The sequence below is a fragment of the Pinus tabuliformis genome, chromosome 8, assembly GCF_031772625.1.
Source record: "Pinus tabuliformis cultivar Carrire ecotype Pingquan chromosome 8, CPIR1, whole genome shotgun sequence".
NCBI lineage: Eukaryota > Viridiplantae > Streptophyta > Pinopsida > Pinales > Pinaceae > Pinus > Pinus tabuliformis.
Window position 1 is genome coordinate 1,561,615,658 of NC_142294.1, and position 72,089 is coordinate 1,561,687,746.

The 72,089-nt window shown below is 36.1% G+C and overlaps 2 protein-coding genes across 2 annotated transcripts; both read left to right on the forward strand.

Moving 5' to 3' along the window:
• Nucleotides 1-35,807: 35,807 nt before the first annotated feature.
• Nucleotides 35,808-37,937, forward strand: LOC149241931 (temperature-induced lipocalin-1-like). The gene is made up of 2 exons (XM_089374083.1): nt 35,808-36,351; nt 37,376-37,937. The coding sequence occupies exons 1-2, from the start codon at nt 35,980-35,982 to the stop codon at nt 37,550-37,552; spliced, it is 549 nt and encodes a 182-aa protein (XP_089230209.1). The 5' UTR covers nt 35,808-35,979; the 3' UTR covers nt 37,553-37,937.
• A 4,111-nt stretch (nt 37,938-42,048) lies between these two features.
• LOC149241932 (temperature-induced lipocalin-1-like) lies at nt 42,049-44,154 on the forward strand. The gene is made up of 2 exons (XM_089374084.1): nt 42,049-42,635; nt 43,660-44,154. Exons 1-2 carry the CDS (start codon nt 42,264-42,266, stop codon nt 43,834-43,836), a joined length of 549 nt encoding a protein of 182 aa, XP_089230210.1. The 5' UTR covers nt 42,049-42,263; the 3' UTR covers nt 43,837-44,154.
• The last annotated feature ends 27,935 nt before the right edge of the window (nt 44,155-72,089 follow it).

A 72,089-nucleotide genomic window follows, 5' to 3' on the forward strand; every position in this document is an offset into this window, starting at 1 on the left:
TATAACACTAAAAGCCTCTGTTATAACATCTGCTAGAAGGTATTTTCCTTGTAGTGCACACACACACACACACACACATATAAACTAATTTTGAAATGAAATATAACATAAAAATGTAAGATATCAACATTAATAAACATAAAAATGGCTATTTTTGACTTGGAAACTAGAAGGATAGATGTCATGTCTCCCATTAATACTTTTTCTAAGGGAAATTTCCAATTTTGCAATTTTGGAAATTAATATATATTTAGATAAATAAAATTAGGAGAAATAAGTTGTGGAGATATTAAATAAATTTTGGAGAAAAGGCAATGGTTGGGACTTAGGAAAAGAAGAAAAATTAAAGTGAAGATAAGTTGTGGAGATTACCAAAATGGAAATCGAACCATGGGAAGAATCAAACCATGGTATCAAAGCATGGTGTGAGGGAAATCGAATCACGGTATGAGGAAGGGAAAGAAACAATAAAAGGAAGACTAGAGCCTCATTTTGATCATTATATTTTGGCATTTCATTTTAATTTGGGGTGTTTTCTTGAGTTATTGAGCCAAGTCAACCAATGTTGTTTAGCACAGGGATTTCCAAGTGGAAAATTCCAACTCTCTTTTAGTGAACCTAGAGTGTCACCCTAGGAGAGAAATTTGGAGTTGATTGGATATTTATTTTCCTAAATTTTGTGAGCCATTTCATCTTTGCAAATAAGTGGGACGAATTTTTCAAGAGGACGAAGTAGCAGAAATAGAGTTGCTTGGAGGAGGAAATTGTCAAGGAAATTTGCCTAAGAATTTGCAGGAATTTCACCTGGAGGAGGAAGGATTTCCATTTGGAGTTTCAGAGTGTAAGACTATTGCATTTGTGTGGGCCGAATTCTTCTTAGGACCTGTGCTGGGTTTTTTCTGGATCATTTTTTTTTAGCAGTTGTAAAGCATATTTGTGCTGGAAATAGCTGGAACCTCACTCTACTATATCACATGCTATTTTCTCAGTTATTTTGTGGAGGATTTTGGGTGGATCAACTGTAGTTTTTCTGGTGGGATGCAGAGCTAGACAATGGGTAAATTCACATAATTTTGGGTAATTCTGGGAAGTTGGAATTAACCCAAAATCTTTTTGGGTTTTGTTGGTTAGAGGTTGGGGAGAATTGTCTTAATTTTTTTCAAATTTTATGGGCAATATTTGGGCCTAAAATGTACGTTCTTATAGCAGGGTGAATTTTTGGTTTAGATGGGATTTTCACATTATTTTAGGCATTTCGGGTCAGTTGGAATTAGCTCAAAATATTTATGGATTTTATTGGTTGGGGTGTGAGGAGTCTCTCTGTAATTTTTCAGACTTTTTGGAGGAGATTTGAGGTTTCAAATATCAGTTTGCCTCCAACAGCAACCACAATAAATTTATGGGTGGAGCATACAATCGGTGAGCCATTTCAGCATGGAGTTTTCTTCATTCTCACCTCGGTTTAGCATGTTTCCTTTAGCAAGCCCAGGTGCACACATTCCACTATATTATATACTCAACTTCTCATTGGATATTTAATAAAATGGCTTAACTATATTATTTATGCTCGACAATGTTCTAAATTTGTTGTTCTTGTGGAGTTTTCAGATTGCATGCTTATTTATTTTGTTGTAGGTAGTTCATGTTTTGATATTTCACTATATTTCTCTAGTTAGAATATTACAATGGTATTGAAGCATGATATTGGTTGGTTGTGGGGAAGCTAGAAATATCTTGGAGGTTTTAGTTATGCATGCACAATGATTAGTGAATTTATGGAGACTACAATTATGCAAAAGGGGAAGAGTACACAAGGGATCATGGAGGAGTTGGGGAAGCGAAATGAACAGATCCTAGAGGAGATGCAATAAATGAAAGGAATATTGATACATAACCAACAGAGAAGCCACGCACATGCACACACATTCCAGCAGAACAATACCCATGGCCAGCCTAGCCAACCCAGAGAAGCCACACACATGCACACACATTCCAGCAGAACAATACCCATGGCCAGCCTAGCTGACCCACCATGCCTCATTTTCTGGATGAACCAAAGAAGGAGAGGAAACCAGACACCTTTGCATATTTGATGAGGTCCTTTGGGGAGAGGATTGATGAGTATGATGCATCGGGCTCTAGGATAAGATGGGATCTCTCGTTTGAGGAGCATAGATCAGGGAATGGATCATCATATAGTGGAGGGAAGTTAGAGGGTGAGACCAAGAGGTGCTTCTATTGGTGAAGACTTGGCTTTATATATTAGGAGCATGAGGATATTCCTTTGAGAGATCTGGTTAAAACCTTGGTGGAGACAGTTGAGCATACACCCGTAGGACCATCCATTGAGGAGGTAATTGTTGATGAGGCACCTAAAGTTGTAACAGAGTTTCGAGATGATGAATGCCTACAACAGGTTGATGAGGTTCTAGGAGACATCGAGGTATCCATTGTTGATGAGGTACCAGGAGACATATCCACCATTGATGAGGTGTCGAGAGACATAGAGGTATCCAGAGTTGTGACTAGGTTTACAGATGATATCCTCCCACATCAGTTTCGACATCTCCAAGCCAACCTTCTAGCATTGAAAAGCAAGGCCATGACATTCTGAGAGACCATTCTGCAACAGAATGAGGAGCTGGAGGGCATGAGAGTGGTTTGTGTTGAGTCAACAACCAAGCTAACTGGTGTTGGGGAACGTTTGGATTCCCTAGTGACACATCTAGAGGAGTACACATTGGAGCGATAGAGAAACGCTCTTCAAGCATATATAGATGGGGATTGCAACACTAATACATTACCTCTTCATATTGGTGAGAGAGAGGCAAAGTTACCTAGTCAGATTATATGTGTTGACCAAACTAGCGAGACGATGTGACATGAAATACGTAGGGTGCATCATTCATGGGATAGATGGCTTGTTATATATACGAGTGTTCATGCATTCAATCCCTCTCTTGGGGTTGGATGGAAAGGGATATTGAGTTGGTATTTGTTGGAGCTAGCTAGGTGCCTAGAGATATCCATAGTTAGGAACATAGTCTAATAAGGGTCGTGGGTTACCAGTGGAGCCCGAGGGCTAGACTGTTGTTAGGATCTAGTTGGGATTCCCAAACACGTTATGGATTTGGCTAGTGAGGGTATTAGAATTATGGAAGATTTAGTGATTGAGCATCCACACACTTTCATATCACCATTAGCATTAGTGATGGGTTGGATTAACAGGGGAGCATGCATATTCTATGAGTTGTTTGGACATGTTGGTTATGCATGGAGTCATAGGGAGAGTAACATACTCTGGCAGCCGCTGATTAGACGAGGTGACATCAGTAGGCCATCCGATGGGGATTTGTATGGAGACAATGCTCTCTTATTGTAATATTGGATCTAGGAGATACTGAGTTCTAGGCAGAGTAGTGTCATTCTCGTTGGCATGTGAGGAGCTAGGACACTCAGGTCTACTAGGGCAGAGGAGGAGGTGTAGCACACATCATGGTGGATTCACTAAAAGAGTAGTGGATGCATTGACACATGTGGGATGTTCGATGATGCAGGGTGGTGCCGAAGTTAGCATAGGTGTTCAATGGTGCACAAATTTGTGCCACAGAGTTTAGTGTTATGCAAAGGAGCATAAAGGTGTATGGAGGAGTGTCATGTTGTGCGGGCTTGCACTATGGAGTAAGGGTAGTGATTCACACCACCTTGAGGTTTCACATGGAGTGACAGCTACTTCGTCACAGGAGGGATATCGGTTGATTCAGGATGATATGGCAGTTGGTAGTGGTGTTCAACAGTGCAATAAGGTGTTCAACTTGATGCAATTGTTTGCGAAGGGGCGCAAAGGTGCATGTTTGTATGCATAGGAGCGCATGGATACTTGTTCGTATGCAGTGGTTTGTGACGCTAGCCCATGGGAATTTGGAGTGTTACCTCCAGGGAGACCACCTAATAGGGACAACAGGCATACCCTTGGGTGTAGCTCACTTAGGATCGATGGAGAGGTTGATGAGCATCATTTGATGATATCCAGGGGGACTTGCGTACCTATCTCACTGCCACATTATTTGCAGGTGCAAGTGCAGCGAAGTTGGATGTTGCCCCTCAATGCCTTCATCATGAGCAGAAAGATGCGGGAGGCTCACTCGAGACAATTAGTTGGGACACAGAGTATCTAGATAAAGACTTATCAACAGTGGCATTTTATTAGGGCACGAGCTAATAGGTATAGGCTTGGGGATTACATGGTTTGTTTCATAGGTAGTGTATGCTCCACCCTTGAGTTCACACTCAGGGAGGTGAATCGATGATCGCGAGTGAGATACAAAGTGCACTTTCGGTAGCAAAACCCAAGGTGTTATGTGAGCATGAGGTACAAGGGATGATATTCCTCATTAGTAGGAGGGTTCTTAGGCTCTAGGCAGTATCTGGGTACATCATCAGGAGCTGGGATAACATATTTCGTCGTGTGGTTTGGTAGGAGCAGAGTAGTTTGTCATATGCGGGACAAATTCTTGATGTTGGGTGCCCATCCATTGGAGACATACAGGGGTTAGACATGAGACACATAGGGGTCCTAGCAGCTAGCAGCATGTCACAGCAGCAGGTGGTGAGGATTGGGAGTTGTGGACTTCCAGTATGGTTATGGGATCCAAGGATTTGTTGTACTGTTCAACAACCCCCATTTTAATATATGACAAATTTCCTATGAAATTTATTATGTTAAAAAAGGGACTCTTTAGTTTTAAAAAGCCTTTGATTTTATTTCTTTAAGAAACCAAAAAATGTTAATAAAGGACTATAACCAAAGTTTAATACTTAGGATTTTTTTTTAAAACACAAGTATTAAACCTTGATTATCAAAAAAGCCAAATTTTAAATAGTCCCCAAGACCAATACTATACTTAGGCTTTAAAAACCTTAAGTATTAAACAATACGGGTTATTTAATTAAAATCAAAATGAATCGGAGTTTTTAAATTCCCAAAGGTTAAAAACTTTATAACTCCGCCATACCCCGCATCGCACATCAACATAATAAAAAGTTCCAAAGGAAAAGACTCCCCCGCTAACACCGATATGTGATAAAGCCCAGACCCGATGGGATTATACATGCCAATCCATAAAATCCTGTGTCCACAGGCTATCAAAAAAAATCCAAAGACCAAGCATTCTTCCCCTTCCTGATGGCGACATGCGATATAGCCAGACCCGCCAGGATTATACACTACAGTCCATAAATCCCCACACATCCATGACTATCGTAAAATTTTCAAAGGCTTAAGTCCATGCCTCATTCCCTTCGCCAATTTTCCATTGTGATTAGACCAACTGATTTACGATTGTGATTACACCTCTTATTGAGATTGCAATATAAGCCCCGGACCTAATAGGATTTTACATGCCAATTCATAAATTCCCCGCGTCCGCGGCTATTGCAAAAGCCACGGAACTTAACCCATTCCTCCTCCACTCCAAACGTTGATTACAATATGATTTGAGAAGGCCCCTTTTGGATTTTGTATGGAGTACCCCCGGTCTAAAAGTGATTGCGATTTGGTCTTTCTTGTGATTTAAAGAAACGACTCAGATCTAATCTACCTAGACCAACAACAAAGAAGATTTCAGACCCCCCTGCGCTCAATTTTGAGTTTCTTAAAGGGGGGTTGGGGGGAGTCCAAAAAGTGTTTTTTCCCATCCAACCCTATATCTACGTGTCACTCCTTTGTTCATTTGAACCCCCCTGTTCACAAACCACTTACCACTTCGATCCCCCTCCGAAAAAACCACTAAACCTCCCCTTTTCATCAGCGTCTGTTTTGTGATTTGCAATAAGACCATTTCCTTTGTCATATCATCTACCACGTCATGTTTCCACATGGATCTGCCACATCATGTTTCCACATGGATCTTCCACGTCATAGTGAGTCACCATCACGCCATCTCGCATATCGCAAATCGCAAGTCTTCCGACCGCTCTTTATAACCTGCCACTCCATCACTGCGATTATGATATCTCTATTTTTCGATTTGCGATAAGATTGTAAAGTCTGCCTCTCTTATCACAAATCTCACTCTGCAGTCCTCTCCATGATGGTTGTGTTCAGTATTTATTACGCTCTACATTTTTCCTAATTTCCTACAAAACATGATTTGTTTCAAATAAAACTCGCTTATCAGTCTCATTTATTTTTTACTTATCGATTCTTGTTTTCCGTGTTCAGGTTCATGACAGAAGAAGACAGTTGTGCTGATAAGCGGCAGTTCAGTTCAAACAGATAGAAAAACATCTAGATAATCTAATGGAACAAACAAAGCCTATGAAGACAACAAATCACATTTAGAAATTTCTACCAAAAAATTGTTTTTCTTTAAGCGTTATTGAAGGGATATGTTTAAATGCCCTTAATGCTCTACACAATACATTCAGTTGTTTTTATGCTATTTAAGCTTACTTGTTGTATGAAATTAAGGTCCAGAATTTTTTTAAGAAAGGCTTACGAAAGCTCGCAATATTGTACTTTCATACTTTTCTCAATAGAACGACTAGAACATCGTTCAGGAATTTTCATAAAGAATTTTTAGAAGTTGCATTTCTGTACTCCTAAAATCATCTTTGTGAGAAGGAATAAACTGTTGCTATTTCTTTTATGAGTTGAGAAACATGCATCTGGTATTTCTATCTTTGTACTTCTATTTTGTTCATAAATAAATAGTGAATTTATCTTTTCATATTTCTTATTACATGGTATTTAAAGAACAATGTTACATGTATTCATTTCTGATCATGTTGCCATTGATATTTTTAAATACATGTTAAGAAATTTGCTTTGATATTCTAAATGCGATATGAGTTATTCACATTATTTTGATTAACTATTTAATCAACATAATCATCTTGAAATAATTTCATTTCCATTGGTGTTTGAGCAATCTATATTGTCATTTACTAAGGAAAATCATTATAGATCACATATAGATAAATGTTAAACAATCCCGGGTTATAGATTAGATTAATACATATGTTTTCCATTTGATTCGTTACTGCAAATACATGTATTTCACTACACAATAAGCATTACACATTCATTCAATCACCTCTCATTGGGAAACTGGTCCCATACAATCTAGTCAGAGCCACTTCCTAAATGAAAAAGGAGTTGTCTGAAGGTCCAGACCGGGTGGTTTTCCCTCATGTTGATGCAACGATTTTTGAAGCCTCAACACTTCTATCACTAGAAGGAGGGCCTATAGACTATCAATGGCAATTAAGTCCAATCTAAAAAAAATATTCCATTCCACGAGTCATTCCCCCTCCAAATCTCCTACAACTTCCAGATCCCCTCCAGAATCTCCTACTTTTAGATCAAGAGTTGTACAATCACCTCCCAAGTCTCCTAGAATACTTCCTGAGGTAATCCTTGCAGATTATACTCCAGAATCACCATAAATTACAGATTTGATAAAGAAATTGGAAGACATCTCCATTTCAGCAGAAAATCCTGAATCATCCGAAGTTTCTGAAGGAAGTATAACTTCTATTTTTCACGGAACTAGTGTTTTGACTCGGTCCTAAGTGCAAAACTTGGCATCTCGCCATTTGAATTTCCACTTCAATCCTGCTGAACGAAAAATGCTACATCAAATTCCCAAACATCTACTAGTGATATTACCTCATTCTCTCATTCACAAACATCTCCATTTATTCCTTTTTCATTTCCTTTTTCTCTACCGATCACTTCATCTATTTCCATTTCCTCTACACAAACGACTAGTGTTGCCTCAAGAAGTACTATCACAACTGCCAGTTCTTCTTTCATCACATCCACCTCCCCAACTGTTACAATGGCAGCTAGACCATGGTCCAATCCGGGAGCTGTTCAAATGCCAACACCACTTCATCCTCTACCAAAACATCCTGAAAGATGGCTTCCCAAATTCAATCCTGATGATGGGTTACCTGCTGAAGAGCACCTTCATAATTATATGTTAGCCATCAATCTTAATGGGGTAGTTGAAGAAGACGTTGTTGTTATATTATTCCCGTACACTCTTACAGGATCAGCAAGGTCTTGGTACTTTTCATTACCAAACAATTCTATTACTAGTTGGGATATTTTTGAAGAAAATTTTTTAACTAAATTTGGTGATGATTGCTCAACTGCATCTCTTATCAATGACCTTTCCAATTTAAAAATGAATTCAGGGGAAAAGATAAAAGATTTCAATTCCAAATTTAACAAATTGTTAAATAAAATCCTAGCTACTTCTAGACCCGGTGTCGATGTACAAATTGAATGGTATATTTCATCTCTTCCTTCTAACGTAATAATTTTGTAGATAGAGCTAATAAAAATACCTTGGTAGAAAACATGAAAGAAGTTGTGTCTGTAGAGAAGGGGATAAATGCACTACAAAAGAAAAAAGACCAGGAATACAAAAAATTAAAAAGAGTTACATTTAAGGATGAATCTAAAAAGAAAGCACTTAAAGATCCATTTGATCTTGAAGGCTTGCAACAAGTCCTTAAAAGTTTGTCTAACGATATGGTAGAGATCAAAAAACAAGTAGTTGAATCTTCTTCCAAAAAACCTTTAGAAAATTTAGAATAAATCAACCAACTAATCCACAACCTCCAAACATGATCTCTAATGCAGAAACTGATGATGAAGATGAGGAGGAAGCAACATTTTCTATTGATGAAAGATGAACAAATAGTTGAGTTAAATGGAATGTGGGATTTTATTCTTCCTATTTCTGATAGTGAAAATGAATATGAATCATTACCTGTTAGCACAAGAAGTAAAGGTCTAGTTGATCCTATACAACCAATTCAAAAACAGAAACCTTCAACTTCCATTGCTAAAGATAAAGTTGTTGTTAAAAAATCCACTTCCACTTCCCCCCAAGTAATTTTGTCTTCATCCAATTCTCCATATTCACCCAGAAACTTAGTAGTTTCATATACTATTGAGTAAAATATAGTTGAGGATATGAAGAAAATAAAAGAAAACATTTCCCTTCATGAACTCACTAAACTCAAACAACAACATAAATTTTTACTGAAAGAATTGAACACAGTACCTGCTTCTCCTCTTCCTGTTGTTGTGGTATCCAAAGCTTCTAACAGAATGGGTAAACCTCCTGGTCATTCATTATTTGATTCCTTTGATGTTATTCTGATAGGTGACAAGTCTAATTCACATACCCCTCCTTTTCTTTTGACTTTTGAAATATTTAATAAAAATGTACATAATTTCTTGGTAGATTCAGGGGCTTCTTCGAATATCATGCCGTATTCAATTTGTCTGAAATTAAACATGTCACCCTAGAAAACTGCAGTTCACATTGTGCAACTCGATAGGACAAAAGTCAAAGTCATAGGAGAAATGAATTCAGTTCTTATTAGATTATCTTTGAATCTTGAAGTTTGTCAAATAATTGATATACTAGTTGCTGATATCCCAGATTTCTACGGTTTAATTCTTAGTAGAGATTGGTCAGAAAAACTACACAGTTATTTTTCCACTGATTGGTCTCACTTATGGATCCCATTTAATGGAAAGGCAAATCAAATTAGAATTAACCGATAAAAACACATGAAACATTCAGTAATAGATTTCAAAGGTGAAAAGAAGGCAGTAGCATTTAATAACAACATTCTTGTAACTACTCCACTGAATCATTTTTTGAGAATTTTAAAGCACAAATGTCACCATTTCTGAGTAATTTTGTAACTTCTCAAATTGAAAATTTTTCATAGACATACTTTTCTAGATGTGTAAATATGCTAGAAAAACCATTAGTTAATTATTTATTCTGGACATTGTATTTTGATGGGTCGAAATCAAGTGATGGTGTAGGAGCAGGTTCCAAATTGATTAATCTTGAAGGTGTGAAGACAATGTTGACTTTCAAATTGGAATTCGAATGCACAATAATATTGCAGAATATGAGGCATTGGTCCAAGGTATGTACAAAGAAATTAGTCTTGACGTTAAATACCTTCAAGTTTTTGGAGATTCAGAAATTGTAATTAAACAAGTAAGAAACATGATGCATTGTATCTCTACACACTTGAAGCATTATTAGTCTTTGGTTCAGTCTCTCACTTCACATTTTTTAGCGTTTAACATTTTTGCTATTCCTAGGATTCAGAATACCAGCACTGACCTTCTTGCTAACATTGCATCAAAATTGATCTCATCCGAAGATTATAGTCCCAATAGATTTTCTGTAAAATTAATCTTTAGACCATCCATTCTTGATAATATCACCAATTGGCAGATAATATCACCAATTGGCGGGTATTTAATGATGATGAAGACATTTTAAGCTTCTTAACTTCAGAAAACAATATGATGACCAAATAATTGATGAAAATGAACACGATAATCAATTAAAAATAGAAAATCGATGATAATCCCATACCCAAATCTGTAGCAAAACTTGAGGATCTCTATGATTTAAAAGATTTACTAATTCAAAACTATAGAGTTCAACTTTGAAATTTGAATTAATAAACCTTGGGACAAATCTTAAACCTCAAAACATCAATTTAGGACTTGGTCTCTCATCTGAAGAAAGATTATCCTTCATTCATTTGTTAAAAAAATATAAGGATATCTTTGCTTGGAGTTACAAAGATCTCAAAACATTTGACACCTCCATCATTCAACACACAATTTCGATGACATCTAATGATAAACCTATCCAACAAAAATTAAGAAAAATTCATTCGAACTTAGAAAATCAAATAAAAACAAAATTAAATAAACTTCTTAAGGCTAAAATCATTTTTCCTATTAGGAATTCAAGACAAGTTTCCAACTTAGTACTTGTTAGGAATAAAAACTGTGATATCTACAATTGTATAGATTTTATGAATCTTAATAAGGCCAGTCAAAAGGATAATTTCCCACTACCCACTATGGAATAGATTTTACGATCAGTTGCTGGTTCCGAACTTATGTCTTTCCTTGATGGTTTCTCAGGATATAATCAAATCATGGTCCACCCAGATGATAGGCTAAAGACTACTTTCAGAACCAAATGGGGAACTTATGCCTACCAAAAAATGTCATTCAGTTTAATAAACGCAGGGGCCACTTTCCAACGAGCCATGGATATAGCTTTCAAAGGTCTGTTAAACAAAACGGTTGTTGTTTATCTGGATGACATTATTGTTTATTCAAAGAATAGAAATAATCATTTGCAGGACTTAAGGAAAAAAATTTAACATTGTAGAAAATATGGGATTTCATTAAATCCGAAAAAGTCTTTTTTCACTCTTAGTGAAGGGAAACTTTTAGGATTCATTGTGTCAAAAAATGGAATTTACATTGACCCTGATAGAATAAAAGAAATTTCTCCACCATATAACAAAAAAAACATGCAATCATTTTTTGGACAGATCAATTGTTGGGTGAAACTATGTTCGTTTAGTTCCGTTGTAGTACTTACCCAACTATTTAATTTATCAATCCGAGGTCCGTAGGCTTACGAGACACATGCACTATATATGCAGGACTGAAGTGGAACTAATCTAATCTAATCTAATCTAAATTACTGAAATCAAATTAAAGCATTGAAACACTAACTAGGAAAGCATGAAATTGCATAAAGGAAAATAAATACAACATGTGAAGAAGTGAATGGCAAACAACAGATATGAGCTCATGACAATAAAACTATGTCAAACTATATTACAATAACTAAATTACAAATCAAGAAAGAATCAAAGTTAATCTCCATTCTCTATTATTCATTATTCATTATTTCAATGAAGAGAGAGCACTCTCTTATATACATGAGGAAGATAACCTTTCCATAATTACATATCAAATATTCTCTCAAGCACTCTCAACTAGTTTCCCATTATTACAAGATATCATCGCACAAATCTCTCAAACATGATCCCATAAATCTCTCTCATATCTTGGATAAGATATGTCTTCATGATTTTCTCCTTAGGATAAGATATGCTTCCATGATTTTCTCCTTAGGATAAGATATGCCTCCATGATTTTCTCCATAGAAAAGATATGCCTCCATGATTTTCTCCATAGAAAAAGGCTTGCATAATTATCTCCTTGATATGGTGGAGGAGATATTAATTCTTCACATATTTCCTACACATCACAAAACTCACATATTCTTGAGATATAAAAATATGTACATTTTCTAATAATTAATCATAAATTCACTTATAATACAAAAATGAATAAAATGGAAAATAAGAAGGTGAAACCCAAATGTATGTATGAAAGTGATATGATAACAGGTTAATGGGATGATGAAATGTAAGGAATAGTGAAGAAAAAGGTGGATGAAAATATGACATTTCTGAGTCCCAACATCCTCCCCAACTGAACTTGTTGCATGTCCTCATGCAACCATGCATGGGTATCTTTTAAGAACATTTGGCATATTGAACTTTGGCTTTACATGATGATGTCTTAAATGTTTCCAGGATATGTGAGAGACATTGATAACAATTTACATTTTCTTATGGTTGGTTCTTGTGTGACAACCATGAATATGGTTGGTTCTTGTGTGACAACCATGAATACAAAGAATGTTGGTTCTTGTGTTAACAACATTCATTTCATTTTTTGTTCTCTTTTCTTCAATAATGTAAACATTCACTGGAAATCATAATGTGCATAAGAAAACCCTTTTTGTAATATTAATAAAGCATGCCAATATTGCGTATGAAACAAAGTGCAACAAAGTATCATTGGAAAATAAATGTTGGTGAATGGTAAATGGAGTGATAGTGGTGAAGAAATGGAATCATGGAAGTGAATATGTAGTGAATGTAGTTCTCCCCCCCTCAACTGAATTGGTTGCATGTCCGCATGCAACTTAACATGGTGCATGAAAGGAAATGTAGCATGGTGAGGGAATTTTCCAAAATATTCAAGTTAGCATATAAGGAATTGCATGATTAAAGATTAGAAAACAACATACCTCTACTTACCCAAGAATGATGAAGTATGCAATAGGAATGTAGCTGCTGCTACTGTTGGATCAGGAAAATGTGACTGATGTAACTGGATCCTGGGAAATGAAGGAATCTGAACTGCTGATGCTGAATCATGGAAAAGATAAAAGCTGAAGGTGGTACTGTGGTACTCTCATAGATCAGAATGCATACTGCTGTAACTGCTGAGGGAGTCATGAAAAAGTGTATAGTCTTCACCTGCTACAAACCCGATGGTACAATTCTAAACATGCGAATGAATGTGTCGATCTCGAGCATGAATAGAAATCATTAGATTACCGGCCATTGATGTATGTCGTTAACCAATGCGAGGCAACTCACCATTGATGTCAATGAGTGCCAAGGTACTGGAGTACATCTTGCGAAGTGCGAATGGATGTGTCGAGGTCGAGCCACTTGCAAGATCTGAAGTTCAAGGGACATTGATGTATTCCCATGATCTCCAGTGAGAGAACTTGCCATTAAGGCATGCAAGCCTCTAGGTACTCAAAATGAACTCTAGTCTATTTCCCAGATAAGGTGTTGATGTCGATGGGGCAAGACTTGTTGAAAGGTGGGCCTTAAGGAATCCCACATCAGTCAACGCGAGTTTGTACAAAAAGATTTGGTAGGACTATAAATGGAAAGAACTCACGGACAAGCAGTGTGGATCAGCATGGCTAGGAAATCAAGGTAATGTGATCATGGAAAGGGAATGAGTTTTATTCAAAAGGCAAACTAAAAGGTAAAACTAAACTGAAAAGGATAAAGGGGTGTATGCGATTCAGAAAAATAGGCGTGCATGAAGTTGTGAAAGATAAGGAAATGGAAGATGGGCTGCAACACAAGGATGGTCTAGGTATGTGGAAGGAAAAAGGGAAGTAATCATGACGCAAAAGGTGTGTAGTGGAAAATGTCATGATATGTGCAGTGAAGAATTTGTTCCTTCAAGCGTCCAATGATGCATGTTTCATTGTGATTTGGAAAAATCACTTTGCATACTCTGAAAAACTTAGCACCATTCCTGCATAAAAATTGTCATCTTCGTGTGCCATCTCCATCGATCATTCATGTATGAAGTGACTCAAAAACAAATTAGTGCATTTTCAAGAATTTACAAAATGTCCATTTTTTTAATTATTTTCCGAAATAACTCTAATTGTGGATGAAAAAGGTGTCGCATCGTAATGTTGAGCTTTCTGCATAAGCTTCTCGTTGTCCTACACATAACACCAATCTCATTTCACTTGTTAGTATGTGCATTCTAACTCTTGCCGACAAATTCACCAAAAATCCAACATACTTTTATTTCCCCCCAACTAGAAATATTGCATGTCCCCATGCAATGTACTCATTGATTGTGCAATACTTTTTCAAAATGTTTTTATTGGTTTGCAGGAAAATTGATTTTGAAAAGGCTTTTGTATTTCTTAGGGAACAAGTATTATGAATGAATGAGGGCAATTTTATTTTATTTTTTGTTTTATTTTTTTATTTATTTTTATTTTTTATGCAAACAAGCTTATATAAATTTGTGACTCTTAAGAGGTACACAAACTACCATATCCTACTTCCTGAACTTTTCAAAATTTATGCAAAAACACAAAACATGAAAAGTGAAGACAGAATTTAATTTTCTGTTGCAGTGTTATTTAACCTTTTTCCCCATATTCAGACTTTTTGAGACTGCTTGCATCAAGAAACCAACCTAGTTATGTGAATTTGGATTAGCTTGGAATGGAAGACAAAATGGCAGGTAATACCACCGAAAAATTACAATTTAGAAAAGTGATGAGCATAAGATTCAAACAATGTCCACAACCACCAAGCATCACACATGCCAAGGATCACCAGTAAGCTGACAAAACTCAAATGCAAGGAAGGATTAAACAAATGATTATTTTAGAAGTGATCTTGCTAAATGTTCCCGTGCAGATGCAAGTGCTTGAGATATAGTCTGCTCAGATAGGGGTGCGCCTCCACCATTAGCACCATGGGTCACCACTTTTCCAGCAATTACACTTGCTTCAGTCTCCAGAATTATTCCCCCATCAACAATCTCGTCAAGAAAAAGAAGGATGAGATCTAAATTTTCAAGAGTTGTTCTTTTCTCCACATTGCTCCTGAGAAGAAGCGCAACCGCATCAAAGAAGTCGTGTTCATTTCTCCACATTGCTCCTGAATACAGCAAATTCCAATTCTAGGTGTTGCATTAAATTGATCAATAAAGTAATTCCGTACGAGATATATCACCGCAGTCATTTGCATATATATCAAACTGAATTTGTTATCGCTTTTTAACAGTCATGAAATTCACAGTCAAGGGGGGCGGGGGTATGGCAGACGAATCGCAGCAGGCATAATAAAAATGCTTTGAACGTTCAAAGATCAGACAACCTATAATTTCCAAAATATTTGTTGTCAGCCACAGCGTCCTTGGTCGGCTCACTCAGAAACAGATGGTGTATTTACATTTGTTTAATTTGAAATCTGTCAAGTCAGAGTCAATGAACGCGACTTTCAGATAGAATTTGTCAAAACTCAGAACAGTAATGTAGCCAAAATAAGCTCATTCTCAACATCACCACCAGTGACATAGAAATATAGATCGGAGATGAACTTATAGATGACAACAAATCTATCGAACATGCCAACTTCCGCTTCTGCTCGGGAATTTGTCTTCTGAGTTTTTGAAAAAAACAGATTTTTTTCAAAAGCTAGCTTTGAAGCAAGGGTTGGCCAATCATCAGAATAGTACTTAACTGTAACCCGTTTTCCCTCTGAATCTAGAAGCAAAATGTTCTTGATCAAAGGACAAGATTCCAACTGTAGTTCGATGCCATCCTGAGAAAGCTGAAAGGGACATGCCATAATTCTTGCGTTATTTATTAAAATGTTCAAAGGAAGATTCGAAGATTTGAATTTCGACTAGCTCTAGAACATCCATTTGAGCAGTGCCAATTTCCTAAATGATAGCGTTTTTGACAGAATTGGCAGCATTCACATTGTTGACTGTCATGGGCAGCGGAAATTGGGATTCGGGGCCGGTGAATTGTGCTTCGGACATCCAGAAGTGAGAAAATGGGATTAGAGGGGCCGCCCGGTACTAAAATCCATGTGACAGGATTCACAAAGTTTCATGGAGTGGCAAAGAATCAGAGACAATTGTGAACCGGTTGAAGGAATATGTCAATAAACCACGAAAATCAGATATGGCCACAAAGAAAATCGGATTTTGGCGCAATCTATCAAATTCGGTTCGAAAGAGACCCAATTTTCTCCTAAACCACTGCAAATTTCAGGAAATTTCTCGCAAGTCACCTAATTACCCCCATTCCGGAGAAAACCCATGTCTCAGTTTTTGTTAATTCATCCTGGTTTGTGCAAAAAATCCATTTTAAAATCACGTGTTGAGACTGGTGCGATTTCGTGAAGCTTGTGGCAATAAAAATCAATTGGCGTGGGTGGTGATGGAGTGAGCCATATGAAGGTAAAGAATTCGAGCCGTAGACCCCACTACTTCCAACAGAAGCAAAAATTGTTATGAGCATATGCTCTTGCATGTTAAATGGTCCGGGATTTAATGTGAAATGCCAGTTTGTTCCCGCAGTTGCACAATAATGGAACACCTATAGTGCGCTTAAGTGTAGAACAACACAAATGTGTGGACAGATTATTCGGGGGTGAGTAGATCGAACTGGAAATTGTTGTGTGGATTTGAGTGGGGTGGGTTAAATCACCACTAGGGTTAAGTGCGCTGTCCTCTTCGGGATGCATTACAATTTTTTTTTTATTTATTTTTTATTATTATTATTATTTTAATTTAATGAATAACTGAAGTTTAGAAAGAAACTAAATTTTTTCTTAATGTTTTTACAAATGGACATAATGATTTGCATATTGAAAGATGTTTTGATCAAGCATAGTGCAAACATTTATTTATTCCTGAAATTGGTCGCCTAAATCATCCCTATTTTCTGATCCTCGAGATCATACAAAGACGCAGGAGGAGAGCATACTTATTCTAAGCAAAACTGAAACCTATTTTCTGATCCTCGAGATCGTACAAAGACGCAGGAGGAGAGCATACTTATTCTAGGTAAAATCAAAACTGAAAATGAAAGCAAAAGCTAAATCTGAAAGCCTACCTACTCTATACTAATTAGAATTTACAATTTAGTTACGTGTAGTTAAACTTCCAATGAAGCCATTCACGTAGTAGTAGCAACAATAGATTCAATAGCAATTTGTCAAATGAAAAATGACAATATTCGAGAGTGGATGAGTCTAGTTGTTGTAACTGCAAATTAACTAAAAAATTAAAAGATAAATCTAATCTAGTACTTACCTGGAACCATTGTTCGATGAAGCTTTGATAAGCACAGTTACTCTCACTCAGATTATGCTGTAATTCCTGTTCTTCTTCTCCGATCTGCTGCTTTTCTTCCTCTATCTCCTGTTCGAATGGTTGTTCGCCATCAGATACACAGGATTCTTCAGATGTTGATATTTCTTGGGGAGTAGTTGAACTTTCAATTTTTGTCAAGATCTCCTTTTCCAGGGAAGAGGAGATTCCGACTTCTGCAAGGATCTGAGTGAGTAGTTCCAAGCTGACACTCATTATAAAACCATGTTGAAAGAGAAAAGCAAATAAAAATCAGTACACTAACAATTGAATTAAAGACAAAAGGACCACAGAAATAATCTTGAATTCAATACTCAATTAAACCCTCTTACAAGGACTGTTCATTAATTGAGTAATCGAATGCTTCAATTATAACCATGAACCATGAATTCATCAAACACTCTTCACAGTTGAGAAAATCAAACACACTTGCAGAAATTGAAATTCACACTTGCATAAATGTAAACACACCCTACATGCCCTGATCCATAAGAGGTCGAGCCCATTACGGTATCTCGAATGCGATGCGTAGGCTGTTCCCCACGTCTTACCGCCTTAACACCTCGGAGTTAGGAACATGTCTAACACACTTGCATAAAAAAAATCAAACTAAACTTCAATCCATCGTGCCTCCCCGGCAACGGCGCCAAAATGTTGGGTGAAACTATGTTCGTTTAGTTCCGTTGTAGTACTTACCCAACTATTTAATTTATCAATCTGAGGTCCGTAGACTTACGAGACACATGCACTATATATGCAGGACTGAAGTGGAACTAATCTAATCTAATCTAATATAAATTACTGAAATCAAATTAAAGCATTGAAACACTAACTAGGAAAGCATGAAATTGCATAAAGGAAAATAAATACAACATGTGAAGAAGTGAATGGCAAACAACAGATATGAGCTCATGACAATAAAACTATGTCAAACTATATTACAATAACTAAATTACAAATCAAGAAAGAATCAAAGTTAATCTCCATTCTCTATTATTCATTATTCATTATTTCAATGAAGAGAGAGCACTCTCTTATATACATGAGGAAGATAACCTTTCCATAATTACATATCAAATATTCTCTCAAGCACTCTCAACTAGTTTCCCATTATTACAAGATATCATCGCACAAATCTCTCAAACATGATCCCATAAATCTCTCTCATATCTTGGATAAGATATGTCTTCATGATTTTCTCCTTAGGATAAGATATGCTTCCATGATTTTCTCCTTAGGATAAAATATGCCTCCATGATTTTCTCCATAGAAAAGATATGCCTCCATGATTTTCTCCATAGAAAAAGGCTTGCATAATTATCTCCTTGATATGGTGGAGGAGATATTAATTCTTCACATATTTCCTACACATCACAAAACTCACATATTCTTGAGATATAAAAATATGTACATTTTCTAATAATTAATCATAAATTCACTTATAATACAAAAATGAATAAAATGGAAAATAAGAAGGTGAAACCCAAATGTATGTATGAAAGTGATATGATAACAGGTTAATGGGATGATGAAATGTAAGGAATAGTGAAGAAAAAGGTGGATGAAAATATGACATTTCTGAGTCCCAACATCAATTTTGTCAAAAGGTTTGTCCATGATTTTTCACAAATTATTTTTCCGTTACAACAAATGATTAAGAAAGATGTAGTTTTTAAATGGGGTCATTATGAAAAGCAAGCATTCGATTTAATCAAACAGGCAATTATCAATGCTCCTTCTTTAAATACTCTAAATTTCTCTGATCATTTCATCTTATATACCTTTTCTTCCTCAACGTCTTAATGACACAAATTAATAATCAGAAAATTGAAGCACCCATCTCTTTTTTTAGTTCAAATTTTTAGGGTGTTGAATTGAATTATTCAGAAGTAGAAAAACAAGCATTTGTTGTATATAAATCTGTAAAGCATTTTAGACCTTTTCTTTTAAAAACACACACAAAAGTAATAGTCCCATTCCCAGCAGTGAGGCAATTACTAATGTAGAAAGAATTAGGAGAAAAGAGAGAAAATTGGGTAACAGCTCTGCAGGAGTACGATATTGAAATTAAACCAGCCAAAATTGTTAGAGGGCAAGGTTTCTGCAAGATGCTTACAGGAGAATCCAACATACTAGCCGAAGGGGACATAGGTAACAATGAACACATTTATGAGGTAAGTGTAATTGATGTTGAGTCCCAATACGCTGATTTAATTTTTTATTTTAAAAATGGATATGCTCCTCCCGAACTCAATCATAAAAGAAAAAGAGCTTTACAATTAAAAGCAAGTCATTATGAGATTGTTGATAACGTGTTTTTTAGAAGAAACTATGATTCCATATAGTTAATATGCCTTAAAAAGTATGAAGCACAAACAATTTTGCAGGAACTTCACTATGGACCAACTGGACACTTTGGAGGAGATACTACTGCACGCCAAATCTTACATGTTGGATACTATTGGCCCACTGTCTTCAAATATAGCCACGCATACGTAAGGAAATGAAAAACATGCCAAACTGCTTCTAGAAGACAACGAAAACCAACCTTGCCTCTACAACCAGTCAACATCAAACAACCTTTCGGACAATGGGGATTGGATATCATAGGAAAGATCGTTCCTCATTCTTCTAAACAACATAGATATATTCTCTACAGATTACTTCACTAAGTGGGTGGAAGCAATTCTACTAAAGGTAGTCAATTCTGAATTGTTATTGAATTTATTGATCAATTTATCATTACAAGATTCGGTTTTCCTTCTACACTTATATTTGATAATGCATGTTATTTTTTGGGTACCAGTATGATTGAATTTGTAATTAGGAGAGGTTTTAAACTCAAATATTCTGCTAATTACTATCCCCAGGGAAACGGTTTGACAGAATCCACTAATAAAAATCTCCTTAGAATAATCAAAAGAAATGTTGATCAAAATCAAAGAAACTAACACAAAGCTTTAATATTTTCTCTATGGACTGATAGGATAACTCAGAAGGCCTCTATAGGCACTTCTCCATTCAACTTAGTATATGGGAAGGAAGTCATCATTCCATCACATTTAGCTCTTCCTTCATTAGCCCTAGTTCAATTTATTGAAGAAACACCTTCTTCTTCCTTGCAATTAATCCTAAAACTAGAAGAAGGAAGGGAAAAGGCGAAACTCACACACACCAAACATCAACACATGGTGAAAACTTATTTTGATGCAAGTTCAGTCACACATAGATCTTTCCAAGTTGGAGATCTAGTTCTCAAGTGGGATGAAGCACACGAAGAAAAAGGGAAACATACCAAATTTCAGAAATTATGGCTTGGTCCATTTCAGATTGTTGAACAGATAAGCCCATCTACATTTATACTTCAAGATTTATCAAGAAAGAGAGATTCTCTTCCTATAAATGGGCTCATCTTAAAGAAATTATTTTCTTAAAAATATTAATAATAATAATAATAATAAAAAATCTGTAAAAAATCACTTCCATTGTACATCCTGCTGCAATTTATTTTTCCTTTTACAGATTTTGTTAATAAAATGTTAAATAGTACTCTATTGACTTTTCAAACATCTCTTGAAGTTATTTTAATTTTTTCAATTTGAAGGTAGGAATTTTTTAAGAAGTGGTTACCAAAATTGAAAACTAGATAAAAATTATATAACTCTAAAATTTTTCCATTAAGTTGTAAAATATTTATAAAAAAACTCAAAAATATATATCCTTTCACTCTTGTTTCAGTAAAAAAGATTATGCTTAAAAAGTAATACTATCTTACGACTAAAAACACTTTCAACTCAGATTTTTCATCCAAAACTCTTAAGGAGTCAATGATCCTCCCCATCCATTAAAAAGAGAATTTTTAGAGTGTAATTCTAAAATATAATAAATCTAAAAAGATAAGAGGTCTCATCATGAGCTTGCTTACCATGTTCATAGGGAACCAATTAAACTGACATTACCACACTGAACACCAAATCAAGGTAATGGCTTATGATTTTTAATTGTAAGACAAGGGGTCTCATCACGAGCCAACTTGTTCAGTTTTAATTATTACCGGTGAATGGCATTGTCATTATCTAGTCATCAAACCAAGACAATGGCTTTTTAGCATCAGTTAAAAAAAAAAAACAAAAACAAAAACTTACCTCTAATTAGTGCACTATTAAATGGATGGGATATTGGATTGTTGTTGGTTAAAAGGTAACCCTGTCGAGGCTATGAACGCTTGCTGGCAGCAGTGGCTCTACCTGTGACAAACGAGTACATTACAAACTAAGTCGTAAAAGGCCTCCTACTTTATTTTTATCAACTTATTAATGACTAATACAAGTAAATAGGAATTTTCAATTCACGAAAGGTTTTAAAAAAAATTGCAATTTAATGAGTTTTATAGCCAAAGTAATTTTATTTATTTAAATATTTCGAAAAGTAGTTTTCACTTCTTAAATCATTTTTACTAAAATTTTGGAAAATTTCATTATTATCAGAGATAACTGGTTCTTCTAGTGAATCGTCAATTGTTGTACTGTTCAACAACCCCCATTTGAATATATTATAAATTTCCTATGAAATTTATTATGTTAAATAGAGACCCTTTAGTTTTAAAAAGCCTTTGATTTTTTTTTTAACCAAAAAATTAAAAATATAAAATCAACAAAAAAATGTTAATAAAAAACTATAACCAAAGTTTAATACTTAGGCTCTTTTTTTAGACCCAAGTATTAAACCTTGATTATCCAAAAAACCAAATTTTAAATAGCCCCCAAGACCAAAACTATACTTAGGCTTTAAAAACCTTAAGCATTAAACAATACGGGTTTTTTAATTAAAATCAAAATGAATAGGAGTTTTTTATTTTAATTCCCGAAGGTTAAAAACTTTATAACTTTGCCATACCCTACATCACACATCAACATAATAAAAAAGTTCCAAAGGCAAAGACTCCCCCGCTAACACCAATATGCGATAAAGCCCAAACCTGACGGGATTATACATGCCAATTCATAAAATCCCGTGTCCGCAGGCTATCAAAAAAAATCCAAAGGCCAAGCATTCTTCCCTTTCCCAATTGCGATATACGATATAGCCGGACCCGTCGGGATTATACACTGCATTCCATAAATCCCCCCACATCTGTGACTATCACAAAAGTTTCAAAGGCTTAAGTCCATGCCTCATTACCTTCGCCGATTTGTGATTGTGATTAGACCAAACAATTTTCGATTGCGATTACACCTCCGATTGCAATTGTGATACAAGCCTTGGACCCGATAGGATTTTACATGCCAATTCATAAATTCCTTGCATCTGCGGCTATTGCAAAATCCACAGAACTTAATCCATTCCTCCTCCACTCTAAACGCCGATTGCGATATGATTTGAGAAGGCCCCCTTTGGATTTTTTTTGGAGTACCCCCGGTCTAAAAGCGACTGCGATTTGGTCTTTCTTGCGATTTAAAGAAACAACTCAGATCTAATCTGTTCGGATGAACAACAAAGAAGATTTCGGACCCCCCTGTGCTCAATTTTGAGTTTCTCAAGGGGGGGTCCGAAAAGTGTTTTTTCCCATCCAGCCCTATATCTATGTATCACTCTTTTGTTCTTTTGGACCCCCCTCTTCACAAACCACTTACCACTTCAAGCCCCCTCCGAAAAAACCTTTAAAACTCCCCTTTTCATATATCAACCAATTTTAATATGGTTGACATAGATAACATGGTCAACCATGGCCAACTATGTTAAACATGGTTAAACCTTGCTTTAGCAATGGTCAACATGGCCAACATATTCAACCAAGGTCAAACATGGGTAAACCATGCTCAACTATGGTCTACATTATCACCCATAGTCAACCATGGGCAACATGGTTGGCCAAACATGGTTAAGTATGTTGAACGTGGTCAAACCTTGCTTTAGCCATGGTCAACATAATGAACCAAGGTCAAACATGGTCAACCATGTTCAACCATGATCAGCCATAGTCATTTATATCTAAACACTTACAACTATGGCCAATCGTGTTCACCCATATGCAAACATAGTTGACCATAGTCAAATAAGCTCAACCATAGATAAACATGGTCAGAAAGTTCAACCTGAGTCAACCATATTCAACCATAATTGAACCAACCCAATAATGGTCAACCATGCTCACCATGCTCAACCATGGCCACCATGCTCAACCATGGCCACCCTGCTCATCCATGGACATCCATGGGAAACCACTTTGTCAAGTATAGTCAACATGCTCAACCTTATTCATTTATGGTTCAGCGTTGCCAATCATGGTCCACCATGTTCACCCATAGTTAGCCATAATTGACCATAGTCAACCATGATTTTCCAAGCTCATCCATTGTTAAACATGTTGAGCATGGTCAAACATGGATAAGAAGTCCAACCAATGTCAAACCAGCTCAAGAATGTTCAACCATGGTTATCATGGTCATCCATGGTCAACCTTTTTCACCCATGATATACCATTGTCACCAATGGTCAATCCTCATCAGTCCTTCATCAACCATTGTTATAGCTCTTATACCACTTGTTATAGATCTAATATGAAAATATATGAAACTAGAAATAAACCCAAGAAACAATAAGAGAGAAATAGATAGAAATGCTTCTTTATTGATCAAACCCTTAAGGTAGGGCAACACCATACATTCACTCCTTAAAGAAGGAGAACACTCCACAAGCCATATGCATGTTCATACAATAATCCTTGACATCTCTCCATGTGGAGTCTCTAGCCTCTATATAGGCCCCATACATACAATACCATGGGTCATTACCATGGTTCCCTCAATACCATCTATCTAATACCATGGGGCCATTACATTATTACTAACTACTTGTGGTCCCTTACATGATATGGGTTAACCACCTTATTTATTACTATGGCCCATCCCATTATTACATTATTACCTTGGGTACCTCCCTTTGTACCCCATATTATCCCCCCTAGGTATATAACATTCCACCCCCCTTAGCATGTTTCATCCCCGAAACATGGGAAGAACACAAAAATCTACTCAAAAGAGTAGTCCACTGGTACCATGCACGTGTATCTAGCCATCCAAGAGAAAGGTGAACCCTCGATCTCACTGGTGCCTCGCTCGCTTGAGATGGAAGTTGACCGTGGAAGCTCTTCTGTGTTGATGTGTAGTAGGTGGATCTTCGCTCCTCTCTATCTGTCCTGCGGGGTTGTCCTTGTGGCTAATTGGTTGCCATCTTGTTGGTTGTTGTCTTGTGGGGTGATGTGGGTGATGATATGTTGAAGTTTTAACCCACGGTGTCTTTTTCTTTAATTCACCCCTTACTGGAGCCTGACTGTTATGTTGTGGTGCATGCTGTGGTGTCTTATCTTCCAATATTACTTCAACCACTGAGCCCTCATCTGATGTATCAGCACCTGTAACATTTTCTGCTTTAGCCTCTGTTTGTGTTTGATTGTCAATCATCACTGGCTCATCATCTGATATGTCAGTCCCTAGAAAATCTTCTGCTTCAGCCTCCTTAGACTCTAATTGTTTATTAATGGAAATATCCTGTAATGTAATTTTCTTTTTTTTATACCAAAGCTTCAGGAATTTCTTCTACACATTAATATTGATAGTACCCACTGATTCCATCCAAGGGTATCCCAAAACAACATCCATGTTATCCATATCTAAAGTATAAAAATCACCATGCAACACATACTTATCCATAGAAAGCTTCAAATCCTTATAAACTAGAACATCCTCATCATCAACCTGTGTGTTTTCAATGTGTTTTGCTGGAACTTGCAATTTTTTTGCCAAATTAACATTGATAAAATTATGCTTGCAACTAGGATTTATAGAAACAATGATCTTCTCCTTCTGAATCAATCCATGAACCTGCAATAAGGAGATACCAGCAGAAAATAACCCTTTAGGTTTCTTGGTTTCCTTGTTTCCTGTAAAAATAAAATCTGTCTGTGTGAGCTTAGATTTACGGTCAAAGTGGTCACAAATAGCTTTTGCGAACATCTGCCAAGTAGTTGTCCTTGGATGGCATTGTTGATGACACTGCCACCATTGCCATCTTTCGTGGTCCAAGTACATTTTTCCCACACTCAGCTGAGTCGCATCATCATAGATGTAATTCAATTTGAAATATTTCTCCATTTGTGCTAGCCATTTGGCTGGATGAGAGCCATCAAATTTATACACGTTCCTCTGATCTAGGCCCGCCATCACAAAAAAATTTGGCGAAAATTTGAAATGGCCACAATTCCGTCAATATTGCTCAGAATCCCTATTATGACCTATTTTTGGAAATGGAGCAACCATTCTGCATCTGCCCATGTGATAGAAATCCTAATCCAGGCACTGGAATTTTAGATCTGCGCTGCAACTCTCCCACCGTCACCAAAAATTTCTGAAAAAAAAAAGAGTTGATTTTAAATCAGCGATATCTCCCTCATTCGGACTCCGATTCGACTGATTTTTTTTTTGAAATCAGGTATTTTTTCACAAAGAATTCAGATCTGCAATTAGATTTTGTAGATATTACACCAGGACATCCAAATCTGCGCCGCAAACTTACTGCCCCAAAAAATTGTCTGCAACACCACTAATTTTTAGATCATCGATATCTCCTTCATCTGGATTCCGATTCGGCCGATTTTTTTTTTTGAAATTGGGTATTTTTTCACAATTAGATTTTGTTGATTTTGCCCCAAAACATACAGATCTAATCTGCAAACTCGCCGCCCCATAAATCCTAAAAAAAAAAAAAAAAATTATCCACTTTTGCCCAAGAAAGTGCTCTGATACCACTTGTTATAGATCTGATCTGAAAATATATGAAAATAGAAATAAACCCAAGAAACAATAAGAGAGAAATAGATAGAAATGCTTCTTTATTGATCAAACCCTTAAGGTAGGGCAACACCATACATTCACTCCTTAAGGAAGGAGAACACTCCACAAACCATATGCCTGTTCATACAATAATCCTTGACATCTCTCCATGTGGAGTCTCTAGCCTCTATATAGGCCTCCTACATACAATACCATGGGTCATTACCATGGTTCCCTCATACCATCAAACTAAGACAATGGGCCCATTACATTATTACTAACTACTTTTGGTCCCTTACATGATATGGGTTAACCACCTTATTTATTACTATGGCCCATCCCATTATTACATTATTACCTTGGGTACCTCCCTTTGTACCCCATATTATCCCCCCTAGGTATATAACAACCATGGTCAAATGTGATTAATCCTCATCAATCTTGGTTAGCCATCTTCAACCATGGTTAACCCTCTTCAACCATCATGAACCATTGTCAAATACAGTCAACCATCTTCAATCATGTTGAAGCCTCAACAACTATAGTCAACCATGTTCAACCTTCATCAATTATAGCTTGGCCATATTTAACCATAGTCAACCAAAATTAACCAAATTCAACCATAGTCACGCATATTCAACCATGGTTGAACTAAAGTCAATAATGGTCAACCACGATCTCAATGTTCACCATCATAATCCATGGACATCCATGTTCAATATGGTCAAATATAGTCAACATGGTCAACCATATTCATCTTTAGTTAAATGTTGACAACCATGGTCAACCATGTCCACCCATGGTCAACTATAGTTGACCATAGTCAGCCATGCTTAAACAATATAATTCATGGTCAACAAGTTCAACCATAGTCAACCATGGTTAAACCAATTCAATAATGGTTAACCATGGTTACCATAATCAACCATATCTAACCATAGTCAACTATGGTTGACCCTTTTCACCCATGGTTAACCATGTCACCAATGTTTAATCATCGTCTTCCCTTAATCAACCATGTCAATATTCATTCTATGGTCAACCACCACAAGCATGATTAAACCTCGTTAGCCATGGTCAACCCAAGTTAATCATAATTAACCATAGTCAACCATGGATGACCTTTGTCAACCATGGTCAACCAATCATCAACCATGACTTAACCATATTTAACCATAGTCGACCATGGTCTATTGATCCTCCCCACACACATGAAACTTCAACTTGCACAACCACATTGATAAAGTGGTTGATATACTCTGATCGACATCATTTTCCACCTTTCATATGTCGATTGACACCATTAGTTTTAGAAAGTGGAAAATCATATTGATCGGTGTATATCAACGACTTTACTAACATGGTTATGTTAGTAAATATTGTGTTGTCTATCGAGGCCACAATTTCATCCGGAAAGTCATTTTTCGATGGAATCTAGTTTTATTTTAATATGACCATAGGAATTTTTGAATAAATTTTTTTATGGTGGAAATGGATTAAGCACCATCAAAAATCCTCATGGCACCCAAAATCCTAAAGCTTGACAACTGTAACCCAGATTTCCCAAAATTTATGTCGAAATTTATATCAAAATCATGCTGAAATTTCAACTATTTTCCAGGAAAAAAACGTGGCCTTATTAGATTACTCTATAAATATTTCATAATCATGGTAGGAGAATAGAATATTCTCTTGGTTCAATAATGATGGCCTAAGGTTCATCAACTTATAGGTACAGTGTCGAAATGGGTGGTGAGTTGCAGAGGGATTGGGTGGAGGAGGGAGGGGCAGTTAATGCTAATGAAGTAAACCTTCATAATGCCAAGAGATACAATATCATGCCTTGAAATAGTGCTAATTCTATTGATGCAAATCAATTGAAAGAGGGATGACAATTGAAACAGGGATGACAAGAAATTCCATCAAGAATACTTGTTGAATTGATTCTGTAAACGATTTTATCCATTTTGAGACAGATCCTTTCCTCATTTTGAAATTTCTTGTTGAAAATTAGTTTGCAAATAAATGAATGTGATATGAGAAAGAGTTTAATCCTTTCTCTTGTGCTCAAGCTCTGCTCGTGAATAATCATGAGTGAATTTATTAGGGTTTTTGTTTTTTTATTGAAAATTTGTTTGCAAATACATTAATGTGATATGAAAAAGAGTTTAATCCTTTCTCTTGTGTTGAAGATTTACTCATGAATAATCATGAGTGCATTTATTAGAAGTTTAGTTTTCTACTTAATTGTTTGGCTTGGATATCTATATTTGCAATTGGATTTAATTTTCAGGGGCCTTTGTCATTCATCATGAGTGAATTTTATGTGTTGTTTTTTCTTGTAGATTTGAAGTGCATTTTGTTAGGCATATCTTACTATATCACATGCATGTGGCTTTAACTTATTCAATATTGGCTTCTAAATGTACTTAGGTGTAGTACATTTTGTTAGGCATATTGTATTATGTTATATCTCATGCATGTGAGTTTATTCTCTTTAGTATTTCCTTATGAATGCAACCAAGTATAATGCACAAGTTAGTGTAGTTCACTAACCCAAACCAAAGATGAGTTTACTTCAAACTTTTTAAATGGTTTGCTTGTAGTGACGAGTTCACTTCAAATCTTTGAAGTTTTTTGTTTACATATTTTTCAATTTCTCAACTCTTAATTCCTCTTAATTCTAGATTCACAATTAAGGCAAAGAGACCATAAGACTTTTATATATCATTTTTTTTATTCATGTTCAAATGTAAAGAATCAAGACTCGTAAAAAGCATGGGTTTAAATGCTTATATTATTATTTTTTTCGTATGTCAAGTACTCTTATTTTTCCTTTTAGAGGGGATATATCTAGAGTTCTTGAGCCTTTTAAGATTTATGTTCTCTTTTAAATAGCACAATCTTTTTACCAATTTTAAAAAGTCATTTTCAAAATAATAGACCAACATCATCAATAAAAACATTTTTAATTTCAATTTTTTCTATGATTCCAATTAAAAAAATAAATATGAAAGCCTCCCTTAAATTATCTTTAGAATAATTTCCAATGGTTTTTTTTGTGTAAATTTGGTAGTACTTTCTCTATTAATATTTTCAGAACATAAGTATGTCTTTAACAAAATTTGCAAGTAGCCTCAACCTGCCCGCGGGAAACCAAGTCTGTTGGCCACCTATTTGCATCAAATGTTGTGCAAAATTTAAATAAATTTTTCAAGACCATCTAGGCTATATTTCCAGTTTTATCTACTATAAACTTCAACTTAAAAAGGTAAAGGCTAACCGACATATTAACAAAATTATGTTTGAAGACATGTTTCACTCATCAGATGAGTCCATCGGGGCTGGGGCTTTCGCACTGGACCCCGAGATTTCGCTCCTCTTCATGTCTTGTATGCTCTGCTCGATCCTGTTCAGTGTGAGATTGTTTCTGTACACTTGTATCTGGACTACAGCAATTTCTTTGTGTAGATCCTTCATGCTAGGCTCCGTTGGTCTAGCCTCCTCCTATTCCTCTCGCTCCTTATATAGTGTCATTGCTCGGGCCACTATGTTCTTCATAACCCAGTATTGTTGAATTGTTTGCCAAAACAGCGTGTGGCGACCTCTGGTGTTCCCTAGATCTTTCACCATAGTTTCCCATTCTTCTGTCTCTATTTCCTTATTGGTTATACTGTCATTGAGCTCCCTCTCCCACTCTACTATTTGAGCTTTCACCTCCGGTGGAGTGCCAGCCATATACGCGTTTATGAGGGTCTGCATGTTTTCTTTCCCAATCTTTCTTCCTCTTTTGTTTGGACCTTTGTTGGAGGTTGCTTCCACCCCCTTGGTCCTTTTCCCTACCTTACCTATTCCTCTGGTTCCTCTCTTGCCCGCCTCTTTTCCCTCTTTTGCCATCCTGTCCTCTTTCCTGCTTAGTATTTCTTTTCCCGAGCGGCTCACTAGTTCCGGCTTGCTTTCTTGTTCCTGGGCTGGAACACGATAAGGGTTCCGGAACACCGGGTGTCGCTACACACTAGTATTTTTATTACCTAGAACATTAACAAATGAAAATTCTTTATAAGTTAGAATTCTTGTAAACAGAGTGGACTTAAGTTTCTTTGGCCCGAGCTTGTCCACCCGCTCCTGGCTTGGAGAATTGTGGTTGCCCTCTATATCCCCTGATTTCCCCCCTTCCTTCTCAAAGACGAATAGGCTTCTGCCTTTCACTTTGTTCTAGTGTTTCTCTGTGGTTTGTATATCCCAATTTCCCAAATCCCGCGGGGTCTCTCTATTGCCCCTTCCTACTTCAGTTTCCTCCCCTCTCTGCTTATCCCCTCCCCAACAGACAGGATAATGCAGAGCAGAATTAGCAGTTATGTAAGTGTCCCGATTCTGAGTCTCGTTATAGGTATTCTGGGTCGCGTTTGAGGGACCGGACCAGGATTCTCTCCTCTCTGTTTCCCTCTCCTGGTTGCTACCCCTGATTGTCCCTTGTGACTCGCAACCTTCAGCCGGGTTTGGACTCAGTTCGAGCCAAAAGAACCACAACCTTGTTGCTTGGTCCATGACGGTTACAAGCTCCCCTCCCATGATAATAACTTCTTCCCTCACATGCCACAGGCTCCACCTTGCCAGAGTGGTAGGTTTCCTACTCTCTCCATTGTAGAATTCCCATTGGGCATCCCAGCAGGCCACATTCCCTCAGTCCCTATCTACCCAGAGATACATTACAGTTTTCCCGAGCCCCCTCACCCTGATGGCATTCCAGGCGAAAACACTCCAATCGACCGGGCTAGTTTCCCAGGCAACACAGGTCTCGACTCATTCTGAGTCTTGACTTCCCTCAGCCCTCACCCCATGTTCCTCTATAGAATTCATTTTTGCTATGCAATCGAGAAAGGGGACCGAGGTAACATACCAATTCTTGTCGACGAAACCCATTTTCCGCTCAACATCCTCCAGCCCGCTTCCACCACCTTTCGCTGCACATTCTTTCTCCTTCTCCCTCTGCATGCCAATGCCTTCTCTCTCAGTTGTCTTAGCTTCTTTTTTCTTTGTTTAGCAGCCCCGCCTATCTTCCATAAGGTCCCCCATGTGCCCTCTTCGTCTTTCTGCCACCCATTCCTTCATTTTATTTCCTCGGGACGAGGTTTCCCTGACCCTTCCATTATTGCCTTCCATCACTCCACTCGTGCCACCGACTGCTCCTGTTGCAGGTTTCCTTCTTTCTCCTTGCCACTTGTCATCATTGGTCTCCCTGCCCTCGCGCTTGACCCCGAAACTCCGTCTCTCTCCTCCATCCTCAGCCACAACTGCATTAACTCTGTACTGTCTACTGCCCTATCCTGTCCTGCATGCTGCCCCACCTGCCTTCGTGTCCTCCCACCTTCCAATACCCCATCTATCCTTTGGGCCAGCTAGGTGGCTTCTAGCGCCTCGGCCCCCCATACCCTCTAGCCCACCTCGGCTTCTGGGGGATTTCCATTAGTTTTTTAAAAGTATGCTAATTTTTAAAAAGTTTTAAGATTCTACATTGATTTAAAAAATAATAATAATAATAATTTAAAAAACAACTAAGATAATATTTTTATTTTATTTATGATAATAATAATAATTTAAAGAAACAATTAAGATAATATTTGATTTAATTTATGAGATTAAAATTAAATGCTTTTAACATATATTTAATATTTTTAAAGATAATTTCAAATATGACCATTAGAGATACTAACTTTATCTCAATACAATATAAAATAAAACTGTTGTTAGTTATAAAATAAAACCTAAAACTTCTCATTAACTAAGAATATGTCTTCTTTAAATTAAAAATAAAAAAAAAATCAATTAATAATCCTTTAAAAAAAAAAAAAAACCAAAAATTTATACTTTAAATTCCCTTACATTATTTCATATAACATAATTCTTTTAATAATAAAAAAATATTCACCCATATTTACTACTAATAAAAAATATAACAATGCTCTCACTGTCCATTAATAAATAAATTTAATAAATTTAACTATACTACTATCCGTTAAAATGAATTATAATAAATTTGTATTCCATACGTAACAACGAAGACGGTTTGGAATACCGTGGGCCGTACCATAGGCTAAGACATCACGTATATAAGTTAGAACTGTATCTTTCGAACAATGCAAGATATTTATGTATTATTTTATCCTTTCATCTATATGTTATGCATTATTTTTGTTCTGCTTTACTTGTGAAACACTCTAAGTATGCATTATTTTTGTTCCGCTTTACTTGTGAAACACTCTAAGTGTGTTCCAGCAACTTCGTGTATCTCATTTGACCAACATGAAAGCTCTCATGACTTTAGCGAAGATTTTATCAATTACAGAGAAATAAAATGAAGCGAAAATTGGATAATCATTTCTTTCTCTGATGTTGCTAGGTATAAATACTTAAATTAGAAAACAATTTTTTTTAATTATATAAATTAGAAGAATTAATAAATGATATAGTTTTAATTTTGGATTTTTTTTACAATGAAATTCTATGAGTAATTTTTTTTTTTAGTTTAAATTGTTTAATTTTCAAAATTCTTCTATTTTTAGGGGTTGAATCTATTTATGTATTCAAAAACTTATTTGTATGGTTTTCATGAAAAAATGGTTGATAAAAGTTTATAACCCTCAAAATATTTATGTACAGAGTATTGTGCTTTAGGTATGCCTCACCTCCCACGTGGAGTTGCTCATAGCTAGGGTTGAGGGCATGTAGTTCTCTCATTATCAACAACAACAATATGAGGTAGTGACTTCCTTCCATCATTAGAGAGGTTGGAGGGTTGAATAATTAAGGGACATAATGAGATAAGTTGAAAGGGGCAAAGGAGAAGGCATGGGAGAGAGGATCCAAAGGGGTGAAAAGGAATCTGAGGAGAAGGGGCAAAGGTGGTGTGGGTCATGAGGGGTTGCATGAGGGAGATAACAAGGTATCATCCTTCAATGATGAGGAGAAGGGAGAGTTGGAAAAAAATGTGGAAGGATGAAGAATCCCCTTCTTACTTTTGAACCCACTAAATTCACCTTTATTCATCCTTGTTGACTTGTGCAATGTTCCAAACTAATCATGGGATATGGATTGTGGACGTTTTAGGCCCTTTTTCTTACTTTAGGATGATCCTATTTACATTTATAGGCTTGATTCTTTGGAGAGTCCAATGGGTTTGTGAGGAGGATGATTGAACCCTTTTCGAGAGTATAGAGACGATAATGTGGGAGTCACCAAGGATAAGTACTCATTGAAAGGTTAAGGTGCCCGAAGGTTTGACACCTTACAATATTATGGGTTGTATTGTTTATTACTTCTCTCATTCCTTAAATGATAAATAAAGTCAAGGGTGTACATAGAAGTAATAGATGACCCCACTCAAAGCATGTCACCTCTCAACATTGAAATTATTAATAAAAAGAAGAAGACATATTACAAAAATGTTATCAAAGCTTGAAATTGTGAGTTATATATATATATATATAGTTAAAGAGCGAACCTAAATGTAGTAGTTGGACTTTCCAAAACCATGGTGTATGTTTGCTTTGTCTCTTGGCTGAGAAAAAACAACTCTACTATAGTGTAAGGTTGTTACACTAACAACATAGAATTGGTGCAAATGTTATTCCGATGACATAACTATAATTACAACATAGAAAATATAAATGAAAAAAAGAAATGGAAACCACAAAAATCACACTAAATAACAAGAATAAAAGTAATGATATCTATGCAACCAATGGAAATAACTTTGTTATTCCACAAAGAATGAGTGAGTGCAGGTGATCCCTCCCTTCCTCCCCGGGGGGGTTATTTTATGTTCTTTGGAAGCCTGCTCTCTCTTTTTAGCAAAGAAGTATGCTTGAGCCCTTCATTGGAAGAAGTGAAGCACAATCCAATGGTTATGGATGCTATAAGGATCTCTTAAGGCTTATGGAGCTTTGAGTATCATACAAGTAACATAATTTTGTGTTATCTTCTCTTCTTCAAATGTTGTCCCATGGCTTCTTCTTATAGAAAGTCTTTAAGGTCCATAAGAACTAGTTTAAAATGTGAATTAACCAAGTTTGAATTTTATTTTAACATGTGTGAAGAGACTCGACACTAGTTAAGAACTCACCCTTAATTGGAAATGCAACTTAGATCTGAATTATTGTACACCCTAAGAGTGCTTCTAATAAGTTTCCTTCAGTTATTGTGCCAAATTCATTCAAGATTTCACTATCGAAAGATTTGCACAACTATCAAAGGAAATGCCATTGGAACCCCACAAAATCAAAATTGGCAAGTTATACAAAAACATGAAAATCCATTTTGCATTGTTTTGGATGCTCAATGAAATATGGTGACAAAGATCCATGCAATACTACTTTACTATGAGTCAATTTATAATATTAAAAAAAATTCTTACCTTTAATATAAAACATAATTTAACAATTATTTGTAAAATAAGCCAATATATAATATTAAAAGAAATTCTTACCTTTAATATAAAACATAATTTACTAATTATTTAGCCTTAGATGCCTTAGATATATAATTGTGATGGTTAGTCCTAATATTAAGATTGTATGAATACTTCATTATTAATCAATTTATTTTTTTAATTTTATCATTTACCAAAATCAGAATGATTTTAATATTTTCATTTTCAACATTTAATAATAAAAATATTTTTTGAATTTTTATAGAACAAGACAAGTCATAATAGTTGTTATGAAACGTGATAAATAATAATAATTGTGATGCTCATTTTTATTATTTTCAATGTATTAATTTTACATGAAAACTTTAAGTTCATTAAAATCTACATTAATTGTTCATTAAAAGTTTATAGTTGACTAAAATATACATTAATTCCTTGTTCAAACTTTATAATTCACCAAAATATTAATAACTTTATTTATTTATTTATTTGTTTTGTCATATCATTTTTAAATGAAACTTAAGTTTATTTATTTATTTATTTGTTTTGTCATATCATTTTTAAATGAAACTTATTATTTTTAACATTTTTATAAAACACGACAAACCATAATAATTGTTATGAAGTATGACAAATCATAATAATGGTGATATTCACTTTTATTATTTTCAATACATTAATTTTTCATGAAAACTTTAAGTTCATTAAAATCTACATTAATTCTTTGTTAACTTTATTAAAATATACATTAAATATTAGAAAAACATTAAAGTCTACACCTTTCTTAAATCATATCAAATAGTTTTCCCTCAAATACAGTGATGAATTATAACTTTCCTTAATGCTCATTAACCCTTTACCTATGGTTTAATTAAGAAGAAAATTATGCTTTCACCCCCATTATGTTAAAACATCGAAATGAATTTTTAGGTTAAGTACACGTACACGACACATCTCATCAGCGCAGCTGGAAAAAACACGTCGTTTCTCAAGCGGCAAACATAGTGTCAGCTTTATCTGTTGTCCACATATCCACTTCCAAATTGTTCCACGTGGCACCTTATCTCTTCCATTTTCCTTCACATGCAATCTAACGCTCACAACCACAGAATCCAGACGCGTCTTTTAGCTTCTGGTAAAGCCTCAGATGGGACGGTTTGTCGCCAAAGTCTTGGACCATCCGCAAAGAGCCGCGCCCCTCAGCAACTCGCCGAACTATTTCACCACACCCGACGCCCCCACTCTGAAATTATTATTACTACAACTTGATCTTCTTCGCGGCGCAGCGGCAACAGATTTAGATTTTTGTGACCAGGTTGCAGGTTCGAGCCATGGGAAAGGAGGATTTGCAGGTTGTGAAGGGACTAGACTTGCAGAGGTACATGGGGGTATGGTATGAAATCGCTTCGATGCCGTCCTTTTTCCAGCCAAAGAATGGCATAAACACCAGAGCTACGTATTCCCTGAATGAGGACAGCACTGTGCATGTGCTGAACGAGACTTTTGTGAACGGGAAGAAAAGCTCCATCGAGGGAAGTGCGTACAAAGTTGATCCCAAAAGCGAGGATGCCAAATTTAAAGTTAAATTTATGGTGCCTCCCTTTCTCCCCATTATTCCAGTCTATGGGAATTACTGGGTTCTGCTGCTGGATGAAGATTACCAGTGGGCTCTCATTGGAGAACCTTCTCTCAAATCCCTATGGGTAACAATATTCTCCCCCATATGTCCCTTTAGTGGCCTCCTCCATTATGGCCTTGAATTTCATGCTATAACATATGGCAATGTGACAGGATTATCTATTTTGATACATGGAATTGTTTGTTTAATTTTTTTACTAATAGTTTTTTATAATAGTAGTGATTATTTATCTTGATTCCTATCTAAATTAATATCTTGATTTTCGAGATTTTGATTCTTATGTAAAGTAATATCTTGATTCTTTGAGATTTTTATGTTAAAGCGATTATCTATCTTGATTCCTTAAAATAGCAAGTACCTTGATTCCTTAGATATTCAGTAGATGTTGTTTGTTAGAATACCCAGTAGATGTTGTTTGTTAGAATAGCCAATAGATGTTGTTCGTGGTAGATGTATTCCTTAGATATTCAGTAGATGTTGTTTGTTAGAATACCCAGCAGATGTTGTTTGTTAGAATAGCCAATAGATGTTGTTCGTGGTAGATGTTGTTCATAAAGATAGATAAGATAGATATTGTTAGTGATTTATCTTGATTCTTATATCTAACATTGATTCTTTGAGATTTTTTCATGTAAAGCGATTATCTACCTTGATTCTTTAAAATAACATGTACCTTAAAATAAGTGGTACATGTTGTTTGTTAGAATAGCCAATAGTAGATGTTGTTCGTGGTAGATGTGGTTCATAGAGATAGGTATTGTTAGTGGTAAATGTTCTTTATAAAAGTAGTAGATAGTAGATATGGTTAGTGGATTTAGATGTTTCTATTGGAAGAAAATTAGTATAGAGAAGTGAACCACATTTTTAAAAAAATGGCCTCTTCATAATGCAAATAGCAAATAGTAATAGTCTGTTATTTCTCAGATTTATGGATCTAGATGTTGTTTGTGGAGGTAGCCAATAGAAGATTAGTATACTAAAGTGAACCACATTTTTTAAAAAATGGCCTCTTCATAATGCAAATAACAAATAGTAATAGTCTGTTATTTCTCAGATTTTCTGAGGATTATTTGTTATTGTATGGGCAGGTCCTCAGCAGGCAAAAACAGCTAGACGAAGCAACTTATAATCGTCTATTGGAACATGCTCGCCAAGAAGGGTACGACGTGAGTCGTCTTCATAAAACTACGCAAAATAATGATCCAGAGACTGAAGCTCCAAAGGATAAGGGGTTCTGGTGGATTAAAGCTCTGCTTGGAAAATAGTGGGGTGATTCAATTCCTTATGGCACATCAGTAGTATGCTAGATTATGTTTCTAGAGTATTTGGATAGGGTGTTTTCTAGTGGACTTGCTTTAGGACTGACTAAAATTTTAGTGGAAGTTTGAGGGAGACCAATGAAAACTTATGGGGTTAATTGTTATGTGGTTTTCATAGATTAGCAACTTTATCTGTTCATGATAGTGTAGAATATGACATTTTGGTATTGATTATCAATGTGTACTGTCCAAATCTGTTCATCATAGTGTACAATGTAACATTTTGGTATTGATTATCAGTGTTGTATTCAGGTTTGCATTATGGTGTACAATATAACATTATTCTACATTTTGGTATTGATTATCAATGTGTACTGTTCATATTTGTTCATCATAGTGTACAATGTAACATTTTGGTATTGATTATCAGTGTATGTGCTGAATTCAGGTTTGCATTATGGTGTACAATATAACATTATTTTACATTTTGGTATTGATTATCAATGTGTACTGTCCATATCTGTTCATCATAGTGTACAATGTAACATTTTGGTATTGATTATCAGTGTATGTGCTTAATTCTATTGCTATAAGGTTTGCATTATGGTGTACAATATAACATTTTGGTAACGTTGAATTCTATTTCTGTAGCCTATGGATCAGATGTTTTGAAGTAGACTTTTTATCTACAAATTTTGCGCTGGGTGACTAAAATTTTAGAATTTTAGATAGAGTTTTAGTTAAATTTAGTAAAAAATTTGTTTCATGAGTGTAAGATGAGTTCATTTTGTTATGTTATATAATATTTTGTGATATGTTGAAAGTTTCTTGTGATGTGGAAAAAAGATATATAGTTATAGGGATTTTAGATACAGTTGAAAGTAAATTTAGTGAAAATGGTGAAAATTTGTTTTTATTAGTGTTAGATTAATTTAGTATGTTTGATTTTGATTTAATTAAATAAATATCACATAAAATGACTTATAGTTTTAAACTGTGGTATTATAAATTGAGTTATAGTTTTTTGAACATATGGTATTAGTGACTAATAATATTAATCAGATTATTGGAACAAACCTTATTTATAACTGTAGTATTATAAATTGAGTTATAGTTTTTTGAACATATGGTATTAGTGACTAATAATATTAATCAGCTTATTGGAACAAACCTTATTTATAAATTAAAAATCTCAATAATAAATTGAAATTAAATTTTCTTTTTTAAAAAACAAGAAAAACAAGATTGTTTCATTTAATATAATAATAATTCAAATGTAAATTAATTATTTTTAATAAAATTAATTATAAATGAATTATGGATCTTTTAGTATTAAGAAGTAATAATACTAATCAAGTTATTGAAACAAAATTTATTTATAAATTAAAAATCTCTTAATTTTGTTCAATTTTATTTTACTCTACTAAAATAAAATAAATATTCAAACTCAAATTAATATTTTTATAAAATTTGTGAGTATTAATATATTTTATTATTTGCATTTTATTGCGAATATTAATATATTTTATTATTTACATTTTTAATAAATTTAAAAATATTAATATATTTTATTTGATTCAACTATCATAAATTATAAATTATTGAAGTGACAAAATTTTAGTTTTGGTTTAACATGTATCACCAACCATATTTAAAATGTCTTTCCTACAATAAACAAAATAATGATTTATTTAATTCGGGAGTGTAAACAATTCTAATTCCGAAATATAAATATTTATAAAATTTACGAAGGTTAATATATTTTATTTGATTAGACTATCGTAAATTATAGAAGTGATGTTTCATTCCTTAGAACGGAAAATGTTGGATTGCTTAAGATGCATGGAAAACAATATTCATGAACTCTTAATACTTTTATTATATTGTAATGTTGGCTTGTAGATCATTTAACTCTTAAAGTCAAGGTTATTTTATGTCATAATATTTCATACTATTTTCTTACAGAAGCATAAATATCATGAATAAATTTGCAAGAGGATGATTTCAATTATTTATATATATATATATTTATATTTATTTATTTATTTATTTATTTATTAAAAAGACATTTATATTATTATAAAATATACTAGTTTAGTAGTAGTTGTGCTTTTTAGTTTAGTAGAAATGGTGTAAAGTGATGAAAGCTTATTTATTTATTATTATTTATTAAGTTTATTTATAAAAAAAATTTATAAAATTTTTATATATTTAAATTATATATGATTTTTTTGTTTTTTAATAAATAATAATAATAATAAAATTATAATTTGATTAATTTTAATTATTTTTTATATTTTAAAAATATGAAATATATTATGAAAAGAAAAATAAGTATTTTGAGATGCTTAACTTATTTATTAATTATTTCAAGTATATGGTGGATAGTATGAGGAATTTTTTTTTTTAATTAATTTTTATTGTGATATAATAAATGTAAAATTAAAATGAATTTATATTAATTTTAATTCAAAGGAATTGGATCTTATGGAAGAGTGATCAGTTTTTTATCATTAAATAAAGTTCATTTTTTATCAAGATTTAGTTTAAAGTTATGAGATACTTAAATATTTAGTTTAAAGTTATGAGATTTAATTTCTTGATATATAAATATGAAGTTTTTTATTTAATCTTTAGTGAATGAAAGTTATAGACATCTTTTTTAAAACAAATTATAAAAATGGTATTTTTATATAATAAAATTTTATTGATTTTTTTATGAAATATATTTTTATTAAAAGTACTTAACTAGCCTAGCCTTATTTTAGCTTTGGATATATAAGTGTCGAGAGGGATCAAACCTCTTGAGGTGAAAATCTCTTCTTTAAGTGCAAAATTTGAGGAATTGTTTGCACCTTGAGAGATTTGATCCTTATTGGTGCTTGATAAATTTGGGGTTAAGATGGATCTAGATTGGTTTCAACCATGCGCGGTCACACAAATTTTTTTGAGCATATGTTTAATTTGATTATTTTAAATATGTCTAATATTATTTGATAATTTTAATATAACAATTTAATACAAATTATGAAAACAAATTCAGAATGTTGTTTTTAATACAATGATTAAATACAAAATATGAATATAGATTAGGAATAAAAATTTGCAATATTGAATAATGATAAATGTTTGTTTTTTTTGTTAAGTAATGTAAGTCCTAAGATGACTGGGACACCCAACCTGCAGCTTGAGTAGTCGTGACCTAGGGGCATCTAAACCATAATATCACCTAGGGATTGCACTTGGCATGGGCCAGCTAAGGGCTGGATTTTTGCTCATGAGGTTTTGAATCAATAACCTTTTCACCATGGAGTGCCTCAACAAAACACCTTGTCATCATCTACTCTATGCCCCATGGGCGAATTATGATAAATGTAAATAATATGAATCTAGTCAATTACAAATAATTTACACTGTAATCAAGCTCAATCTCTCTTATTTTTCTTTCCTCATTGTCATATCTGTTACTTTTGTCATCTTTTCATATCTTTCACATGAAAAGGGAGGTTGAGATCGTGGACAATCTAGAGCTTTAACTCAAGATATCATAGTAAACGTCATACCCTATCTCTTTTTCTTCCCAATATTAATTGTAGCTTTCTCCAAAGTCAATCCTTGTGACTTATGGATTATTAAGCCCCAAGCAAGTTTCAAAAGAAGTTGTGTTTTTATTAATTTTTCATGAAAACTTTAAGTTCATTAAAATCTACATTAATTGTTCATTAAAATTTTATAGTTAACTAAAATATACATTAATTCTTTGTTAAAACTTTAATAATTCACCAAAATATTAATGAATTTATGTGTTTATTTATTTGTTTTGTGATATCATTTTTAAATGAAACTTATTAAACAAAGAAACTTTATAATTCACCAAAATATTAATGAGTTTATTTATTTGTTTTGTCATATCATTTTTAAATGAAACTTATTATTTTTAACATTTTTTTATAGAACACGACAAACCATAATATTGTTATGAAGTATGACAAATCATAATAATTGTGATGTTCACTTTTATTATTTTCAATACATTAATTTTTCATGAAAACTCTAAGTTCATTAAAATCTACATTAATTCTCGACATTAAATATTAATAAGTTTATTTTTTTATTTTTTTATCATTTTTAGGTTTCTCTCTTGAACCTTTAGAAAAACATGAAATTCTACACCTTTCTTAAATCATTTCAAATAGTTTTCCCTCAAATACAGTGATGAATTATAACTTTCCTTAATGCTCATTACCTATGGTTTAATTAAGAAGAAAATTATGCTTTCACCCCCATTATGTTAAAACATCGAAATGAATTTCTAGGTTAAGTACACGTACACGACACATCTCATCAGCGCAGCTGGAAAGAACACGTCGTTTCTCGAGCGGCAAACATAGTGTCAGCTTTATCTGTTGTCCACATATCCACTTCCAAATCGTTCCACGTGGCACCTTATCTCTTCCATTTTCCTTCACATGCAATCTAACGCTCACAACCACAGAATCCAGACGCGTCTTTTAGCTTCTGGTAAAGCCTCAGATGGGACGGTTTGTCGCCAAAGTCTTGGACCATCCGCAAAGAGCCGCGCCCCTCAGCAACTCGCCGAACTATTTCACCGCACCCGACGCTCCCACTCTGAAATTATTATTACCACAACCTGATCTTCTTCGCGGCGCAGCGGCAACAGATTTAGAATTTTGTGACCAGGTCGCAGGTTCGAGCCATGGGAAAGGAGGATTTGCAGGTTGTGAAGGGACTAGACTTGCAGAGGTACATGGGGGTATGGTATGAAATCGCTTCGATGCCGTCCTTTTTCCAGCCAAAGAATGGCATAAACACCAGAGCTACGTATTCGCTGAATGAGGACAGCACTGTGCATGTGCTGAACGAGACTTTTGTGAACGGGAAGAAAAGCTCCATCGAGGGAAGTGCGTACAAAGTTGATCCCAAAAGCGAGGATGCCAAATTTAAAGTTAAATTTATGGTGCCTCCCTTTCTCCCCATTATTCCAGTCTATGGGAATTACTGGGTTCTGCTGCTGGATGAAGATTACCAGTGGGCTCTCATTGGAGAACCTTCTCTCAAATACTTATGGGTAACAATATTCTCCCCCATATGTCCCTTTAGTGGCCTCCTTCCATTATGGCCTTGAATTTCATACTATAACATATGACTATGTGACAGGATTATCTATTTTGATACATGGAATAGTTTGTTTATAGTTTTTTATAACAGTTAGTGTTATATTATCTATCTTGATTCTTATCTAAAGCAATACTTTGATTTTTGAGATTTTGATTCTTATCTAAAGTAATATCTTGATTCTTTGAGATTTTTATGTTAAACCGATTATCTATCTTGATTCCTTAAAATAGCAAGTACCTTGATTCCTTACATATTCATTAAAATAGCAAGTACCTTGATTCCTTACATATTTCGTAGATGTTGTTGGTTAGAATAGCAAGTAGATGTTGTTCGTGGTAGATGTTGTTCATAGAGATAGATATTGTTAGTGATTATCTATCTTGATTCTTGATTCTTATCTAACATTGATTTTTTGATATTTTTTCATGTTGTTCATAGAGATAGATATTGTTAGTGATTATCTATCTCGATTCTTATCTAACATTGATTTTTTGAGATTTTTCATGTAAAGCGATTATCTACCTTGATTCTTTAAAATAGCAAGTACCTTGAATCCTTAAAATAACCGGCAGGTAGATGTTGTTTGTTAGAATAGCCCGTAGATGTTGTTCGTGGTAGATGTGGTTCATAGAGATAGGTATTGTTAGTGGTAGATGTTCTTTATAAAAGTAGTAGATATGGTTAGTGGATCTAGATGTCTCTGTTGGAGGTAGCCAATAGAAAATTAGTATAATGAAGTGAACCACATTTTTAAAAAAATGGCCTCTTCATAATGCAAATAGCAAATAGTAATAGTCTGTTATTTCTCAGATTTATGGATCTAGATGTTGTTTGTGGAGGTAGCCAATAGAAGATTAGTATAGTAAAGTTAACCACATTTTTTAAAAAATGGCCTCTTCATAATGCAAATAGCAAATAGTAATAGTCTGTTATTTCTCAGATTTTCTGAGGATTATTTGTTATTGTATGGGCAGGTCCTCTGCAGGCAACGACAGCTAGACGAAGCAATTTATAATCGTCTATTGGAACATGCTCGCCAAGAAGGGTACGACATAAGTCGTCTTCATAAAACTACGCAAAATAACGATCCAGAGACTGAAGCTCCAAAGGATAAGGGGTTCTGGTGGATTAAAGCTCTGCTTGGAAAATAGTGGGGGTGATTCAATTCCTTATGGCACATCAGGAGTATGCTAGATTATGTTTCTAGAGTATTTGGATAGGGTGTTTTCTAGTGGACTTGCTTTAGGAATGGCTAAAATTTTAGTGGAAGTTTGAGGGAGACCAGTGAAAACTTTTGGTGTTAATTGTTATGTGGTTTTCATAGATTAGCAACTTTATTTGTTCATGATAGTGTAGAATATGACATTTTGGTATTGATTATCAATGTGTACTGTCCAAATATGTTCATCATAGTGTACAATGTAACATTTTGGTATTGATTATCAATGTGTACTGTCCAAATCTGTTCATCATAGTGTACAATGTAACATTTTGGTATTGATTATCAGTATATGTGCTGAATTCAGGTTTGCATTATGGTGTACAATATAACATTATTCTACATTTTGGTATTGATTATCAATGTGTATTGTCCATATCTGTTCATCATAGTATACAATGTAACATTATTTTGGTATGCTGAATTCTATTTCTGTAGCCTATGGATCAGATGTTTTGAAGTAGACTTTTTATCTACAAATTTTGGGCTGGGTGACTAAAATTTTAGAATTTTAGATAGAGTTTTATGTAAATTTAGTAAAAAATTGTTTCATGAGTGTTAGATGAGTTTATTTTGTTATGTTATACAATATTTTGTGATATGTGTGAGAGTTTCTTGTGATGTGGAAAAAAAAAAATATAGTTATAGGGATTTTAGATAGAGTTTGAAAGTAAATTTAGTGAAAATAGTGAAAATTTGTTTTTATTAGTGTGAGATTAATTTAGTATGTTTGATTGTGATTTAATTAAATAAATATCACATAAAATGGCTTATAGTTTTAAACTCTGGTATTATAAATTGAGTTATGGTTTTTTTGGAGATATAGCATTAGTGACTAATAATGTTAGTTAAGTTATTGGAACAAAACTTATTTATAAATTAAAAATCTCAATAATAAATTGAAATTATATTTTTACGGTTAAAAAAACAAGAACAAGAAGAACAAGTTTGTTACATTTTATTTTACTCTATTAAAATAAAATAATAAAATAATAATTCAAATGTAAATTAATATTTTAATAAAATGAATTATGGTTTTTTTAACATTAATAAATAATAATACTCATATTAAAAATCTCTTGATTTATAAAGAAAAATCTTGTTCGATTTTATTTTACTCTACTGAAATAAAATAAAGATTCAAACTTATATTTTTATAAAATTTGAGAATATTAATATATTCTATTATTTACATTTTTATTAAATTTGCAAATATTAATATGTTTTATTTGATTCAACTATCATAAATTATAAATTATTGAAGTGACAAAATTTTATTTTTGGTTTAACATTTTTTTCCGAAGAAAGAGAGTTCATAATTTCTATTAATAAGAAATTACATGCTGTTGATGCCATTGGCATATGCTGTAGTGTGGTTTTCACCACTGCTCAGAAAAAAATAAAATTTACATCAAATAGAGACCCATAGAGATACGATGGATCTGTATCCCTCAGAGAATGTGCAATGTCTCAAAAAAACCAAAATAAACAGAGTTGTAGAGTGTATCCGCTATACAGAAGCAAGATCTGTACTGTGGCTGTTATATACAATGAGTATCATAGCATAGCAAAAAGGACGATCTGTACTGTGGCTGTTATATACAATGAGTATCATAGCATAGCAAAAAATTTAGATGGGGGCATTGCCCCCCTGTAGGAGGTCGTCAATATATGGTCGATGAAAAAATCTGTGCATCCCATCTGGATTGTATTCCTCGATCAGCCAATCTCCTAGAGGTCGATCCGCCGCTTCTTTCGAGAGCCGGTCAGCAGTTGAATTTCTTTCCCTGTAGATATGAGAAACAGTGATCTGGTCAAAATGTGTTTTAAGAAAAACAATTTCTTCCAAGATATGTTTCAAAGAATATGCATGACAGATAGATTTGTTATTTGCCCAATCAATCACAATCTTTGAGTCCCCAAAAATTTGTAGTTGCCGACAGTTTTTGGATAAAGCAAAATAGAGGAGATGTCTCAGAGTAATTAGTTCAGCATGGTTGTTGGTGCCCGGACCAAGTCCCATTCTCAGGTGAAAATAGTGTGTATCAGATAGATGAAAAAGAATCCCCCCCCCACAGCCTTGCCTCGGTGCAGCCCCATCAAAGTATGCCCACGGCAGATCCTTGTTAATAATTTCAGGCATAATGTTCTTGGGAGTGTTATGTTTATTTTCAAGTGGGATCTCCGTGTATGCCGCGCATATGGACGGTGGGAGTAGGTGCCAATTGACCATGCAGTCCTCAAAGATTATGGCATTACGTCTGTTCCAGATGTACCAGGACACCAGAAGCGGTAAGTTCCTAGACTTTTCTGAAGCCACAGCAGACCACCATTGTTCCCAGGCCGTAGGTATATCTGCCCCCTGCCAAGCTGTATTTATATTGAGGGCCTATGTGACCTGGTTCCATAAATCCTTTGTGACCTCACAGGTAAGAAATAGGTGTAGAGTTGTTTCTTCCTCTTTTCTGTATAGGACGCACCATGTTGGTCCAGCAAAAGCTCTTTTCCTGAGGATGGTGCCAGTTGGTAATTTGTCTGCAAGAATATTCCACATGAGAAGTCGAGCTCTTGGTTGAGCTTGTAGATGCCAGATAGCTGACCACCAGTTTTTATGCATGTCAGGTTTCTTTGCCTCGATCAACTTGTAGTAGCCAATCTTCGGAGCATAATTACCAGATTTGGCAGGCGCCTAGATTAACTCATCCTCTTCCTCATGTATCTTGATGTGCGATTCGGTTAGTGCCTGTATGTAGCCTTTCCAATTAGAGTTCCATTCATCTGTTAGTTGCCACTGACGGTCAGTTATCCATGCCTGTGAAAAGATGGAAGAATGTTGCTGATCTCCAATCTGTGCAAAATATTTTATGCCCCTGTTGTTGAGATAACGAACCAAATCTTCCGGCAGTAGGTGCGCATTCCCCGAGCCAGGCCAAGGATCTAAGCCAATGCGGACTTGTGTACCATTACCAATTCACCATAGCAGATTGTCTCTAATGAGGGGCATAGCATTTAGAGTGGCCTTCCAGATCGCAGATATGCCTTGTTGGTTCCAATGGGGTCTGCGGATCCAGTCAATGATGTTAGAGGGCCAAATGTACTTTTGGTGTATAACTTCCGCCCATAAACTGTTCAGTTTGAGAAGTGACCAGCCCTGCTTGGCTGTCAACGCTTGTGCAAATTCAGATAGAGATTTCAGTCCCCACCCTCCCCATCTCTTTGGTGTAGTGACCAATGACCATCTTGTCCAGGCAAAGATCTTCCCCTTTTTATTGCCATTCCACAGGAATCTGTTAAAAATTTGTTGAATTTTTTGAAGAATGTTCTTTGGGATCCATGTGAGGGACATCCAGTAAACTGGGGTAGCCTCAAGAACATATTTGATCAGCAGTAGTCTACCTGCTTTAGACAGAAGACGATGATGCCAGCAATTTATCCTTTTTTCAATTTTGTTGATAAGCCAAGACCAGTGCTCAATTTTGTACCCATCCGGCCTTAGTCTGAAGCCAAGATATTTGATGCCCTCCAGCAAATTATTTTCCAGGAAGGGGAAATGCTGGGATGCCAGCTGAGCTTCCTGATATGTGCACCCCATCGTGGACCTGGTAGATTTCTCCCTGTTGATCTCCATGCCCGTAGCTTTACAGAAGAGTTGAAGAATGTCATTTAGAGCAATGGAATCCCGGACACTTCCATTCAAGAAGATTAAGATGTCGTCAACAAACAGTAGATGAGTAAGATAGTACTGTTCAGTAATCTTGAGTCCGCTGAAGTCTCCATTCCTTTTTGCTGTAGCTATAAGCCGACTGAGCCCTTCCATGACAATAAGGAAGAGTAGTGGGGAAAGAGGGCAGCCTTGCCTGATACCTCTGTTGATGTTGAAGCGAGCAGAGGCCGAACCATTAATAAGGATAGCAAAGGAGACAGTAGATATACAACCCATTATCCAGTTAATGAGCATGTGGGGGAAGCCCAAATGGGTGAGAATCATTTTCAAATAGAGCCAGTTTACCTTGTCAAAAGCCTTTGCAAGGTCGATCTTTAGAGATATGCCTTTGAGGTTCTTTAGCTTTATGGAATGTAAGGCTTCCTGGGCAGTACCAATAGCCTCTTGGATGTGGCGATTTTGGAGGAAGGCAAACTGTTCTGCAGATATGTGTGAGGACAGAATGGGTTTAATGCGGTTGGCAATGATTTTGGCAATAATTTTGTAGAGGCAATTACATAATGATATAGGACGAAAGTCATTGAAGGATGAGGGGTCATCAGTTTTGGGTATCAAGGCAATGAATGTCTGGTTCATAGGTGGATGTATGTGCCCAGTGATCCGGCTCTCCTCTATGACTTCCAATAAGTCCTCGCCCAGTATATCATAGAAAGCAAGATAGAACTCCACTGGCCAGCCGTCCGGCCCCGGACTTTTGTCTTTTTTAAACCATTTGAGAGTACTTTCCAGCTCCTGTTTTGTGACCGGTTGAATGATATCTTCAATGTCCTCTTGTCCCACAAAGCGAGGAAAGTGACCTGCAAGATTGATGATGTCTGGGAGGTTGATGACATTCGGTGCAGTGAATTGGTGCTTAAAGTGTAGAACCCCTAATTTGGCAAGTTGCTGATGCGTGGTAGCCCAACCATCTGGTTCACATGGCAGTTTCCAAATAGTGTTTGATGCCTTTCTGCCATTAGCGAGATTATGGAAGTATTTAGTATTACTGTCTCCAGCTTTGAGCCAAATGGCTCTGCTTTTTAGCCTCCACATCTCCTCCTTTTCTTGTAGTATCCTTGTTTTTTGCCCAAGCAGCTGATTCAGTAATGATTTCGAGTCATCAGTGAGGTAGCCAGTACCCTTCTCATCTGTCAATAGAGCTATATGTTCTTCAGTGTCCTTTAGCAACTGTTCATCCCTGATCCTCTTTCTCCTCGCCCAAATCTCAGTCAATTCCTTGAGCTTCTTTAGTCTATCACAGAAATCCATCGCTTTCCTCTGCTCTCTCAGGGGAGGTTGTGATGCCCAGAAATCCGAGACCATCTTGATGTAATCCGGCTCTTTGAGGAACCCAGCAAAGAATTTAAAAGGGGAGCGTGGCTTTAATTTTTTATCGCTGACCTGAAGAAGAATCGGATGATGATCTGATAGCCCCCCAGTGCTGACCCATTGTCTATACAGGGGAAACAATTGAATCAGCTCCTCATGCATCATAAATCTGTCTAAACGCCGCCCCAGAGCTGCCTCACCAGTACGCTGATTGTGCCACGTTGGGAGCTTCTTGTTCATAGGTATATCCACTAGTCTATGTGCATCAATTAACATATTCATTTGATCCGCAATAGGATCACTCTGTGCATGGTGTCCCCAGGATTCTCCAACCCCTAAGGAGAAGTTGAAATCGCCCCCCAGCACTGTATTCTGTGTAATATGATTGCCATTCAGAAAGTTTTGCCAGAAAGAAAGCCTATTCTGGTTGGGGCCATATATGTTAATAATCCTGATAGGGATGCCCAAATCGCCCATGAAAATGTCCATGCCGAGGAAGCCTCTGCCCCCCCATATGGAGAGAGGTCTGCTTTTTCTGGGATTAATACCAATGACTAGACCACCAGATCGGCCACACGCATCCAATCCATGTAAAATCCAGCCAGGGAGGAGAGCTTGTAAACTTCGCACCGCCACCTCAGATGTGCATAAGGTTTCCTGAAGGAATATTATATCGCATCTTGATTCATACATAAGTCTTTTCAGAGCCAGACGTTTTTTGGGGTTGGCTAGTCCCCTGCAATTGTATGAGAGCCAGATCATGGGGAACCGCAGGTCAGGGGCTCAATAGCTCTAAGTGCCCGTTCAATGGTATACTGTCGCCCCTGGGCGACATCAGCAACAACATTTTGTATGGCCGAATTGATTTTAGATGGTCTACCCCTCTTCGGCTTGCGGTAACAACCAGGGGATGATCCCAGACCCAGTAATCTGGGTCGATCCTGGGGTCTGAGATGATAAGCGTGTGATCCGAATCCAACCGGAGAGGAGGAGGATTCAGGGAGACCCAGATCCAATTTGTGAGAGGAAGGTGTGGTAGAGAAGGTGGGTGGAGGAGGAGCAATGGTGCAGGGGATGGAGGGAAGGGGTATTTGTTCAGAATGAGGGGACCGCAAAGAAGAGTGTATAACAGATTGCATAGCATCAGAAATATTGTGAGAACAGTTGGGAATAGAAACATTACCCGGATGAGCAGGAGCAGTCTCCGCAGTCTTGGAGCGGGTACGAGGCGGCCCAGGTGTAGATGAAGCCTTTCTTCTGGTGTTCTTTTTGGCGCCTTCACTAGCCAGCTTAGATGGAGTCTCATGTTGAGTCTGCTCCCCTTCCGTAGGAATATTAACTCCTATATTTTGATCCACAGTAGGCTGCTGTCTGGGGCCTTTGGTATCCTCGGAAGTCACCCCCGAATTCAGTGGGCAATCCTTATAGAGATGACCAATTTTATGGCATCTTCGACATCTGAATGGTACACCTTCGTAATCCAGCAGTTGCTTGCGCGAGACATGGCTGTGATGCAGGGTGATTTTCTCCTCCAATCCTGGCCTGGTGTCAAGATGAACAAGTATACGGGCCATTGTCCTGATTCCCGTTTTCTCGTAGGATCTGTCATGCTCCAGGTAAGTGCCTAGAGTGTCCCCAATTCGCTTGAAAACATACGGGTTCCAAAATTGCATGGGCAGACCAGGAAGACGAACCCAGATGGGTCCAGCCCCCAATTGTTCACGTTCCGGGTCGAACAAAGGATCCCATCGCTTGAGCATGACTGGTGCTAACTCGATATGCCAATATTGGGAGAGAATCCATTGAGTATATTCAGGCCTATGGAAGTGCAATGCGAACCAGCCCCGCGCGAGGACCATGATATCAGGAAGTTCTTTGAGCAGAGTGCCCCATATCTCCTCCACCCAGAGCTTGAGTCTTTCCACAGAGTAGGTACGTCCCCTTACCCTACCGACCAGGACTTTGCGGGCAGTTTCCATCACATCCGGCAACGGTGCTTCTTCCCCAAAGGTGATGTTGAAGTCTGAATCAATAGCTCGAAGGCATCTGCCTTTTTTCAATTTCTCTGTGCGCTTGCCAAAGGGGAGGTCCTTTAATAGTTTACGACACGGATCCGATGAACTGTGCTGTGCGGATCCCGCAGATCGAACCGGGAGCAGAGGAGTGTGAAAACAGCCCGAGCGTATCGGGGAGCGAGGTCCAATACAGCTAGTGCCCGGGAGAAGAGAAAGGGGGGGGCGGGGTGAAGCCTGTTGGTTCTGCGGCATAAATGAGACGGAGGGTGAAAGTGAAGTCGATGGAGGCGGAGGCGGTGGGGGTTTTGGTAAGGCAGGGCGAGTGGGGTTCAGAAGCGGAGAGTCGAAGGAAGGCGAGGTCTGAAGGCAGGAGCCCAATAAATGTAGAGTAGCAGGGGAAAGGGGCGGGCATTCAAGGGCCGGAGAGTCGGCCAGGATGAAATCAGAGGATTTCTTCTTCCCTGTGAGCGGCAGATGCGGTTGCAGAGAGGAGGCAGCTGTCTCAGAGGCCAGTTCAACACTCCGAGGTTTCATAGTAGGCCTCTTCGTATGCGCCCAGATGTCTTGGTGAGGCGTGGGGTCCGCCTCGTAGTCTACGAGGTCTTCGTCGCCCATGACTGCCTGTCGATGCAGAGTTGTCCCAGAGGGGACCGACCAGGGGGCCGCCCAACGGAAAGGTAGGAGACCTGTGCACCAAAGTGACCGGTGGGGGACCGCAGCGTAAAACAAGGTGCCAAAAAACCCGTGAGCTGTTGTCGCGATGCAGCCAGTCAGAGATCCGTGAACCCAACGCTCAGGCCGATCATCGCCATGGTTAGAATCGTGCCTGCACAGAAACTAGGGTTAGGGTTCCGCCATTGTCGCCGGAGCTCCTTGGTTTAACATGTATCATCAACTATATGTAAATAGTCTTTCCTACAATAAACAAAATAATGATTTATTTAATTCGGGAGTGTAAACAATTCTAATTTCGAAATATAAATATTTATAAAATTTACGAAGGTTAATATATTTTATTTGATTAAACTATCGTAAATTATAGAAGTGATGTTTCATTCCTTGGTAGAACGGAAAATGTTGGATTGCTTAAGATGCATGCAAAACAATATTCATAAACTCTTTAATACTTTTATTATATGGTAATGCTGGTCTTGTAGATCATTTAACTCTTAAAGGTTATTTTATGTCATGATGTTTCATACTATTTTCTTACAGAGGCATAAAGATCACGAATAAATTTGCAAGAGGATGATTTCAATTATATTATATATATATATTAAAAAGACATTTATATTATTAATAAAATATAATAGTATAGTAGTTGTGCTTTTTAGTTGAGTAGAAATGGTGTAAAGTGATGAAAGCTTATTTATAAAATTTCTTTTTAATTAATAATTTTGTTATATTTTTTTTACATGTTGTAATGTTTGATGAAAGTTTATTTACAAAATCTTTTTGATTAAATGTATATATATTTAAATTATTTTTTAATAAATAATAATAATAATAATAAAGTTATAATTTGATTAATTTTAATCATTTTTTATATTTTAATAATATGAAATATATTATGAAAAGAAAAGTAAGTATCTTGAGATGCTTAACTTATTTACTAACTATTTTAATTATATGTTGCATAGTGATAAGGAATTTTTTTTCTAATTATTTCAATTATATAGTGCATAGCCATAGGGAATTTTTTTTTTAATTAGTTTTTATTGTGATATAATAAATGTAAAATTAAAATGAATTTACATTAATATTAATTCAAAGGAATTGGATCTAATATGGAAGGTGATGAGTTTTTAATCATTAAATAAAGTTCATTTTTTATCAAGATTTAGTTTAAAGTTATGAGATACTTAATTTGTTGATATATAAATATGAAGTTTTTTATTTGATCTCTAGCGAATGAAAGTTATAGACATCTTCTTTAAAACAAATTATAAAAAAGACTAAAGTTATGAGATACTTAATTTGTTGATATATATATATATATATATATATATATATATATATATATATATATATATGAAGTTTTTTATTTAATCTCTAGTGAATGAAAGTTATAGACATCTTTAAAACAAATTATAAAAATGTCTTTTTATACAATAAAACTTTATTAATTTTTTTATGAAATATATTTTTATTAAAAGTACTTAACTAGCTTAAACACATATCTCATTAAATTTGGAATTATGTAGTGGATCTAGAATTTAAAAATAACAAAAAAACACAATTCTAGTGAAATCCTTGTAATAAAAAAAATCCAATTTTAATGAAATATGTGTTCTTAGCCTTATCCTAACTTTGGATCTATAAGTGTCGAGAGGGATCAAACCTCTTGAGGTGAAAATCTCTTCTTTAAGTGCAAAATCTGAGGAATTGTTTGCACCTCGAGAGATTTGGACCCTATTGGTGCTTGATAAATCTGGAGTTAAGATGGATCTAGGTTGGTTTCAACCATTTGCGGTCACACAAATTTCTTTGAACATATGTTTAATTTGATTATTTTAAATATGTCTAATATTATTTGATAATTTTAATATAACAATTTAATACAAATTATGAAAACAAATTTAGAATGTTGTTTTTAATACAATAATTAAATACAAAATATGAATATAGATTAGGAATAAAAATTTACAATGTTGAATGATGATAAATGTTTGTTTTTTTTGTTAAGTAATGTAAGTCCTGAGATGACTGGGACACCCAACCTGCAGCTTGAGTAGTCGTGACCCAGGGGCATCTAAACCATTAAAATCACTCGAGGATTGCACTCAGCATGGGCCAGCTAAGGGTTGGATTTTTGCTCATGAGGTTTTGAATCAATAACCTTTTCACCATGGAGTGCCTCAACAAAACACCTTGTCATCATCTACTCTACGCCCCATGGGCGAATTATGATAAATGTAAATAATATGAATCTAGTCAATTACAAATAATTTACACTGTAATCAAGCTCAATCTCTCTTATTTTTCTTTCCTCATTGTCATATCTGTTACTTTTGTCATCTTTTCATATCTTTCACATGAAAAGGGAGGTTGAGATCGTGGACAATCCAGAGTTTTAACTCAAGATATCATAGTAAACGTCATACCTTATCTCTTTTTCTTCCCAATATTAATTGTAGCTTTCTCCAAAGTCAATCCTTGTGACTTATGGATTATTAAGCCCCAAGCAAGTTTCAAAGGAAGTTGTGTTTTTTTTACTTATTTCATTAGGGTTGTTTCTTTACATTAGGGTTATTTTCCTAATCTCAAATAGTATAAATATATTTCCATGCATTTGGAGGCTTTGTTGCAAAAGAAGTTGTCTGTAAGCCATCCAATGCATCATTAATCCCTAAAACACATTACAACATTATAAATTCAATGACATTCATTAAGTGCATTATCATCAACTTGAACTCCATAATAATATGTATCATTCTTAATCTTATAAGTCAATGCATGCAATACATTATCTTTTATGATAGTAAAGCCAACTTGATCCTTTTCCAACTTTTTTGCACACAAAAATCATCAATTCCAAGTCTTTAATATGTCGGGGCAACCTAATGGAAAGATTGTTAACTTATTATGGAAAAATAATGGTGTGTCCTCTATATTAATTTTGTCCACCAATCAAATGCATAACTTGCAAAATTTGACTTGCACGTGCTATCAACATCTTCTCAACTTGTGTGAGATCTTGAAGAATTTTAGGTTGTTCTCTTGGATTCATATGGTTATCAGATGAAAATATGTGATGAGTTCCTTCTCTTTTACAACTCATGCATATTGGACTTGTATTTGTGTTTAATATATGAATTCCAACATATGACTCTTGGAACACATAACACATTTGAACTTGAATCAATTAATCAATCATATCACAATTTTTTCAATGTGTAATATTAATATCAACAAGAATTTCAGGTTGATATTCGTTTTGATGTGCTCTTTTTCATTCAATTTGTTCTTTCATCTCTTCTTATTGTTGTTCCATTTTTTTTGCGGCATCGTCCTCTATCGATATGATCTTTGATATTCTCCTTGATGTGCTCTTTTTCATTCAAACTATTCTTTCATATTTTCTTGTCGTTGTTCTATTTCTTTTTGTTGCGCTTTTCTTTATCAATATGTGTTGAAATTCCCTTGTACCCCAGATTTGGTTTATGTCTAAACTTGATCACAATCACACTAAAAGTACTAAACTAAAAACACTTTGCACGAGGGAAATATAACAAAAGTGAAATCAACAATAGTACATAAGAATATATGAACCCAAATATCATTTCCGATTAGTCTATCAATAAGAAAACACTAGGTATCCTCACCAGCAATCATGTCCCTTCAAAACCCCTAATACAACTAGTATACAGTAAAATACACAATTTGTCCTTTAACTGATCTACAATTTCTCAATCTGTTAGATCTGCTTCTTCAAATCACAAATATGACTTTCTTTTTTAATATCTGGGCCTCCAACACTCACATCTGACTTTCTTCTTGCAAATTTGACCTTCTAGCACTGAGATCTGACTTTCTATTTGCAAATATGACCTCCAAGCTCTCAGATCTGACTTTCATTTTACAGATTTGACCTTCCATCACTACAGTTAAATCCTCCTACTTGGCCTCCTTCTCCCTTTTGGAAACAAATCCTTTAACTAACCAGATCATGGAGAAACTATACCTCCTTGCTACTACGACTCCTCTAAGGAAGATCTGTGGCTAGGTCCTTTAGCCTCCCTCTCTCCACAAGTTGAAGTCGTTCTCCACTTGTGTATCTAGGCCTTTCCTTTGGCCTCTTATTTATAGTTTTCTATTAGGTTTTTTGGGGAACCCTTGGTCCTTTAAGGTTTTTCCACTCAACCCTTTAACCATAAATTAGAATAAACAATTAATTGAATTAGGTCCAAACCCCAATCACTTGGGTAAATTCCCAACCAACTCACTTTTGGTGGGTTTTCTCCTCTCGAAAATACCTTCTGAGCTACCCAAATTCCAAAACTCCCTCCTAGTGAGGAAGGTATTTCCTTCACACTTTGACATCTCCAGCTCCATGAATTTCCTTGCATACCCGTGACTGTCCTCGCATTAGTCATGAATTTCCCTTGTGTAGCCATATATTTCCTCGCATGTGACACATCTTCTTTTGTACTTGGGCAAGCTTTATCTTACATGGTGCATGATTGTCCTTGCATGCAACATGACTTTTCCTTGCACCACCATGAGTGTTCTCGCATGGTTCATGATTGTCCTTGCATGGGATGAAAACTCCACTCTCTTGCTTGAACCTGAAGATTCAAACTTCCATTGAGCGACTAACATTCCTTTTCAATCTCCCTCTAAAGCTAGATTCTCTCTTAGCCTACACAACCTCTAATGGGTTTCCTAGTTTCTTGTGCGCAGTTTGATCCACGTGCTCTTCAAAGTAGCTCAGATACCATGTTGAAATTCCCTTAAACCCCAGATTTGGTGAATGTGTAAATTTGATTATAAACATGCTCAAGGTACCCAACTAAAAGCACTTTTCACAGTGACAATATAGCAACAGTGAAATCAACAATAGTACACAAGAATATATGAGCCCAAATCTTGTCTCTCATGAGTCCATCAATAAGAAAACATTAGGGCTCCCGTGACAGCAACCATGTCCTTTATCATCCCTGATATGACTAGTATACATAGTATATAATAAAATACAGAATTTGTTCTTTGACTGATCTATAACTTCTTGATATTCTAGATTTGCTTCTTCATATCATAGATCTAACTTTGTTCTTGCAAATCCGACCATCCAACAATCATATCTGACTTTATTCTTGTGGATCTAACCTTCCAACACTCATATCTGACTTTCTTCTTACAAATCTGACCTTCCAACACTCATATCTGACTTTCTTCTTACAGATCTTACCTTCCAACACTGCAACTAGATCCTCCAACTCAGCCTCCTTCTCCCTTTTGGCAACAACTACTTTCGCTGACCATATTATGGAGAAACTCAACCTCCTTGTTATTGTGGCTCCTGTAAGGCAGATCTATGGCTAGGTCATTTAGCCTCCCTCTCTCCCTAAATTAAAGTCCTTCTCCAATTATGTATCTAGGCATTTCCTTTAGCCCCCTATTTATAGTTTTTCGTTAGATTATTTAGGGGACCCTTGGTCCTTTAAGGTTTTTCTCACTCAACCCTTTAACCATAAATTAGAATAAAAAATTAATTGACTTGGGTCCAAACCCACAATTTTAGGTCAAAACCCTAATCACTTGGGTAACTTCCCAACCAACTCACTTTTTGTGGGTTTTACCTCTCAGAAATACCTTCCAAGCTACCCAAATTCCAACAATATTCTCTTTGAATTTCTCTTTGATGTGCTATTTATTGTTCAATTTTTTCTTTCCTCTATTTTTGTTATTATTTTGTTGTCATGTTGATGTTCTCTATGCATCCCCCTCTGTTGTTAATACATGTTACTTGTCATCCCTTTTTCCTTTTTTTGTTGTCTTTTTGTTTGTTGTTTGTTTCTATTCATTCTTTGTTCTTTATGCTCCACAACTTGCACATCAACCATCTTGTTATTACTGTCGAGAATTCCTTGGAGTAAACCATAGGCTTCTTCCTGATTATTTTTTATCTTCCCCAAGCCCCATGAATACTTGAAAACTTTGATTTTTTTGGGGCCATAAATGACCCCTCCAAGCCACCCCTAATACAATGTAATATTATAATATTAATATTTTCTATATTAATATAATATTATATTATATTAAAGCTCTCTAGCCTAACGCATTAATATATATTAACATATTAAACCCAATATTATATTAAAAAAAAATTATATTATTCAGATACCTAAGCTTGCAACCATCTATGAGTTACAATAAGGGAAAATTGGATAGAAATTTCTAAATGGGTCCTCGATGGAAACCTTCACCTCTTTTTCTCTCATTTTGAAGTTTATTGCTGACAAACTCGCCATTAATTCTATGAAATAAGCTTCACTTTTGTCTCCAAAACATACAACAATAGTATCTCACTTAAATAACTTAATAAAATGTAAGATATCTAGCTTATATTACATATATGATCATAATATCATAAATAATATATATATATATATATATATATATATATATATATATATATAAAGTGTGAATAATCATTTCTTTATATTTTAATTATATAAATTAATAAATAATAAATAATTTTTTTTTATTTTTTTTATTTTATATATATTTGCTATATATAAAAATTATTGTTAAAATAGATGTGAAGTGAAGCAATCATTAAATTTTTACTTCTATTTATTTTTGTGCTAAAAATTTTATAAATAATGGTGGGTAGTAATCTGTGGTAAGTATGTTGTTATGAATAAATAAATGAGTAAAATAATTGATAAAAATTAATTAATTAACAAATTAGGTAGTAAGCTAAGTGGGTTTGATTGTGGGGAAAACTCCACAGTTAAGCGCGCTTGAGCCAGAGGCGATTTACGATGGGTGACCTCCCGGGAATTCCCGGTTACTGGGTGTGGTGTAGGTAAAATTCTAAGTGCGGACACAAACAATTCCTCTAGCCCGAGAGCGGGTCTAGCCACAAACAAGACATTCTATGGAATATTTTATTAGGTTAGAACTAATTAAAAAGGCCTACCTCTTAGTACATTATCTGTTTGATGACAACCCTGTTTCCTAGCTCCAGCTATCTTCCGTTTCTTCTTGCGAACACCTGAAACAAGTAGACAATAGCAAACAACAACCGTGATAATATACAAATTTTATTCAACTTACTTAACAAGTCAAGAAACATTAAGCCATAAACATGTGAAATGACATCTTATGTAGGAAATCAATTGATAATTGCATATTTATTAAATCAAGAAGAGATTACAACCGACGTTTGGACGTTGTTGTTCTCCTCTGACAAATTTGGGTTCCCACACTCTTCTGCTAGCATTCCATGGATGGCCTCAACAATTATAGTCTCAAGGCTCTTCCCTTTAGGCTTCACACCAAACCAACTCATAATTATACCTTGAACACAAACTAGAGAGCTGCAAAGTATGGATAACTTGTTGATTACTCCAAATAAAACTTAATTAGCACTAGCACACACACACTAGCTTGTGTGCTAGTGCTTGGGAAAAGTGGAGGCTTATATAGCTTGAATGGATGGGAGATGGTTCCTCTTCTCATGGGAGAAGGTCTTATCTCTTGAGGTAGTTCCATCCTAATAGGGGAAAGGAGCCCAATCTGACCTCCTTGGCTTCATCTAGCCTAACCATTTACCAGACTTCCATTACGAAGCTTCTAGAGCTAGAAGCTTCGGCTCCATATTTAAAAAACTTTCCGAAAGAGGATCGACGCAACTGAGAAAGGACTTAGTTGATCCGATCGACGCTAGGGACAGTTGTAAACCCTGCATATCGGTGTGAGGAGGACACGGGTCAGTAGAGTTGGTCTTGTAAATTGGGATAAACAGAAGATTTTTAGGAAATAATGCAAAAGGGAATTGTTATGCTCATGAAGAGGGACACAATGGGAGTTTCTTCATGATGGGAAAGCATGTAGGGTTCACTATAGAGGTCCTCCAGGATCAAGGAATGGGGAGCATAGGGACAGTGACAAAATGTTGTGTAACACCCGGTGCAAGCCCTGGAAGTGATGATTGACACTATGTGATTCATTTCACTAGTTTCAATCCCACTTCTTCACACCTATGAGCATCACCCGATGCAATGAGTGCTAAGTGGACTATTCAAAAATCATGAGAAATTAGTAAGTTACGATTGCCTCTCATGGAAATGGTCATACAAGAATGACTTACTTAACGTAGTTGAATCCCAAAAAATGATATCTAATATAATGCACTGCGAAAACCCCTTAAAACTTAATTAACTAATTAATTAATTAATAAAAATTAATAAAAAACTATTAGTTATGAATGGAAAAGTTATTAGACATGAACATTCAAACCTTTGTAATCAGTGAAAGCCTATTTAGGCACACTGTCATGAAGGCATGTAATCATCCAATTTTTCATTCAATAATAAATAAAATTTATATATATCTATATATGTTATATAGATATATAACATATCTGCCTCATTTGAACTTCATACACTTGTTTCATTTTAATCCCGATGCCATCATCCCCACACCCACATTATATCCACTTCTGTGAGCCTGATTGTAACCCCTTGACATTTGTCTCCTAGTAGTTTGAATCATTCCACGTTGTGAATCTGGTCTTCCCGCTGACATACCCTGACTCAATTTGCTTGTATTCCGCTAGTCCCTGAATCGATTTGTCAATCTGCAACACAACTTGTTCCCCGGCTATGCTCTCGCCAAGAAACTGAATCATGCCCATGTGTCCTCCCTCCGCCTCACTTTTTTCCAACATATGCCTCATTGACTTGAATGATGCATTCCACCATTTGTCTTGATTATTGACCGTCACTCTGTGGCCATTGTCATGTCCCTTGACGTCTTAGTTATATAGTCATATATAATAGTTATATAATTAATTATATAGATTAATTAATAACTATATAGTTATATACATAGTTTGATTATTAATATAAAATATAATAAATCTATTATTATTATACTATTAGCTATTAACTATTCTATAAAATTAAACAATTAGAAGAAAAAGGTAGAAGTGGGTTCTGCCAAGAAGAACAGGGACAAAATGGTGAATAATGATGAGTTACAAGCGATCATAAATCATTGTAGAGATGAAGTCAATAGCATGCGATATCATCTCAATGGCTTGGAAAAGTCGCAAATAGATTTAAATGAAGGGGGGCAAGTTGATGGAGAAAATTGACAGAATACTACAAAGAGATGACAAAATCAATGAAACCCAAAAGCTTAATGACCATAGTGAACAACTTAATCAATTAAATGAGATGGTGGACATATTAACAGTTAAAATTTTTCCATATTGAAGACCAATGACTAGCCTACAAAACGCCAGTGAGCATGACCCTCCATAAGAAATTGAGATATACTTTTTAAGTAGAAAATATCACACTAGAATTCCAGACATAAACCATCAGCGAATTAAGAATGAAATACCAAAATATGATGGTAAAGATCCCAAATGAGAAATTGTTTCGGTCAACAAGATGAATAGAATTTTTGAAGAAAACCTACTGTTAAGTGAAAGAGAGAATATAATGATTGCTTCCAACACCTTAAAAGGTGAAGCTTATGAATGGTTCCTCTAATGGATGAGAAAGTGTGATGTTCATTGTTTTCATTGGCAAGGGTTCACTATATCATTGTTAAAGAGATTTTGTTATGAAACCAGCTCAAGAAAAGATAGAAAAGATAGATCAACACCTTAGAATTCAGCCTCTTCAAGGGGGCAACCTCCTTTACATTACATAAATGAACAATTCTTGGATGATTCAAATGAAAAAACCTCCTTTCTATATATAGGAGTCTAAGGAGTCACAATATAGCCCAGCCGACCTAACAATAATAATATAAAGCCACAAAAATAACAATAGATGGATTCTATGGGGCACAGTAATAACAATATGGGGATAATAGGGGCACAACAATATTAATAAGAGATGCAACTACAATAGTAATGGGGTAATCACTAGTATTATAGGGACCCAACATGCCCCTTTCCTTCAAAAAAGTGTTGTCCTCAACGATTGAGTAGTTCTGGATACTTCTGTATATAATTCTCATCCTCCCATGTGGAATCTTCAGCGGATAAGTTCTTCCACTTGATAAGATACTCTGAAATTGATCGATTTCATAGCTGTCGAGTTCTTGTTTCTGTGACTACTTCCGGTTCTAATATAATTTTTCCTTCCTCGTCAAGTTCTGGCAATATTGTTTGAACTGGGAGCTTGTCGCCTATAACCTTCTTTAAACATGAAACATGGAAAACTGGGTGCAATCGAGAAGCTATAGGAAGCTCCAATTTGTATGCCATAGTACTTATCTTTTGCAACACCTTGTACGGACCATAATACCTTGGTGATAATTTATTATCCTTCTTAGCTTGCTTGAGGGACATTTGCTTATACGGTTGTAGCCGTAGGAATACCCAATCACCTACATCAAAACTTCTTTCGTTGTGATGTTGATCTGCCTATTGTTTCATTCTATTATGTGCCAACACGAGGTTATCCTTTAAGAGTTGGAGGACTTGTTGTTGATGTTCGATGTGATGTTCCACTGCTTGAACCTTAGAATTTTCTCTTAAATATGATGTGATGGATGGTGGCTGATATCCATAAAGTGCCAGAAATGGGGTCATTTTTGTTGTTGTATGGAAGGAAGTGTTATACCACCATTCTGTCACTTACAATAATCTTTGGGTTTCCATGTAGCTTTTGAATTGTTTCCATAAATGTAGTAGAAATTGTACTGGCTTTAAATGGATGTGATAATGCACAAAAGTGTGCATACTTGGTAAGTCTGTCAACTACCACCATGATGACACTCTTTCCCTCAGACTTGGGTAAACCTGTGATAAAATCCATTGAAACCTCCTCCCAACGTTGGCTTGGAATGGATAAAGGTTGTAATAGACCTGGTGTCTTAATTGTTTCAACTTTATTTTGTTGGCAAACCAAACATTCTGCCACAAATTTTTGAATATCCGATTTAAGGCCATCCCAAAAAAATTCCTTCTTAACCCTGTGGTAAGTTTTTAAAAATCCTAAGAACTGAGGGAAGCAAAAATCGAAGGACTGAGGCCATGGGGAAACAACTTACCTATTACTCATCAGCAGTTCATTGACGACACTATGCTTTTTTGTGTTGTCTCACTAAGAGAAGTTAAAAGGGTAAAACGGATTCTGGACCTCTTCATGGAAGCTTCAGGCACGAAAATTAATAAGGACAAATCATGCACCTTCCTTTTCAACACACCAGAAGCGGTCAAGGCCCACTTGACCAGAACCCTGGGCTTCCGAGCTGGAGAACTACCTACAAAATACCTAGGAAATCAATTAGCTTTACACCCTCTAAGGATAGCAAATTGGCAGCAAACTGTGGAGAAACTTAAGAACAGACTGGCAAACTAGTTCTTTAGATCGCTGAACATAGCAGGATGACTAGTGCTCCTTAAATCAATCCTTCAAGCAATTCCTATCTATCCTCTCACGACAATGGCGGTCCCTAAAGGAGTAGGTACAAAAATGACAGAAATATTCAGAAAATTCCTCTGGGGAGGTCCAAAACAGCAAAAGAAATGGGCCCTAATATCGTGGAAAGGCCTAATAAAGCATAAGGAAGAAGGGGACCTAGGTCTTAGAGATCCGTGCACTGTGAACCAAGTTCTAGGAGCAAAGCTGTGGTGGAGATGGATGAGGGGAGGAGAAGATCTATGGAAAAAGATTTGGACCCAAAATTACTCTATGCCCACAACTGTTGAAGGCATTCTTAGATTGGAGGAGGTTCCAATAGGATCCACAATATGGGACCTGGCCAGTCAAAACAGAGATATTATAGGCAGGCATGCTTTCTGGGAAATACGAAACGGAAATACAGCCAAATTTTGGGAGGAAGCGTGGTAGCAAAGAGAGATAATGATAGGGATACAAGCCCTACAAAATTTATATCAGAAAGCTACAGCGGAGGGGTTAAATTATGTTAATGAATATTGGAAAGAAGAAAGGCAAGATGAGACCTAGCAAATTTGGAGGAACCCAGAAGAATGGGACAGCAATATAGATCCTAGACAGAGAGCGCTACTGGTAAAAGAAATGGAATCAAGAAGAATCAAAATGAGAACAGGCCTGGATATACTTCGATGGAGTGGATCCACAAGGGGAACTTTCACAGTAAGGGAAGCCTACTATCTAACCACTAGTCAGGAACAAGAAGAGGATGCATCAGTGTGGAAACAAATATGGAAGAATAATTGGTGGCCAAAGGTAACTTTGTTTGCTTGGTTAGTAGGAAAAGGAAGAATCCTGACTTGGGATCAGATACAGAAGCGAGGATTCTATGGACCCCCTAGATGTAGCCTTTGCAAAAGGGACATAGAAATGCATTAACATCTTTTGAACTCATGCCCTATTGCTCAGCAACAATGGGAAGAAGTCAGGAACCTCTTTGGAAAGTCTAATGGGGATCCCCTTGACATCAAACAAACCATCTTCCATTGGGGAAAAGGTCAATTCTCAAGCCCAGTGGTTAAGAGAGCTTGGAGTCTAGCAATGGGATTTACTATATGGCTAATATGGAAAGAGAGAAATCAAATAATATTTCAAGACAAAGGCAACCCTCCAGAAACGATTTGGAAGAGCGCCCAAAAACTCATAAGAGAAACTATTCTAGCGGATGCCTGGGAGGAAGAGGACTGGAAAAAAATCCCAGAAGAGGGCCAAATCTTAGCCAGGCTACATTTGGAGTATGGCATGGTGTATCCTCAAAAGAAGAGAAACCAGAGTATTCAGAATTAGAGCCCATCCAAGTTCAAATGCCCTCGAGAAAACTTTATCAAACTAAATTTTGATGGGGCTTCTAAAGGAAACCCAGGGCCAGTAGGATTCAGAGGCATCTTCAGAGACAATCAAGGACGCATGAGATGGGTTTATGCGGATCGTGGAGGCATAATGATTAATAATGAAGCTGAATTGATGGCAGTTTACCAAGGCATCATAATAGCAATCAGAAATGGGTATACAAAGCTGGAGATTGAAGGAGAATCACAGCTAGTAAAGAGATGCTTAGGAAATTGAATAACAAAAAGGATTGGGAACAGGTAGCGAAGAGTTGGGGGACGGCAGGACTAATTCAAGACATGGTGGATATAATGAAACGTGTTGAATATAAATCTTTAACCATGTTAGAAGGGACAGTGATAAAGAAGCAGACTTCCTAGCTAACTGGCGTTGCAATGAACAGGATGGGAAGGTAGACAGTACATGGCCAACTCATATGGACAAGCCACGCTAGGAAAACCTCAATTTAATCATTACACAGGATGACAATGAGACCACAACTTCATGATAAAGGCTACAGATGGCCCCCGATCGGGGTGGAAGAGGCAGTGACGTGTGGGAACATAATGAAGTTAGGAAGGTGGCAGAGCACGCCACCACGAAACAACATGAGCACACAGGACGTCGAGACGGCCTGCAAGTTAGGAAGAATCCCGAGGAGCAAAGGTGACAGAGTAATGAAGGAAGAAGGTGGTAGGAGTGGTGGCGATCAAACGATGAAGGAAGGTGGCAAGATCGGTGGTGATCAAATGATGGGACGTCGAGGAGAAGGCATAGGATTAATAAGGGTAGGAGAAGGCGAACCTGAAGACTGCATGCGGAGAAGAAAGGAGACGAAGGGATTTAGAGTCTGGGTGGCGCGCTTTGCAACCTGTCTTGGGAGGAGGTATGAATGCGTGAAGTTGTCCACTGATTTCTCTAAGATCATAGGTAGGAGTAAAGAAACCAGAAGAAGTTTAACAATTACAGAAGATCGCCGAAAATAAAAGGACTGGAAGCTCACCTATTTCAACATCAGTCAGAATATAGAGGGTGAGAGAGTGGGAAAGGCAGGGGTTAAAATGAGCAGGGGAGGAAGTCGGACAGCTAAGGAGAACACCATGCAAGGTTTGGGGACGGACACCGATCAGGGGCAGGCAGAGACGGAGGAACAGATGTTTAGGGAGGAAGAGAAGGCCCCCGAGCAGTTTCACCAAATCCACTCGAGGAGAGGAGGAGCGGAGACGGTGAAAAATCCTGGGAGAGAACAGCAAGGGGAGGAAACGAACCAGGAAAAGAAAACAAAGGGGCTGGGAGGTGAGAAATTTACAGGGAAGCGGGATATCCACTAGGAACAAATCAATGCGCCCAGGCCGTGGAAGAGGGCGCAGGGGTAGGGGAAGAGGACGTCAAACTAGCAGACAGGAACAGAGACCACCATCTCCAGTTGGCTAGAGACACGGCAGAAAAACCATGAAGCATATGGTATAGGAGGCTGAAAAAGCATATAATGAGGGCACTAACGCTGATATATGCAGGATAATCCAAGAACTAGAAGCCAATGCACTGCAGGAAGAATCTGAACCAGAGATGGAAGACTGGGGAAACTTGATTCCGGACCCGGGTAATGCCAGGGGACACCTGTCTTTATACAAGCAAGCCCTACATGTATACGGGGTGTTAAAGAGATTACTGGCAAAGGCAATGGAACAGGTGGCAGGGGAAATGGCAGAGATGGCTCAAGGCATCCCCAACTTAAGGAGAGAAATGAAGAACCTTCAGATCACTCTGCTCATGCAGGACAACAAGCTAGAGGAGATTCAATAACTGAAGAAGATAGCTCCAAAATATCAAGGCACACCTCCTGAAAACATGGTAGATTGGGCCTTCAAGCTGAGCTCATGGTTTTCCTTGATATTCTGCCAAGAACAAGCTTTCCTTTTCTGTTTATAGTTTCTTATGTTGATAGGAAATCAGATTAGTAACTTTGGCAGTATCGTTTATTTGGCATGGATAGACAGACTTATGCTTTTTTGCTACTGGTCAGCTTATAAAGACTTAAGGTGGTCAGCAGACTTGGTTTCCCTTCGGGGTGGGTTGATGCCTCCAAATGTTTGTACTTATTTCAACCTGGTGTAATAGAAAATTAAAGGTCCCACTTTAGCTTACAAAAAAAAAAGTTTTTAAAAATCTTGAGTGCCCTCCTAAGGGAGAAGTGTGCAATTCCATAAGAATCTTTTGTTTTAGTTGGGAATTCTTACAGAGGTATAAGTGATATTTGTACCATAAAGAATCATTTTTCCAGCTAAATGTATCAGATGTACTGGAATCTTGTTGTAACTTTCAAATAAGTGCCCACACTTCTTCGTCATTCTTCCATTCCTCCCTTGCTTTGTTTATCCAATCTGGTTGGATAATAGAAATGGCGCACAACAATGCTTCCACATCCTCATCCTTTCTTGAGAGTGCATCTGCCACCACATTTTTCTTCCCTTTTTTGTAGATGATTTCAAATTCATAACCCAACATCTTTGTGACCCACTTTTGTTGCTCTTCAGAGGATAATCTTTGTTCTAAAAAGTATTTAAGGCTATCATGATCTGTTTTTACCTTGACGTGTCTTCCCATTAGGTAGGGTCGCCATTTCTTAAGTGCATGGAGTATTGCCAACATTTCCTTCTCATAAATAGCTTTGTGTAAAAACTTTCCCTTGATTGGATGACTTTCAAAAGCAATGGTTTTTTCATCTTGCATTAAAACAACACCAATTCCATTTCGTGAAGCATCACATTCCACAATAAAAGTTTTTGTGAAATCAGGTGTAGCTAAGACTGGTGCTTGGCACATTGCCTCTTTAAGATGTTCGAAGACCTTTGTTGCTTCTGGAGTCCATGAAAATGCATCTTTCTTCAATAATGTTGTTAGAGGTGCTGCTATTCTCCCATAATTCCTAACAAACCTGGGATAATACCCTGTCAACCCGAGAAATCCTCGCAGATGCTTTATGGATGTGGGGATTTTTCATTCCTTAATGGCTTTAATTTTGCTAGGGTCTACCTTAACTCCTTCATGAGATACAATATGACCCAGATATTTCACCTCTTGTACTCCAAAGAAACATTTGGATATTTTTGCATATAATTGTTTCTCCTCCAATAGTTGTAGCACCCTGTCAACATGTTCAACATGATCCTTCCAAGACTTGTTGTAGATTAGTATATCATCAAAAAATACTAACACAAATTTTCTAAGGAATGGTTTGAAAATGGAATTCATCAAACCTTGAAATGTTGAAGGTGCATTGGTAAGGCCAAAAGGCATGACCAAAAATTCATAATGACCCTCATGAGTTCTAAATGTTGTTTTTGGAATGTCTTGAGTCTTCATTCTGATTTGATGATATCCTGAACGAAGATCCAACTTGGTGAAGTAAATTGATCCATGCAATTCATCCAGTAATTCATCAATGACAGGAATGGGAAACTTATCTTTAATAGTGAGCTTGTTGAGCTCCCTATAATCCAGACACATGCGCCATGATCCATCCTTCTTGTGCACTAATACTACCGGAGCAGAGAAAAAACTTTGACTCGGTTAATTATACCAACCTCTAGCATTTCTGCAACCATACGTTCAATTTCACTCTTTTGGGCATAGGGATATCTGTACGGCCTGATGTTTGGAGGAACACTTCTTGGAATCAGATGAATAGCATGATCATGATCACGAATAGGTGGGAGACCTTTGGGAGTCTCAAATACCTTGTAATGATTGTCCAAGGCATTTTTGAGATCTAGAGAAATAGATGATTGCAATGTGGAAACATCTAGCGAACACAATTGTGCAATTACACCCCTTTGCTCCTTTTTTAGAATCTTTGTCATATCGTTAGAGCTAATTATCTTTCCCGGTTTCCCTGCAATACCCCTTAATTCAACTTCCTTTCCTTCCACAGAAAATTTCATGAAAAGTTCTTGAAAATTAAAAGCTATTGTACCCAAGGATTGTAGCCATTAGACTCCTAGTATGTTGGGTCCCTATAATACTAGTGATTACCCCATTACTATTGTAGTTATACCCCTTATTTATATTGTTGTGCCCCTATTACCCCCATATTGTTATTTATGTGCCCCATAGAATCCCTCTATTGTTATTTTTGTGGCTTTATATTATTATTGTTAGGTCGGCTGGATTATATTGTGACTCCTTAGACTCCTATATATAGAAAGGAGGTTTTGTCATTTGTATCATCCAAGAATTGTTCTTTTATGTAATGTAAAGGAGGTTGCCCCCTCGAAGAGGCTGAATTCTAAGGCGTGGATCTCTCTTTTCTATCTTTTCTTGAGCTGGTTTCATAACATTTGGTATCAGAGCTTTGGATTCTAGGGTTTCGCTGCTCCAAACAGGTCATCGTGGAATTTTCGCTATAACTTTTTTTATGTGACGTTTCAGAAGTCGCAACAAAAACCCATTTGATAAGAATTGGCGCTGAACCTTGGGTCCGAATTTCAAAGCTTTTCGCGTGATATTTTCGGAGATATGATCTGAGGAAGTTGGTCTTTTTGCAGACTCCTGAATTACATTCAAAACAGGTGACCTGGGGAAAATCGTCATAACTTTCTCTCTGAGGATCGGATTGAAATTTCGTAAAAAGGTACAGAAAGAGGACGGACAGTAGTTTCTTGTATGTGTGTTTGAGATCCAAAGGTTGAAACAGTGACTCGTGGCACGTCGTACAAGTTCGCTCTACTGAACTATTCTATAAGCAAGTCACTGTGGGAGATTTCACATAACTCTTCCTTGGAGAATCTAATTTGGGTCATACTTGTGGCATTAGAAAGAGGACACAGAGGGCTACTACAGCTCACAAATTCAGAATTAGATGATTGTAAAGTACAGAGATACATCAGAGGCAATATCGAGCTCCTACAAATTGAAAAAAGGTGTGTAGATTTTCTTAAATTTTTGCTTAAGCTTGGTTTGAAAATTTATTTTGAAGGAATTCAAAGGGCATAGTAGAGCATTATTATCGGTAACTGATGCCCCAAGGAAAGAAAATGCAAACACCTAGTAAGGAACCTGAAAGCTCTAGCATGACTCATGAAGAAGAGGAAGAAATGCAACATGATATATCAAAATTACAAGACCAAGTGCAATAACTGTCCCTTGCACAAAAAGGAACAGAATCTAAGATGGATGGTTTAAAGAAAGATGTAGAAGCTAAGATGGATGGTTTAAAGAAAGGTGTAGAAGCTAAGATGGACTGTTTAAAGAAAGGCGTAGAAGCTAAGATGATTGACGTGGAAGCTAAGATGGATGATTTGAAGATAGATTTGAAGACAGACATGGACGAATTGAAGATAAATATGAATAAGTTGCTACAAGAAATGGTCACTAAGGGTGAAATAATACTAAAGGAAACTCATGATGAGAACAAAAGAAATGTTAATCATGATTCCATAGACTCTAATGTTGGATCGAAGACTCACCATGTTCCAAAAATCAATATGAGGAAGTTTGATGGCAAGGATCCCGCCACATGGATATTACAGATGGAGCAATTCTTCGATCTCAATAATGTGCAAAACACACAAAAGGTACGTATGGCAACTTTATATTTGGAACCAAATCAGTTTGTATGGTATCAATGGCTTTGTTCTCGTAAACAATTTATCACTTGGGCAATTTTTACGGAAGAATTGATAGCACATTATGAGGATACAAAAAGCAACACTTTTTTTAGCCAATTGATAAGTCTCAAACAAAAGGGTTCAATAATGGAGCACATTGAGGAGTTCCAAAAATTGAACATAAGGGTAAAAGATATTCCAGAGGAGCATAGGATTGATGTGTTCATAGGGTCTTTAAAGGATAATATCCAACATGATGTGCGCCTTTGGGAACCTGATTCATTAGAGAAGGCATTCAGGTTAGCAAGAAAAATGGAAAGCAAAATTATGGCAACTAGGAAGCATACCATTCACAACTATAAAGATGGAAGTGTTGTTGCCCATAGTCTTCCACAACCTACAAGGTTGACACCACAACAATTGGAAGAAAAAAGAGCAAAAGGGCTTTGTTACAATTGTGATAGCAAATACACAAAAGGTCATAAGTGTGCTGAGAAGAAATTATTCTACATAGATTGTGAAGAGGAAGAAGAAAAGGAGCAAGAAAGGTCAAAAGAAGAGGATATATTTCAAGAACAAAGCCTAGATGAAGAACAAATAAATCCGACCATATCTTGTAATGCATTGGCGGGAATTACCACTCCTCAAACCATCAAGATAGAAGGACAAATCAAGAAGAAAAAGGTAATAGTGTTGATTGATTCAGGAAGCACCCACAATTTTATTCATTGTAGGGTAGCAAAAGAATTGAATTGCTTCCTATATCCAGCACCAGAGTGTCAAGTGATGATTGCAAATGGAGGAACAATAAATTGTTCTGGAAAGTGCCATAATATCAAGCTATCCATGGGAGAATATGTATTGACTAGCCCAATGCTTTCCATTCCAATGGGAGGTGCTGATGTTGTACTAGGAGTCCAATGGCTACAATCCTTGGGTACAATAGCTTTTAATTTTCAAGAACTTTTCATGAAATTTTCTGTGGAAGGAAAGGAAGTTGAATTAAGGGGTATTGCAGGGAAACCAGGAAAGATAATCAGCTCTAATGGCATGACAAAGCTTCTAAAAAAGGAGCAAAGAGGTGTAATTGCACAATTATGTTCGCTAGATGTTTCCACATTGGAATCATCTATTTCTCCAGATCTCCAAAAAGTCCTGGACAATCATTCCAAGGTATTTGAGACTCCCAAAGGTCTCCCACCTATGCGTGATCATGATCATGCTATTCATCTGATTCCAGGAAGTGTTCCTCCAAACATCAGGCCGTACAGATATCCATATGTCCAAAAAAGTGAAATTGAACGTATGGTTGCAGAAATGCTAGAGGCTGGTATAATTCAACCGAGTCAAAGTTCTTTCTCAGCTCCAGTAGTATTGGTGCACAAGAAGGATGGATCATGGCGCATGTGTCCAGATTATAGGGAGCTCAACAAGCTCACTATTAAAGATAAGTTCCCCATTCCTGTCATTGATGAATTACTGGATGAATTGCATGGATCAATTTACTTCACCAAGTTGGATCTTCGTTCGGGATATCATCAAATCAGAATGAAGATTGAAGACATTCCGAAAACGGCATTTAGAACTCATGAGGGTCATTATGAATTTTTGGTCATGCCTTTTGGCCTTACCAATGCACCTTCAACATTTCAAGGTTTGATGAATTCAATTTTCAAACCATTCCTTAGAAAATTTGTGTTAGTATTTTTTGATGATATACTAATCTACAGCAAGTCTTGGAAGGATCATGTTGAACATGTTGACAAGGTGCTACAACTATTGGAGGAGAAACAATTATATGCAAAAAGATCCAAATGTTTCTTTGGAGTCCAGGAGGTGGAATATTTGGGTCATATTGTATCTCATGAAGGAGTTAAGGTAGACCCTAGCAAAATTAAAGCCATTAAGGAATGGAAAATCCCCACATCCATAAAGCATCTGCGAGGATTTCTTGGGTTGACAGGGTATTATCGCAAGTTTGTTAAGAATTATGGGAGAATAGCAGCACCTCTAACAACATTATTGAAGAAAGATTCATTTTCATGGAC

What these genes read in the sequence shown, in the direction of transcription:
- LOC149241931 (XM_089374083.1), top strand. Translation starts at nt 35,980, where the DNA reads ATGGGAAAGGAGGATTTGCAGGTTGTGAAGGGACTAGACTTGCAGAGG. An exon ending in CTTCTCTCAAATCCCTATGG is followed by an intron (nt 36,352 to 37,375) that starts GTAACAATATTC and finishes TTGTATGGGCAG; the next exon opens with GTCCTCAGCAGGCAAAAACA.
- LOC149241932 (XM_089374084.1), top strand. Translation starts at nt 42,264, where the DNA reads ATGGGAAAGGAGGATTTGCAGGTTGTGAAGGGACTAGACTTGCAGAGG. An exon ending in CTTCTCTCAAATACTTATGG is followed by an intron (nt 42,636 to 43,659) that starts GTAACAATATTC and finishes TTGTATGGGCAG; the next exon opens with GTCCTCTGCAGGCAACGACA.